General features: G+C 45.6%; 1 protein-coding gene across 1 annotated transcript; it reads right to left on the bottom strand.

The window, feature by feature from the left end:
• Positions 1-20908: 20908 nt before the first annotated feature.
• Positions 20909-47845, bottom strand: LOC148431291 (protein kinase C delta type-like). Its single transcript, XM_088466110.1, has 6 exons — positions 47819-47845; positions 31077-31168; positions 29391-29526; positions 25897-26088; positions 23241-23369; positions 20909-21058 (listed from the first exon to the last, which is right to left on the bottom strand). Exons 1-6 carry the CDS (start codon positions 47843-47845, stop codon positions 20909-20911), a joined length of 726 nt encoding a protein of 241 aa, XP_088322236.1.
• Positions 47846-72089: the final 24244 nt, after the last annotated feature.

Below are 72089 nucleotides of genomic sequence, written 5' to 3'. Positions count from 1 at the left end.
TAGAAGAGAGATCTCAGTACTGTTAGAGGAGGCATCTCAGTACTGTTAGAGGAGGCATCTCAGTACCGTTAAGATGGCACCAGCATCTCAGTCTAGACGGCCATGCTGCATGACCATAAGGTTGCACACAAGGGCTATTGTCGGAGATCTTGTGTACAGGTTGCGAATGTGTACACAGTGCTCTTTGCGTTTACTCTGGTGGGAGTCTCAGTACTGTTAGAGGAGGGATCTCAGTACTGTTAGAGGAAGGATCTCAGTACCATTAGAGGAGGGATCTCAGTACTGTTAAAGGAAGGATCTCAGTCCCGTTAGAGGAAAGATCTCAGTACTGTTAGAGGAGAGATCTCAGTACTGTTAGAGGAGAGATCTCAGTACTGTTAGAGGAGGGATCTCAGTACTGTTAGAGGATAGATCTCAGTACTGTTAGAGGAGGCATCTCAGTACTGTTAGAGGAGGGATCTCAGTACTGTTAGAGGAGGGATCTCAGTACTGTTAGAGGAGAGATCTCAGTACTGTTAGAGGAGGCATCTCAGTACTGTTAGAGGAGGGATCTCAGTACTGTTAGAGGAGGGATCTCAGTAATGTTAGAGGAAGGATCTCTGTACTGTTAGAGGAGTGATCTCAGTAGTGTTAGAGGAGAGATCTCAGTACTGTTAGAGGAGGGATCTCAGTATCGTTAGAGGAGGCATCTCAGTACTGTTAGAGGAGGGTTCTCAGTACCGTTAGAAGAGGGATCTCAGTAATGTTAGAGGAAAGATCTTAGTACCATTAGAGGAGGGATCTCAGTACTGTTAGAGGAAGGATCTCAGTACCGTTAGAGGAGGGATCTCAGTACTGTTAGAGGAGAGATCTCAGTACGGTTAGAGGAGAGATCTCAGTACTGTTAGAGGAGGGATCTCAGTACTGTTAGAGGAGAGATCTCAGTACTGTTAGAGGAGGCATCTCAGTACTGTTAGAGGAGGCATCTCAGTACCGTTAAGATGGCACCAGCATCTCAGTCTAGACGGCCATGCTGCATGACCATAAGGTTGCACACAAGGGCTATTGTCGGAGATCTTGTGTACAGGTTGCGAATGTGTACACAGTGCTCTTTGCGTTTACTCCAGTGGTCGTCTCAGTACTGTTAGAGGAGGGATCTCAGTACCATTAGAGGAGGGATCTCAGTACTGTTAGAGCGATCTCAGTAATGTTAGAGGAGGGATCTCAGTACTGTTAGAGGAGGGATCTCAGTACTGTTAGAGGAGGGATCTCAGAACTGTTCGAGTAAAGATCTCAGTACTGTTAGAGGGATCTCAGTACTGTTAGAGGAGGGATCTCAGTACTGTTAGAGGAGGGATCTCAGTACTGTTAGAGGAGGGTCTCAGTACTGTTAAAGGAGGGATCTCAGTACTGTTAAAGGAGGGATCTCAGTACTGTTGGAGGAGGGATCTCAGTACTGTTAGAGGAGGGATCTCAGTACTGCTAGAGGAAGGATCTCAGTACCATTAGAGGAGGGATCTCAGTACTGTAAAAGGAAGGATCTCAGTCCCGTTAGAGGAGGGATCTCAGTACTGTTAGAGGAGAGATATCAGTACTGTGAGAGGAGAGATCTCAGTACTGTGAGAGGAGGGATCTCAGTACTGTTAGAGGAGGGATCTCAGTACCGTTAGAGGACAGATCTCAGTACTGTTAGAGGAGGGATCTCAGTACTGTTAGAGGAAGGATCCCAGTACCATTAGAGGAGGGATCTCAGTACTGTTAAAGGAAGGTTCTCAGTCCCGTTAGAGGAGGGATCTCAGTACTGTTAGCGGAGAGATCTCAGTACTGTTAGAGGAGAGATCTCAGTACTGTTAGAGGAGGGATCTCAGTACTGTTAGAGGAGAGATCTCAGTACTGTTAGAGGAGGCATCTCAGTACTGTTAGAGGAGGGATCTCAGTACTGTTAGAGGAGGGATCTCAGTACTGTTAGAGGAGAGATCTCAGTACTGTTAGAGGATGCATCTCTGAACCATTAGAGGAGGCATCTCAGAACCGTTAGAGGAGGGATCTCAGTACCATTAGAAGAGGGATTTCAGTAATGTTAGAGGAAAGATCTCAGTACCATTATAGGAGGGATCTCAGTACTGTTAGAGGAAGGATCTCAGTACCGTTAGAGGAGGGATCTCAGTACTGTTAGAGTAGAGATCTCAGTACGGTTAGAAGAGAGATCTCAGTACTGTTAGAGTAGGGATCTCAGTACTGTTAGAGGAGAGATCTCAGTACTGTTAGCGGAGGCATCTCAGTACTGTTAGAGGAGGGATCTCAGTACCGTTAAGAAGGCACCAGTGTCTCAGTCTAGATGGCCATGCTGCATGACCATAAGGTTGTGCACAAGGGCTATTATCGGAGATCTTGTGTACAGGTTGCGAATGTGTACACAGTGCTCTTTGCGTTTACTCCAGTGGGCGTCTCAGTACTGTTAGAGGAGGGATCTCAGTACCATTAGAGGAGGGATCTCAGTACTTTTAGAGGAGGGATCTCAGTACCGTTAGAGGAGGGATCTCAGTACTGTTAGAGTAAGGATCTCAGTACTGTTAGACGAGGGATGTCAGTACTGTTAGAGGAGAGATCTCAGTACTGTTAGAGGAGAGATCTCAGTACTGTTAGAGGAGTCATCTCAGTACTGTTAGAGGAGGGATCTCAGTACTGTTAGAGGAGGGATCTCAGTACTGTTAGAGGAAGGATCTCAGTACTGTTAGAGGAGTGATCTCAGTAGTGTTAGAGGAGAGATCTCAGTACTGTTAGAGGAGGGATCTCAGTATCGTTAGAGGAGGCATCTCAGTACCGTTAGAGGAGGGTTCTCAGTACCGTTAGAAGAGAGATCTCAGTAATGTTAGAGGATAGATCTTAGTACCATTAGAGGAGGGATCTCAGTACTGTTAGAGGAAGGATCTCAGTACCGTTAGAGGAGGGATCTCAGTACTGTTAGAGGAGAGATCTCAGAACGGTTAGAGGAGAGATCTCAGTACTGTTAGAGGAGGGATCTCAGTACTGTTAGAGGAGAGATTTCAGTACTGTTAGAGGAGGCATCTCAGTACTGTTAGAGGAAGCATCTCAGTACCGTTAAGATGGCACCAGCGTCTCAGTCTAGACGGCCATGCTGCATGACCATAAGGTTGCGCACAAGGGCTATTGTCGGAGATCTTGTGTACAGGTTGCGAATGTGTACACAGTGCTCTTTGCGTTTACTCCAGTGGGCATCTCAGTACTGTTAGAGGAGGGATCTCAGTACCATTAGAGGAGGGATCTCAGTACTTTTAGAGGAGTGATCTCAGTACCGTTAGAGGAAGGATCTCAGTATCATTAGAGGAGGGATCTCAGTACTGTTATAGTAAGGATCTCAGTACCGTTAGAGGAGGGATTTCAGAACTGTTAAAGGAAGGATCTCAGTCCTGTTAGAGGAGGGATCTCAGTACTGTTAGAGGAGAGATATCAGTACTGTGAGAGGAGAGATCTCAGTACTGTTAGAGGAGGGATCTCAGTACTGTTAGAGGAGGGATCTCAGTACCATTAGAGGACGGATCTCAGTACTGTTAGAGGAGGGATCTCAGTACTGCTAGAGGAAGGATCTCAGTACCATTAGAGGAGCGATCTCAGTACTGTAAAAGGAAGGATCTCAGTCCCGTTAGAGGAGGGATCTCAGTACTGTTAGAGGAGAGATATCAGTACTGTGAGAGGAGAGATCTCAGTACTGTGAGAGGAGGGATCTCAGTACTGTTAGAGGAGGGATCTCAGTACCATTAGAGGACGGATCTGAGTACTGTTAGAGGAAGGATCTCAGTACCATTAGAGGAGGGATCTCAGTACTGTTAAAGGAAGGTTCTCAGTCCCGTTAGAGGAGGGATCTCAGTACTGTTAGCGGAGAGATCTCAGTACTGTTAGAGGAGAGATCTCAGTACTGTTAGAGGAGGGATCTCAGTACTGTTAGAGGAGAGATCTCAGTACTGTTAGAGGAGGCATCTCAGTACTGTTAGAGGAGGGATCTCAGTACTGTTAGAGGAGGGATCTCAGTACTGTTAGAGGAAGGATGTCAGTACTATTAGAGGAGGGATCTCGGTACTGTTAGAGGAGAGATCTCAGTACTGTTAGAGGATTGATCTCAGTACTGTTAGAGGAGGCATCTCAGAACCGTTAGAGGAAGGATCTCAGTACCATTAGAGGAGGGATCTCAGTACTGTTAAAGGAAGGTTCTCAGTCCCGTTAGAGGAGGGATCTCAGTACTGTTAGCGGAGAGATCTCAGTACTGTTAGAGGAGGGATCTTAGTACCATTAGAAGAGGGATTTCAGTAATGTTAGAGGAAAGGTCTCAGTACCATTATAGGAGGGATCTCAGTACTGTTAGAGGAAGGATCTCAGTACTTAGAGGAGGGATCTCAGTACTGTTGGAGGAGAGATCTCAGTACGGTTAGAAGAGAGATCTCAGTACTGTTAGAGGAGGGATGTCAGTACTGTTAGAGGAGAGATCTCAGTACTGTTAGCGGAGGCATCTCAGTACTGTTAGAGGAGGGATCTCAGTACCGTTAAGATGGCACCAGCGTCTCAGTCTAGATGGCCATGCTGCATGACCATAAGGTTGTGCACAAGGGCTATTATCGGAGATCTTGTGTACAGGTTGCGAATTTGTACACAGTGCTCTTTGCGTTTACTCCAGTGGGCGTCTCAGTACTGTTTGAGGAGGGATCTCAGTACCATTAGAGGAGGGATCTCAGTACTTTTAGAGGAGGGATCTCAGTACCGTTAGAGGAGGGATCTCAGTACTGTTAGAGTAAGGATCTCAGTACTGTTAGACGAGGGATGTCAGTACTGTTAGAGGAGAGATCTCAGTACTGTTAGAGGAGAGATCTCAGTACTGTTAGAGGATGGATCTCAGTACTGTTAGAAGAGAGATCTCAGTACTGTTAGAGGAGGGATCTCAGTACTGTTAGAGGAGGGATCTCAGTACTGTTAGAGGAAGGATCTCAGTACTGTTAGAGGAGGGATCTCAGTATTGTTAGAGGAGGGATCTCAGTACCGTTAGAGGAGAGATCTCAGTACCGTTAGAGGAGGCATCTCAGTACCATTAGAGGAGGGATCTCAGTACCGTTAGAAGAGGAATCTCAGTAATGTTAGAGGAAAGATCTCAGTACCATTAGAGGAGGGATCTCAGTACTGTTAGAGGAAGGATCTCAGTACCGTTAGAGGAGGCATCTCAGTACTGTTAGAGGAGAGATCTCAGTACTGTTAGAGGATAGATCTCAGTACTGTTAGAGGAGGGATCTCAGTACTGTTAGAGGAGAGATCTCAGTACTGTTAGATGAGGGATCTCAGTACTGTTAGAGGAGGGATCTCAGTACTGTTAGATGAGAGATCTCAGTACCGTTAGAGGAGGCATCTCAGAACCGTTAGAGGAGGCATCTCAGAACCGTCAGAGGAGGGATCTCAGTACCATTAGAAGAGTGATTTCAGTAATGTTAGAGGAAAGATCTCAGTACCATTATAGGAGGGATCTCAGTACTGTTAGAGGAAGGATCTCAGTACCATTAGAGGAGGGATCTCAGTACTGTTAGAGGAGAGATCTCAGTACTGTTAGAGGAGGGATCTCAGTACTGTTAGAGGAGAGATCTCAGTACTGTTAGAGGAGGCATCTCAGTACTGTTAGAGGAGGGATCTCAGTACCGATAAGATGGCACCAGCGTCTCAGTCTAGATGGCCATGCTGTATGACCATAAGGTTGTGCACAAGGGCTATTATCGGAGATCTTGTGTACAGGTTGCGAATGTGTACACAGTGCTCTTTGCGTTTACTCCAGTGGGCGTTTCAGTACTGTTAGAGGAGGGATCTCAGTACCATTAGAGGAGGGATCTCAGTACTTTTAGAGGACGGATCTCAGTACTGTTAGAGGAAGGATCTCAGTACCGTTAGAGGAGGGATCTCAGTACTGTTAGAGTAAGGATCTCAGTACTATTAGACGAGGGATGTCAGTACTGTTAGAGGAGAGATCTCAGTACTGTTAGAGGAGAGATCTCAGTACTGTCAGAGGAGGGATCTCAGTACTGTTAGAAGAGCGATCTCAGTACTGTTAGAGGAAGGATCTCAGTACTGTTAGAGGAGGGTTCTCAGTACTGTTAGAGGAGGGATCTCAGTACCGTTAGAGGGGAGATCTCAGTACCATTAGAGGAGGCATCTCAGTACCATTAGAGGAGGGATCTCAGTACCGTTAGAAGAGGGATCTCAGTAATGTTAGAGGAAAGATCTCAGTACCATTAGAGGAGGAATCTCAGTACCATTAGAGGAAGGATCTCAGTACCGTTAGAGGAGGCATCTCAGTACTGTTAGAGGAGAGATCTCAGTACTGTTAGAGGATAGATCTCAGTACTGTTAGAGGATAGATCTCAGTACTGTTAGAGGAGAGATCTCAGTACTGTTAGAGGAGGGATCTCAGTACTGTTAGAGGAGGGATCTCAGTGCTGTTAGAGGAGGGATCTCAGTACTTTTATAGGAGGGATCTCAGTACTGTTAGAGGAGGGATCTCAGTACTGTTAGAGGAAGGATCGCAGTACTGTTAGAGGAGGGATCTCAGTACTGTTAGAGGAGAGATCTCAGTACTGTTAGAGGAGAGATCTCAGTACTGTTAAAGGAGGGATCTCAGTACCAATAGAGGAGGCATCTCAGTACCATTAGAGGAGGCATCTCAGTACCATTAGAAGAGGGATCTCAGTAATGTTAGAGGAAAGATCTCAGTAGTGTTAGAGGAGGGATCTCTGTACTGTTAGATGAGGGATCTCAGTACTGTTAGAGGAGGGATCTCAGTACTGTTAGAGGAAGGATCTCAGTACTGTTAGAGGAGAGATCTCAGTACTGTTAGAGGGGGATCTCAGTACTATTAGAGAGATCTCAGTACTGTTAGAGGAGTCATCTCAGTACTGTTAGAGGAGGGATGTCAGTACTCTTAGAGGAAGGATCTCAGTACCATTAGAGGAGGGATCTCAGTAATGTTAGAGGAGAGATCTCAGTAATGTTAGAGGAGGGATCTCAGTACTGTTAGAGTAGAGATCTCAGTACTGTTAGAGGAGGGATCTCAGTAATGTTAGAGGAGGGATCTCTGTACTGTTAGAGGAGGGATCTCAGTACTGTTAGAGTAAAGATCTCAGTAATGTTAGAGGAGGGTCTCAGTACTGTTAGAGGAGGGATCTCATTACTGTTAGAGGAGGATCTCAGTACTGTTAGAGGAGGGATCTCAGTACTGTTAGAGGAGGGTCTCAGTACTGTTAAAGGAGGGATCTCAGTACTGTTAGAGGAGGGATCTCAGTACTGTTAGAGGAAGGATCTCTGTACTGTTAGAGGAGAGCTCTCAGTAATGTTAGTGGAGAGATCTCAGTACTGTTAGAGGAGGGATCTCAGTACTGTTAGAGTGGAGATCTCAATACTGTTAGAGGAGGGATCTCAGTACTGTTAGAGGGATCTCAGTAATGTTAGAGGAGGGATCTCAGTACTGTTAGAGGAGGGATCCCAGAACTGTTCGAGTAAAGATCTCAGTACTGTTAGAGGGATCTCAGTACTGTTAGAGGAGGGATCTCAGTACTGTTAGAGGAGGGATCTCAGTACTGTTAGAGGAGGGTCTCAGTACTGTTAAAGGAGGGATCTTAGTACTGTTAAAGGAGGGATCTCAGTACTGTTGGAGGAGGGATCTCAGTACTGTTAGAGGAGGCATCTCTGAACCATTAGAGGAGGCATCTCAGAACCGTTAGAGGAGGGATCTCAGTACCATTAGAAGAGGGATTTCAGTAATGTTAGAGGAAAGATCTCAGTACCATTATAGGAGGGATCTCAGTACTGTTAGAGGAAGGATCTCAGTACCGTTAGAGGAGGGATCTCAGTACTGTTAGAGTAGAGATCTCAGTACGGTTAGAAGAGAGATCTCAGTACTGTTAGAGTAGGGATCTCAGTACTGTTAGAGGAGAGTTCTCAGTACTGTTAGCGGAGGCATCTCAGTACTGTTAGAGGAGGGATCTCAGTACCGTTAAGAAGGCACCAGTGTCTCAGTCTAGATGGCCATGCTGCATGACCATAAGGTTGTGCACAAGGGCTATTATCGGAGATCTTGTGTACAGGTTGCGAATGTGTACACAGTGCTCTTTGCGTTTACTCCAGTGGGCGTCTCAGTACTGTTAGAGGAGGGATCTCAGTACCATTAGAGGAGGGATCTCAGTACTTTTAGAGGAGGGATCTCAGTACCGTTAGAGGAGGGATCTCAGTACTGTTAGAGTAAGGATCTCAGTACTGTTAGACGAGGGATGTCAGTACTGTTAGAGGAGAGATCTCAGTACTGTTAGAGGAGAGATCTCAGTACTGTTAGAGGAGTCATCTCAGTACTGTTAGAGGAGGGATCTCAGTACTGTTAGAGGAGGGATCTCAGTACTGTTAGAGGAAGGATCTCAGTACTGTTAGAGGAGTGATCTCAGTAGTGTTAGAGGAGAGATCTCAGTACTGTTAGAGGAGGGATCTCAGTATCGTTAGAGGAGGCATCTCAGTACCGTTAGAGGAGGGTTCTCAGTACCGTTAGAAGAGAGATCTCAGTAATGTTAGAGGATAGATCTTAGTACCATTAGAGGAGGGATCTCAGTACTGTTAGAGGAAGGATCTCAGTACCGTTAGAGGAGGGATCTCAGTACTGTTAGAGGAGAGATCTCAGAACGGTTAGAGGAGAGATCTCAGTACTGTTAGAGGAGGGATCTCAGTACTGTTAGAGGAGAGATTTCAGTACTGTTAGAGGAGGCATCTCAGTACTGTTAGAGGAAGCATCTCAGTACCGTTAAGATGGCACCAGCGTCTCAGTCTAGACGGCCATGCTGCATGACCATAAGGTTGCGCACAAGGGCTATTGTCGGAGATCTTGTGTACAGGTTGCGAATGTGTACACAGTGCTCTTTGCGTTTACTCCAGTGGGCATCTCAGTACTGTTAGAGGAGGGATCTCAGTACCATTAGAGGAGGGATCTCAGTACTTTTAGAGGAGTGATCTCAGTACCGTTAGAGGAAGGATCTCAGTATCATTAGAGGAGGGATCTCAGTACTGTTATAGTAAGGATCTCAGTACCGTTAGAGGAGGGATTTCAGAACTGTTAAAGGAAGGATCTCAGTCCTGTTAGAGGAGGGATCTCAGTACTGTTAGAGGAGAGATATCAGTACTGTGAGAGGAGAGATCTCAGTACTGTTAGAGGAGGGATCTCAGTACTGTTAGAGGAGGGATCTCAGTACCATTAGAGGACGGATCTCAGTACTGTTAGAGGAGGGATCTCAGTACTGCTAGAGGAAGGATCTCAGTACCATTAGAGGAGCGATCTCAGTACTGTAAAAGGAAGGATCTCAGTCCCGTTAGAGGAGGGATCTCAGTACTGTTAGAGGAGAGATATCAGTACTGTGAGAGGAGAGATCTCAGTACTGTGAGAGGAGGGATCTCAGTACTGTTAGAGGAGGGATCTCAGTACCATTAGAGGACGGATCTGAGTACTGTTAGAGGAAGGATCTCAGTACCATTAGAGGAGGGATCTCAGTACTGTTAAAGGAAGGTTCTCAGTCCCGTTAGAGGAGGGATCTCAGTACTGTTAGCGGAGAGATCTCAGTACTGTTAGAGGAGAGATCTCAGTACTGTTAGAGGAGGGATCTCAGTACTGTTAGAGGAGAGATCTCAGTACTGTTAGAGGAGGCATCTCAGTACTGTTAGAGGAGGGATCTCAGTACTGTTAGAGGAGGGATCTCAGTACTGTTAGAGGAAGGATGTCAGTACTATTAGAGGAGGGATCTCGGTACTGTTAGAGGAGAGATCTCAGTACTGTTAGAGGAGGGATCTCAGTACTGTTAGAGGAGGCATCTCAGAACCGTTAGAGGAAGGATCTCAGTACCATTAGAGGAGGGATCTCAGTACTGTTAAAGGAAGGTTCTCAGTCCCGTTAGAGGAGGGATCTCAGTACTGTTAGCGGAGAGATCTCAGTACTGTTAGAGGAGGGATCTTAGTACCATTAGAAGAGGGATTTCAGTAATGTTAGAGGAAAGGTCTCAGTACCATTATAGGAGGGATCTCAGTACTGTTAGAGGAAGGATCTCAGTACTTAGAGGAGGGATCTCAGTACTGTTGGAGGAGAGATCTCAGTACGGTTAGAAGAGAGATCTCAGTACTGTTAGAGGAGGGATGTCAGTACTGTTAGAGGAGAGATCTCAGTACTGTTAGCGGAGGCATCTCAGTACTGTTAGAGGAGGGATCTCAGTACCGTTAAGATGGCACCAGCGTCTCAGTCTAGATGGCCATGCTGCATGACCATAAGGTTGTGCACAAGGGCTATTATCGGAGATCTTGTGTACAGGTTGCGAATTTGTACACAGTGCTCTTTGCGTTTACTCCAGTGGGCGTCTCAGTACTGTTTGAGGAGGGATCTCAGTACCATTAGAGGAGGGATCTCAGTACTTTTAGAGGAGGGATCTCAGTACCGTTAGAGGAGGGATCTCAGTACTGTTAGAGTAAGGATCTCAGTACTGTTAGACGAGGGATGTCAGTACTGTTAGAGGAGAGATCTCAGTACTGTTAGAGGAGAGATCTCAGTACTGTTAGAGGATGGATCTCAGTACTGTTAGAGGAGAGATCTCAGTACTGTTAGAGGAGGGATCTCAGTACTGTTAGAGGAGGGATCTCAGTACTGTTAGAGGAAGGATCTCAGTACTGTTAGAGGAGGGATCTCAGTATTGTTAGAGGAGGGATCTCAGTACCGTTAGAGGAGAGATCTCAGTACCGTTAGAGGAGGCATCTCAGTACCATTAGAGGAGGGATCTCAGTACCGTTAGAAGAGGAATCTCAGTAATGTTAGAGGAAAGATCTCAGTACCATTAGAGGAGGGATCTCAGTACTGTTAGAGGAAGGATCTCAGTACCGTTAGAGGAGGCATCTCAGTACTGTTAGAGGAGAGATCTCAGTACTGTTAGAGGATAGATCTCAGTACTGTTAGAGGAGGGATCTCAGTACTGTTAGAGGAGAGATCTCAGTACTGTTAGATGAGGGATCTCAGTACTGTTAGAGGAGGGATCTCAGTACTGTTAGATGAGAGATCTCAGTACCGTTAGAGGAGGCATCTCAGAACCGTTAGAGGAGGCATCTCAGAACCGTCAGAGGAGGGATCTCAGTACCATTAGAAGAGTGATTTCAGTAATGTTAGAGGAAAGATCTCAGTACCATTATAGGAGGGATCTCAGTACTGTTAGAGGAAGGATCTCAGTACCATTAGAGGAGGGATCTCAGTACTGTTAGAGGAGAGATCTCAGTACGGTTAGAGGAGAGATCTCAGTACTGTTAGAGGAGGGATCTCAGTACTGTTAGAGGAGAGATCTCAGTACTGTTAGAGGAGGCATCTCAGTACTGTTAGAGGAGGGATCTCAGTACCGATAAGATGGCACCAGCGTCTCAGTCTAGATTGCCATGCTGTATGACCATAAGGTTGTGCACAAGGGCTATTATCGGAGATCTTGTGTACAGGTTGCGAATGTGTACACAGTGCTCTTTGCGTTTACTCCAGTGGGCGTTTCAGTACTGTTAGAGGAGGGATCTCAGTACCATTAGAGGAGGGATCTCAGTACTTTTAGAGGATGGATCTCAGTACTGTTAGAGGAAGGATCTCAGTACCGTTAGAGGAGGGATCTCAGTACTGTTAGAGTAAGGATCTCAGTACTATTAGACGAGGGATGTCAGTACTGTTAGAGGAGAGATCTCAGTACTGTTAGAGGAGAGATCTCAGTACTGTCAGAGGAGGGATCTCAGTACTGTTAGAAGAGCGATCTCAGTACTGTTAGAGGAAGGATCTCAGTACTGTTAGAGGAGGGTTCTCAGTACTGTTAGAGGAGGGATCTCAGTACCGTTAGAGGGGAGATCTCAGTACCATTAGAGGAGGCATCTCAGTACCATTAGAGGAGGGATCTCAGTACCGTTAGAAGAGGGATCTCAGTAATGTTAGAGGAAAGATCTCAGTACCATTAGAGGAGGAATCTCAGTACCATTAGAGGAAGGATCTCAGTACCGTTAGAGGAGGCATCTCAGTACTGTTAGAGGAGAGATCTCAGTACTGTTAGAGGATAGATCTCAGTACTGTTAGAGGATAGATCTCAGTACTGTTAGAGGAGAGATCTCAGTACTGTTAGAGGAGGGATCTCAGTACTGTTAGAGGAGGGATCTCAGTGCTGTTAGAGGAGGGATCTCAGTACTTTTATAGGAGGGATCTCAGTACTGTTAGAGGAGGGATCTCAGTACTGTTAGAGGAAGGATCGCAGTACTGTTAGAGGAGGGATCTCAGTACTGTTAGAGGAGAGATCTCAGTACTGTTAGAGGAGAGATCTCAGTACTGTTAAAGGAGGGATCTCAGTACCAATAGAGGAGGCATCTCAGTACCATTAGAGGAGGCATCTCAGTACCATTAGAAGAGGGATCTCAGTAATGTTAGAGGAAAGATCTCAGTAGTGTTAGAGGAGGGATCTCTGTACTGTTAGATGAGGGATCTCAGTACTGTTAGAGGAGGGATCTCAGTACTGTTAGAGGAAGGATCTCAGTACTGTTAGAGGAGAGATCTCAGTACTGTTAGAGGGGGATCTCAGTACTATTAGAGAGATCTCAGTACTGTTAGAGGAGTCATCTCAGTACTGTTAGAGGAGGGATGTCAGTACTCTTAGAGGAAGGATCTCAGTACCATTAGAGGAGGGATCTCAGTAATGTTAGAGGAGAGATCTCAGTAATGTTAGAGGAGGGATCTCAGTACTGTTAGAGGAGAGATCTCAGTACTGTTAGAGGAGGGATCTCAGTAATGTTAGAGGAGGGATCTCTGTACTGTTAGAGGAGGGATCTCAGTACTGTTAGAGTAAAGATCTCAGTAATGTTAGAGGAGGGTCTCAGTACTGTTAGAGGAGGGATCTCATTACTGTTAGAGGAGGATCTCAGTACTGTTAGAGGAGGGATCTCAGTACTGTTAGAGGAGGGTCTCAGTACTGTTAAAGGAGGGATCTCAGTACTGTTAGAGGAGGGATCTCAGTACTGTTAGAGGAAGGATCTCTGTACTGTTAGAGGAGAGCTCTCAGTAATGTTAGTGGAGAGATCTCAGTACTGTTAGAGGAGGGATCTCAGTACTGTTAGAGTGGAGATCTCAATACTGTTAGAGGAGGGATCTCAGTACTGTTAGAGGGATCTCAGTAATGTTAGAGGAGGGATCTCAGTACTGTTAGAGGAGGGATCTCAGTACTGTTAGAGGAGGGATCTCAGAACTGTTCGAGTAAAGATCTCAGTACTGTTAGAGGGATCTCAGTACTGTTAGAGGAGGGATCTCAGTACTGTTAGAGGAGGGATCTCAGTACTGTTAGAGGAGGGTCTCAGTACTGTTAAAGGAGGGATCTTAGTACTGTTAAAGGAGGGATCTCAGTACTGTTGGAGGAGGGATCTCAGTACTGTTAGAGGAGGGATCTCAGTACTTTTAGAGGAGGGTGTTATTTTACAAACAATCGCACCTTCGCAGTATACAAAATCGCAGCTGTGATTGAAACACCATCTCTGAACCGGGCCCTAGATGGGTACATTCGTTCATATGCAAATTTGTATACATCTGCGTCTGGACCACAGCTATCCATGTACCTGGTTCACCGCCATCATCGTTATCAGTGTGCACTTATACCATCTCTTGACTGGTGCAGATCTGTCTGAAAACAGTTATAATTACGCTTACACACAACTCTACATCATACTTGCCGGGGAGTAGAAGCAGCTGGGTGGCAATGGGGGTTGGGGACATGACGGTCCGCATCATTAAGCCCCGCTCCCTCACGGTAAATTGCTGTGATGCACGCATATTTAAATACGGGGTGGAGCCAAATGACAAGATTCTATTAAACCCCGCCCCATACATGGGGACCCGCGATCGCCGTAGAAATTCTCCCCATTCTGCCCACTTCACTAGGAAGTGGGCAGGAATGCGGGAGAAATGCCTACTCTACCGAGGGTGCAGGGGGGTACCCAAAAAAACGGTGACTTCCGGGAGAGTAGGCATGTATGCTCTACATATCCTGCTATTCTGTTGACGATCCCCCTCCAAATTTTGCCTACACCCCGTTGCAATCCAGTTACTCCCCACCAGCTGCAAGTGGAGATGCAACTGGATCGTGTACGACTCTGTATGATCCATACTTGTGTACGATTGGTTCCAGCGCACGTGCAGTACAAAAAAACGCAAGTAATGCTTGTCAGACAGACTTGCAATGAACTCAGCCCATGTTCCTCCACAAAAATGTATTCAATAATTGAAGCACTCAACACGGGATGGGAGAGTAGTAAGATATATTGGTATGGTCAGCTTCTCCAATAATGTCCAAGGCGCCAAAGATTTCTATGACCTAAAATGAGAATCCATCATCGTGTAATATTTGGTGTGATCAAATTTAAAAATGTCATTTCTTACGGCTCTCACCCCACTGAGGAGCTTCATTTATTCAGGTCTACATTTTTGCACAGAATCATGGGGCAAACTTACCTACTTTCAATACAAAGAATTCGGGAGAATCCCGTAGGGGGCAACCAGATGTGAGGTGCAGGTGTGAAGGTGGGCACGGCGTCACAATTGCGTCATTGTTGCTCATCACCCCGCGGTATAAAGTCACGTTATGTAATATTGTGCAATGTGAGCAGGACCAGGATAATGTGATTCGCAATAAATTGCGTCATCAAGCCCCCGGACTGCCCACTTCACTCAGGAAATGGGCAGCATTCAGGAAGGTGGCTAGCACTCTAAAGGGGTATATTTACTAAAGTGCGGGTTATTAGAAGTGGAGTTGTTGCCCATAGCAACCAATCAGATTCTACTTATTTATCTAGCATCTTCTAGAAGATAAAGGCTAGAAGCTGATTGGTTGCTATGTGCAACAACACCACTTCTAAAACCCACAATTTAGTAATTATACCTCTTAGGAGGCCAGGACAGTTCCCCAAAATGAGTCAGTATCCCGACCATTCCTGGAGAGTAAGTAAGTAGGAGATAGGGGTGAGCAATTAGCCCACATTTCGTGCTCTAAAACATTTGGGGATCTTTGTATTCAGAGTTTGCTTCATCTACTGTACAGTATGTAACTAGACAGCCCTATACATCCGTTTGTGAGAGTAGCACTCTTCATTATCGGTGCACAGACACGAGTGGCGTCACAAGAGGGGTGCGGGCCGCACCCGGATGTCACCCGGGGTGACACCAAAGTACAGACTCCCCCTCAGTGACAGAAGCCGAGTGCTGCACTGTAGTATTAAGTGCAGCACTCGGCTCCTGACATTGTGAGGGAGCCGGCACACTGCACACAACACAGTCCACACCTCTTGCACCCCCCCCAGTAGAAGAACTGGACCACAGGGGTTCATTGTCACCCAGTTACACCCATTTAGCCAGAAGTGGAGATGTGGCTAAATAGCCTGCAGGTCCACAGAGGTACATATGCCCGCCTCAGACACATCCGCAGTGCGAAAACTTGCAGATGCAGCCAATTTGCGTACGACTCTTACTCAGGCCCACAGTGAGCTCTTTACGCGTATTGACTTTTTACACATGTAGTACATTTCTGCACCAGAATCACTACTGGGTTTGTCAGGTAATTGAGATTGAAAATCTATTACATCTGGCTTACACCAAAGCCACCATTTAAAAAAAAAAAATAGGGTTATGGATCAGCTGCAATTACGGTTAGGCTGCAATTACGGTTATGGATAAGCTTCAATTAGGGTTAGGCTGCAATTAGAGTTATGGATATGCTGCAATTAGGGTTAGGCTGCAATTAGAGTTACGGATAAATTGCAATTATGGTTAGGCTGAAAATAGCGTTATAAACTGCAATTATGGTTAGGCTGCAATTTGGGTTATGGATAAGCTGCAATAAGGGTTAGGCTGCAATTAGAGTTATGTATAAACTGCCATTAGGGTTAGGAATAGGCTGAAATTAAGGTTAAATATAGGCTGCAATTAGGGTTAGGAATAGGCTGCAATTAAGGTTAGGGTGGTATATGTTCAGAGTGTCGACATAGAAGGGGTGTCAACATTTACAATGTTGACGATGACATAATGTCAATTAAAAAGGAAGGAAGAGGGGAAGACTTGGAAAAACAATTGCACAGGAGTAAAAGTAGGTCAGAAAATAAAGTCTACTCAGGTAGGGTCTCTACTTCAAGGAGAAGATGGGGGAGCTCCCAATCCAGACATAATGCTGAGCATAAAGCCATTTTCCAGGTGACATCATCACGTTGTAGAAAGCCAGAGTCTACTATACTGCCGGAGAAGAGGAGGCCCGCCTGTGGGCTGCACACGGGCCCTCTCCTCTCCTAAATCATCCCCGATATTAATGGTTGACCTAAGAAATTACTGAATCTGTTGTTTGATCAATCTGAGAGAGAAATATGACTAACTATAACAGTTATTAACTTCTGTGATAATATGAAAATAGGGCATGTTCTAATACAGCTTGGATATTCAGGTTTATAGATGATGGTACATGTGTGTAGTAATATATGCACTCCATGTACTTTTCAATATTATTAAATAGTGATTTCTATTAATTTCTGTCTATTTCACACATATTTATACAGATTGCCCCCAGCGCCATCATCTCTTTTACCCAAGCCCGGGCCTGTTGAAGGGGCCCGGTGGGGACCCGGGTCCTGCAGCCCGCCCCCCACCCCATCCAAGCTGCCGTTGCTGCCATCAACTTATGGACAGCAGAGAGAGGGGACTGACTGCTACTGAAGCAGCCTCTCCCCAGCACACACGCTGCTGTCACGATGTTTGCTGGGCTAGGGAGACCTCTCTCCATGCGTTAGTCAGACCTCACTTCCTGTATTATATGCGGGAGTGGGGAACAATTGCGCCCCCACCCCCTAACACCTGCCCATCCTATGCAGTACGTGCGCAGCAAATGTAGTCTTTTTGGGGGGATGGAGGGGGTCTGGCCATACCTCCCCAGTAGGCCATGCCCCCTCCCTATACCTGGGCCCGGCAGAGCTGTTGGCAGCCCTGCTCAGGATACCAGCAGTCACAATCCCAATGCCAGCATCCCGACAGGGTTAGGAAACCGACAACTGTTGGTATGTATCCTAACCCTGCCTCTATCCCTAAACCTAGCCCTCCCTCCCCGCAGCCTAAACCAAACCCTCCCCCCACAGCCTAAATCTAACCCCCCCACAGCCTAATTCTAACCCTTCCCCTAGTGTCTAACCCTCCCCCTAACCCCAATACTTACCAGTAGGATTCTGGCGGTCGGGATGCTGGTGTCAGGATTCTGGCACCGGCATTCTGAGCACTGTCATCTGGACCGCCAGGATATAAACTACATCCGGAAATCAGTGCTATGTCCTCAGAAGGTCACATTTATGGGTGATAACAAACAAATGGGCATTAATCATGGACAGATAGTCATTACACCATAGAGAATATCATTTTTTTATTATAATAACTGGACATAGTGCAAATATCAGCAGCTCACACAGGATATAAAGCAGAAACCAGTGGAAATTGGGTCTGGCCTGTGGTGGGTGCGCACCCGCGCATGCAGGGGGGTTTCTGAGTACCTAGAAACCCCCCCTGCCAGCTGCTCCATCGCTGCGCAGCTGAACTATTTTTTTTTTTTATATAGAAGCTCAGGCAACTGTGCCTGCTGTCATACTGTGCTGGCTGTAGGGGGAGCTGCAGCGGCAGCGCACAGTCCCTCCTAGGCAGTTCACATGGCAGCACCAGCATTGTGAGAGGCTGAGAGGGAGCTGCTGCCGGGTGACAGAGATCTGATGGTACTGCCGGCAGTCTCTCCTGGACTCGAGCTGCACTGCAGGTCTGTGTATAACATGTGGGGTGTAATGATGCCAGAGCTGTATTTATTTGTGTTTTTAAGTGAGAGGTATGTGTCAGTGTGTGTGTCTGTAGTCTGTGTCAGTGTGTGTATGTCTGTAGTGTGTGTGTGTGTCTGTGTCAGTGTGTGTCTGTGTCAGTGTGTGTGTCTGTGTCAGTGTGTGTGTCTGTAGTCTGTGTGAGTGTGTCAGTGTGAGCCAGGACTTATTGCAGTGATCACTATAGGTTTACTGTCCAGGCCAGACTCCCCTTTTATAGTAGACTCTTCTGTGACTCCTGTTCCCATGTAGACCCGACGTCATTCTCCGCTGCCAAATGCTCCTCTGCTCTGCAAGATGAAGGCAGGATCGTTTTGTTATAAATCAGTCATGTTTATATGGGGCTACTCTGAGACTGACATTAAATCATTAGTTTATTTAAACATGGAAAAGCTGTATGGTGACTCTTCTTTTAGCACCCAAATACTGTACCACTGACCACACTACTGAGCAGAATACCCCAGAACATCACACTATGTATGGCATTTCTCATTCATACAGGGGGCATAAGCAAAACCCAATAATTTTTGAAAGATGACTCCATGAACCATTAACAGTGCTTTATACCTGCCCTCTTACCCCCATTCATAACCATGTACCATTATCCCTCATTATACTGCCCCTCACACTTACCTCCAGCCATAATAAGTACAGTGATCCCTCATTATACTGCCCCTCACACTTACCTCCAGCCATAATAAGTACAGTGATCCCTCATTATGCTGCCCCTCACACTTACCATCAGTGATCCCTCATTATATTGCCCCTCACACTTACATCCAGCCATAACTAAGTACAGTGATCCCTCATTATACTGCTTCTCACACTTACCATCAGTGATCCCTCATTATATTGCCCCTCACACTTACATCCAGCCATAACTAAGTACAGTGATCCCTCATTATACTGCTTCTCACACTTACCATCAGTGATCCCTCATTATATTGCCCCTCACACTTACATCCAGCCATAACTAAGTACAGTGATCCCTCATTATACTGCTTCTCACACTTACCATCAGTGATCCCTCATTATACTGCCCCTCACACTTACATCCAGCCATAACTAAGTACAGTGATCCCTCATTATACTGCTTCTCATACTTACCAACAGTGATCCCTCATTATACTGCCCCTCACACTTACATCCAGCCATAACTAAGTACAGTGATCCCTCATTATACTGCTTCTCACACTTACCATCAGTGATCACTCATTATGCTGCCCCTCACACTTACCTCCAGCCACAACTAAGTACAATGATCCCTCATTATAATGCCTCTCACACTTACCTCCAGCCACAACCAAGTACAATGATCCCTCATTATACTGCCCCTCACACTTACCTCCAGCCATAACTAAGCACAATGATCCCTCATTATACTGCCCCTCACACTTACCTCCAGCCATAACTAAGTACAGTGATCAGTCATTATACTGCCCCTCACACTTACTTCCAGCCATAACTAAGTACAGTTATCCCTCATTATACTGCCCCACCTGTCACTTATTATACTATTAGTAGTTCAGGTTTTTCGGTCGGTTTGTGGACGGCTAATGGTCAATTTCAAAACCGACTGTTAGTAAATCTTCAGTTTCTATAGTCGTCTATGTGAAAGTATCATTTGTTGGTCCAATGTTCTAAACTGTTGTAAAGTCAGATTTCTGGTTGGTTTTGCGTCGTTTTTTTACTTTAGTAAATCTCCACTTTGCACACAAGACAGCAAAATGCACAAGAATGCAAAATCAACCAAAACTGACTCTTAGTAACTTTAGCCCATAGTATGGAAAGGTCTTATGTACAAAGTAGTAATATATATTTACAGTTCTTCTCTCTCTATCTTACATCTGTCGAGCAGACAATTTATTACATGGGACTAGATTATAGGCTTGTTTATATCTGTGATTTATGAGTATGAGTAGCCAGTCATTGAATTAGGGTAAATAATGTATTCTGTAATCTGATAATACTGAACATTTATTTCCTATTAGTAATTTTGTTGGAATATTGACCATAGATACATCAGTGTCACTATAATGTGGTATATTGTGTTGGGGTGTGCACCATTATACACATCCTGTACATGGTGTGATTAGGGTGTAGAGATGCTGGTGACTGGTGGACCTCAGCAAATACAGAGTTGTGTACACAGCAAATCATTCTACAATCTAAATGTTATAATTTAGTCAAATTCTGTAATAGAGTTGATTGTATATAAAAATATTACCTCTGCTGTCCCAAGTTTTGAAGTACAGAGGAACTGCTGCTGCAACTAACATGCCAGTTTTATGGAATGCCGAGATTATCCAGGTGCAAGAAATAATGCTGCTACAGACTTGAGGACACAGCAGATGTTACTACTGTGATTGTTGGTAAACAGCAGGTGTTACTACTGTGATTGTTGGTAAACAGCAGATGTTACTACTGTGATTGTTGGTAAACAGCAGATGTTACTACTGTATTGTTGATAATCAGCAGATGTTACTACTGTATTGTTGATAATCAGCAGGTATTATTGCTGTATTGTTGATAATCAGCAGGTATTATTGCTGTATTGTTGATAATCAGCAGGTGTTATTGCTGTATTGTTGATAATCAGCAGGTATTATTGCTGTATTGTTGATAATCAGCAGGTGTTATTGCTGTATTGTTGATAATCAGCAGGTGTTACTACTGTGATTGTTGGTAAACAGCAGATGTTACTACTGTGATTGTTGGTAAACAGCAGATGTTACTACTGTATTGTTGGTAAACAGCAGATGTTACTACTGTATTGTTGATAATCAGCAGATGTTACTACTGTGATTGTTGTTAATCAGCAGATGTTACTACTGTATTGTTGTTAATCAGCAGGTGTTATTACTGTATTGTTGATAATCAGCAGGTGTTATTGCTGTATTGTTGGTATTCAGCAGATGGTATTGCTGTATTTGATGTTAATCAGCAGGTGAAAATTGCTGTGATGGAACCAGGCAGGATGTTATGCCGATCACTGGTTGTCCATGGTTCTCCACCGGTCACTTACAAATGAGAATCCACGGAACCGGCGCTCCTCCACCTTAGATATTGGTGGCTCCCGTGATGCTTGAGGTGGTACCAAGTCATCCAGTTTATGATGTTCACAGGTGGTAACTGGGGTCTAGGAAAAGGAGACAAATCAGATCCATCATGTAAACACAAAATAAATACACAGTAATTGGGCTCTTTGTCACTGTGTCATAATGAAAAATAATTAGGTAATGTGCAAACTCTGCTTACTAATATTATGCTATACCTGTATGTTGTGTGATTATATAAGCAATCAGTATATTAATATTAGATAATACTGTAACCTGCACATTAGGTGGCAGATATATGTATAATGGTAACTAGATGCCTCACTGACTTTGGGTTGCTGTATAATTACATTGTAGTTTGGATTTACCCTTCTACAATATCAATGCATGTTGCATGTGAAAGGAAGAATATTGCCATAGGCAAATGCAAGGGTTTTTTTGGTTGCCCCTCTCCAGCCCACACCATGACCACAATAGAAATAGTAAACTAATAGAATTATACTAGTGTTGCATGTTCTTCTCAGTATCAGAAATGGTCAGCACCATCTGTGGATCTTTTAATGTGTCAGCCAGAAATAAATACACCTGTGCACCAACTAGGAGATCTGGAAAACATGCACTAAGGGGTGCACTACTACAGACCATCTATAGGGATCATTAATCAAGTGCACAAGGAAACTAATGTGTACATATATGCCCAGGGCAGTCTGCTGCTCGCCTAGACTCCCGGACTTGCTCCAATACTCTGGAATTGTGCCCACATCTGAAATAAAAACATTCAGCTCAGGCAGGATGGCCCTACTGCCACATCTAATGGGTTAACTATGTTTGCTGGCCCTTTATATGTCAGAATTATGACACACACAGTACTTTGGGCCTGATTCACTACCGATCGCATCTGAGATTACGCACGCAATCGACCGATCGTTGCATTCTGCGCATGGAACGCAGTGTGTGAACTGAACACTGCGATCGCAGTGACTATGCAGATCCATTGCAGAGTGATTGATAGAAAGTGCCGTTTGTGGGTGGTCACGTGGGGTGGTCGGCGAAACACAGGCGTGCCAGTGCGTTGGAACGCCGTTGCCTGGGCATGTAAAAATTATCCACTGCAATGCCATATGCAGCCTGAGGCCTCATAGCGTGAGCTGAAGTTAGCAATTCCTGAGTAAGGTCAGAGCTTGTGCAAGTGTGCGTGAGGCTGCGATGGTACTCAATAGTACAGATGGTTTTGCAGTTGTACTAAACAGTACATATGTATGTGTGTAAGGTAAAGTGGGCGTCCTTATGTTCTGCGATGGCATAGTGATCGCAATGGATTAGCATACTACTATCGCAGTGAGTCTGCGTGCATAATCGCTATTGCATTCGCAGTTACGATCCTTGCTGAATCAGGCCCTTTGTATGACACAGTGTAAGTGCTAATGATGCCCTCTCCATGGACTGGCCACACTCGCTCAAAATCAAGGATTTATAAACTCCCTCTAGAAATTCTGCATTTGCCACCGATTGCAATAAATTGGCTGAAAGTAACATATACGGCTGATAATAAACATATACTGTCCATGTGTTTACAATTGAATTTCAAAAACATTCCACAAAATATTCTCCACATTCTGCGTTTGGCCACAACATTTTTACTGCAGTAATTTAGCCATACTGTGGGCCTGATCCAGCAAGGATGACAAGTAAGAGATTGCATGTACTTGTCCGCTGTGAGAATATGCTAATGACTGTTATCTCAATGCCATCGCACAGCCAGCATAGAGATGCCTACTGCTACCGAGTAACATCGGCCCCTCACGCACAATTACAGCAGGGTTGACCTTACTCAGAAATTGCTAACCTCATCGCACACAGTGTGTGCACAAGCTGTGTATGTCGTTGCAGTGGCTAATTTATGCACGCCCATGAAAACGGACAGACACGCCTGCGTTTCACCAACCACTCCCCCGCCACCATCCCCAAATGCTCACGGCCTGTCACTCACTCTGCGATGGATTCCTATCTGTGTAGGTGAACGCAGTGTGAGCGCAATGCTAACTCGTGCAGTGCATGCGCAGTACGCACCATCGGCCGATCTGCATACACTGTTGCAGTTGCGATCTGTAATGAATCAGGCCCATTGTCCCTCTAGATTGGCATTTGTGTGACCATTTGTACAATGACATTCATCTCTCCTGATCACCAGCATTGTCTATGAGATAATAGGACTGTATGATGGAGCACATATTGTGTACATTCCTATATTGTACATATACTTACCGGCGGCATTATGAATGGGGGAGATGTCCTGCCAGCCTCCAGGTCTTCCCAGTTAATGGGCCAGAAAAACTGATGATCTTTGATGTTAATATATAGTCGCTGCCTTCTTTCTGGGGATTTGCATAGGAACTATCAAAGGAATAAACAGAAAAGTATAGAGTGTTAATGGTAGATAAGCACTAGCTGACCAATGTCATATCTTTTCCTTATGATACTTTATTCTCAGGATGACATGTATAAAATATTACATTTTGTCTTACAACTACAGCCATGGCCAAAAGTTTTGAGAATGACACACGTATTGGTTTTCACAAAGTCTGCTGCTTCAGTTTTTGCATATACTCCAGAATGTCATGAAGAGTGATCAGATGATTTGCAATTAATTGCAAAGTCTCTCTTTGCCATGACAATGAACTTAAGAGCTGATTCAGAGCCGCTCGCTAGATGTGTATGCAAATTGCGTAGGCAGTGCAATCGCACAGCAATGCATTTGCACGCCCAGTATTTCTTAGAGAGCGATCACATAGTGTATGCAGACACCCCCCAGCCTGTCTTAAGATCCTCACTTGTGCACATCATGCCCAGGAAGTGTATCCAACCATCGGTACATTACCATACCCTGCCGCAAGCACTGCGAGCACTTCTGTGTAAATACAAGCCAGGTGACGTGTACTATGATGCTGTCTTATAATTATGCACACTTCTAAAATGCAGTTGAGATGCTCAGGTATGCCTGTGTTTGCACTCCACTCCCTTGCTTTTAATGGCCAGCCCCTGTTACCACCTACAAACTGCTTCCCCTGTCACTCACTCTGCTGGGCTGTCTATGCGCAGTGAGCGAACACATTGTGAGCTTTCGCTAAGGTATGCGCACTGCGATGCATACACACTGCATACCATCGGCAGCAGTGAATGTTTGCATCTTAGCAAGTGGGTCTGAATGAGCTCCTTAATCCCAGAAACAAAATTTCCACTGCATTTCACCCCTGCCACAAAAGGACCAGCTGGCGACATGTCAGTGATTCTCTCGTTAACACCGGTGATGCTGATTGAGTTAGAATTAACAGACTGGAAGCTTTAAAAGGAGGGTGGTGCTTGAAATCATTGTTCTTCCTCTGTCAACCATGGTTACCTGCAAGGAAACACGTGCAGTCATCATTGCTTTGTACAAAAAGGGCTTCACAGGCAAGGATATTGCTGCTAGTAAGATTGCACCTAAATCAACCATTTATCGGATCATGAAGAACTTCAAGGAGAGAGGTTCAATAGTTGTGAAGAAGGCTTCGGGGTGCCCAAGAAAGTCCAGCATGCACCAGGACCGTCTCCTAAAGTTGATGCAGCTGTGGGATCGGGGCACCACCAGTGCAGAGCTTGCTCAGGAGTGGCAGCAGGCAGGTGTGAGTGCATATTAACGCACAGTGAGGCGACGACTTTTGAAGGATGGCCTGGTGTCAAGAAGTGCAGCAAAGAAGCCACTTCTCTCTAGAAAAAACATCAGGGACAGACTGATATTCTGCAAAAGGTACAGGGATTGACTGCTGAGGACTGGGATAAAGTTATTTTCTCTGATGAATCCCCTTTCAGATTGTTTAGGGCATCTGGAAAATCACTTGTCTGGAGAAGGACGGTGAGCGCTACCATCAGTCCTGTGTCATGCCAACAGTAAAGCATCCTGAGACCATTCATGTGTGGGGTTGCTTCTCAGCCAAGGGAGTGGGCTCCCTCACAATTTTGCCTAAGAGCACAGACATGAATAAAGAATGGTACCAAAACATCCTCCAAGAGCAACTTCTCCCAAGAACAGTTTGGTGACAAACAATGCCTTTTCCAGCATGATGGAGCACCTTGCCATAAGGCAAAAGTGATAACTAAGTGGCTAGGGGAACAGGTCCATGGCCAGGAAACTCCCCAGCAGAGCTGTAACTAGACTTTTTGGTGCCCTGAGCCTGAAAGGATATTAGCACCCCCCATTTTTCAAATAGGGACATAACGCACCCAAAAAAAGGGGAAAGGCCTCATGGGGAAGGACCAGGGAAGAGATGGGGTAGGCCAGAAAATGCTTGGATGAAATAAGAGGAAGCTAGAAGTGAGAATGATAATAAACAGAAAATTAACAGGCCTGAACATTGCCGCTTGTCCTGCGGTGCCCTAGTTACAGCCCTGCTCCCCAGACCTTAATCCCATTGAGAACTTTTGGTCAATCCTCAAGAGGTGGGTGGACAAACAAAAAGCCACAAATTCTGACAAACTCCAAGCATTGATTAGGCAAGAATGGGCGGCCATCAGTCAGTATGTGGCCCAGAAGTTGATTGACAGCATGCCAGGGCGAATTGCAGAGGTCTTGAAAAAGAAGGGTCAGCACTGCAAATATTGACTCATTGCATAAATAAACTTAATGTAATTGCCAATAAAAGCCTGACACTTATGAAATGCTTGTAATTTTACTTCAGTATACCATAGTAACATCTGACAAAAACACAGAAGCAGCAATTTGTGAAAACCAATACTTGTGTCATTTAAAACATTTGGCCATGGCTGTACATTTGCTGGGAGTGTATTCATTAGTATTAATGTATGTTCTCAGACCTGTGCCTTATTTCCCCTGTGACTGTATAGTCTCCTGACCCTGTGATAAGCCTGTATACTGCATACTCACTCGCTTTAGGATGTTACTGATGCCAGGACTGAGTTCCTTTGGGTAGACTGGGTTATCGTTGAGGACAGATTTTATAACCTCAACAGACTCTTCACCACAGTAAAAGGGTTGGTCTCCTGTGGCCATCTCAAATACCATGACACCCAAGGAAAAAATGTCTGCCATGGCATCATACGGCTTCTTTCTAAGCATCTGTAAAAACATGATGGAGAAACAGATGATTAGTACATTGTCCAACCTGGCAGGAGGCACCGGGTTATGCTGACACCTCTCCTTTTTGTGCACAATGAAACATCTGATGGAAGGAAGAATATCAATGAACATATACAGGCAATTACACAGACAGCATTCAGCTGAGGGTTTATGTGAGAGAAATCAATTACTAAATTAAAATAACTGTTATGATAAATAATGACCGTGTATATTATACTAGAGAGCCAAAGCAAACACCGAGGCAAATGAGGCAATCACAGCAATAAATATGGAGAAAGTGCAATGGTTACTGTTACATAGGAATATGATCATGTACATAAAGCTGTGGTGCCCAGTAGAGTAGTCAGCAGTTGGTATACATGGAGCTGCAGCATGATGCTGGCACATTAGTGGGTGGAGAGACTTGGCAGCATTACTCGTCACTGGAATCCTCTGTGAATGATGGAAGACAGAAGACACAAGTGACGGGGAAGCTACTGATACTTTCAGCCGCTTATGTCACAGGAAGTGCTGGATAAGGTGCAGCATGCAGAAGTACACCTGGGGGACTGCAGAGGAAGGACAGCTTGGCCATCTTTTTGGAAGCTATTTAAATATGGAAGTGGGAACATCAAGAGGGGTGAGAGCTCACTGACTGAATGTACCACAAGGTCATAAGACTCATTTGGGGAATGAATACCCTGTGGAAACCATTCATACACTGTACTGCCTACTATATATTGTTACTGAATCATTCCTGGTATAGGCTTTTCCTCTTTGGTAAAAGGTTTTTATTAATGTAAACTCACTCATCTACTAAGCTCTCACCCACACCACTCCTCCCTACATCTCCAGCCTCATCTCCTCACATGCTTCCTCCCACCCTCATCTCTCTGCTAATCTCCCTGATCACCACTTCCCACTCTCACAGTCAGGACTTCTCCTGTGCCTCTCCTAACCTCTGGAACTCCCTCCCTCACTCCATTAGTCTTTCACCTGCTTCCCAGACTTTACATGTATTGTTTTCATTCTACCCTACTACCCTCCCTACTACCTCTATAGTCTCTGCCCATCTCTACTTTACCCTCTGCCCCCTATTGTGTCCAGCTGTATAAAGAAAGAAGTGTCCACCCATATCCCCTATAGATCATAAGATTGTGAGAGCAGGGCCCTCTTCCCTTTTTTCATCTCTACATAATTATGCTAAGTGAACATTGCAATGCTTGGGTCTATTCATAAATAACAATGTTCCCACACCATGTTGCCGCATATCACAGTGATAGCAATGTGACATCTTAAATAGGAAGAAGCGGTGATAGCCTCTTTCTCTGGCCAAAAACTCCACTTCACTGCCTAATAATTACACCCCTATGTGACTATGGGCCTAATACAGAGGTGAATGCAGTGAGCGATTTTTTTCTACATACTGTGATTGATTAGTAACGATGGGGGGGAGGTAACGGGGGTGAGGATACAAAAACACAGGCATGTCACCACCGTATTCTGGGCCCCTCCTAGTCAGTCTCTGCGCATTTGTTTGCAGATGGACTGGGCCCGGCCTCTTAGTTGAGACGGACATTATGAGACACCATAGGGTTGCTCAGAAGTTCAATTCTGGGACCGATGTTGGGGCTATTGTATGTAAGCGGCGCATCCGAGACACCGGCCGGTGGGCATCTCTGTACACAAGACAGCGGCTGAGTCATTAACATATTTTCACAAGTCCGCTGCATCCGAAATCTCAGTTACAGTACGAATGCAACAGCTGCCACCTCTGCATCAGCCCCTATGTAACATTGCTTACTTGGATATATTAGTCTGTACTTATATAATTTTGTGTCACTTCTCTTCCTCTTGAAAAAATTCTTCTGGACTATAACCTGATTCAGAGATGGACCCTAATCGTGCTGCAAATGTGTACACAGCGACTGTGCAAGAATATGCAAATGTCACAGTCACCTAGAATTGTATTGAGCCGCCCACCGGTGACTTCACAAATCCAAGTGACTGTACAAAGACCCAGCATTAGTCATAGATCAGTCAATTATCGGAGTCCTGAGTAACCCTATTGTCACACAGAGTGTCCACGGCAACTGAGAACCATTTTTCTGCGTACGGGATCACAGACAGCGACATGCACCCAAAATGGTCACCAAATGCCTCCCCCTTTACTCCCCCCAAATGTTCCCGGCCTGTCAATCACACTGCAAGAAAATAGTCGCTCCGACAGCTGGCGGTAATGGAACTTGATACATGCTCAGATTCCGATAATTGCTCAATTGTGCAAACATCTGCATTGCGGTCCTGATTCAAAGTAATATGCAAACCCGATGGTATGTGTACTATTGCGATGTTAGAAGACTGGTGCATGTGCAGGATCTGTACTACACAGGCGCCAGTCTCTACTGCAAGATCTCTCACAGTTCCCCAAAGCTAGAGCCTGATTCACAGGCTGCGGCCATTTGGGGGCGGGGAGTGGGTGGAGCTAGCCTCCATGTCTTGTCCCATTATTGTAGGAGTGTTGAGGCCAGGGTCTGCGTCTTCCAACACAAACTTCCTGGCCTTGACTACGCAGCAGCTAGGGGCAATCTGAGTAACCTCAGGGTTACTTAGATTGCAGGTTGTCTTGAAGAACATCTGATGCTGCGTCTTAGGGCACAGCAATTGTATCTGCGATGCTGTCATGAGGCCTCTATGTACACCAGACGCTTCCTGCTGCATTAGTATATCAGTTGTATGGTATTGCACAGCTAATTCCCTGCAGCTGTGCAATACCACACAATGCTGGCTTAGGCCCTGTATCCATCCCTGACTCAGACCCTGCGTCCATCCCTGACTCAGACCCTGCCTCCATCCCTGACTCAGACCCTGCATCCATCCCTGACTCAGACCCTGCCTCCATCCCTGACTCAGACCCTGCGTCCATCCCTGACTCAGACCCTGTGTCCATCCCTGACTCAGACCCTGCATCCATCCCTGACTCAGACCCTGCTTCCATCCCTGACTCAGACCCTGCGTCCATCCCTGACTCAGACCCTGCATCCATCCCTGACTCAGACCCTGTGTCCATCCCTGACTCATACCCTGCATCCATCCCTGACTCAGACCCTGCGTCCATCCCTGACTCAGACCCTGCATCCATCCCTGATTCAGGCCCTGCGTCCATCCCTGACCCAGACCCTGCATCCATCCCTGACTAAGACCCTGTGTTTAGATATCATTAAGAACCAAGATGTTGTCCGATTAATAGTGAAATGGAGATACAGTATGAGAAGCCTGTAGACAATTAATCTGTTACTCACCTCAGGGGCCATGTATCCCACCGTCCCAGCAGCTCCTGATATCTTCTGGCCATTGGTGTTTTTAACTGCGAGGCCAAAATCACCAATTTTGGCATGGCCAACAGCATCCAGGAGCACGTTCTCTGGTTTGATGTCCCTGTGAGGAGAATGAGTGTAAGTTCTGCCTGTCAGACAGCTACCAGCTGTATAACTTTGTTTGTTACAGAGAAAGATTCCCAGAGACACAATAAGAACCATGTCAGCATCACAGTGGGAAAAAGGGATCAGTGATGTAAAACATGGTCACTGTGACTGACAGCTGCATAGAGTCACTATGGGGCCTATTTATTAGTTATCAGGTTTTAGACCTAATAAACATAATTTCTTATCTATATCTATAGTGGCAGCCATTGCCGTGCAGACATCCTATGTATCCCTTTCCCAATAACTATCTGAAGATGGTGTTAGCTAATGGGGCCAAGCTCCAGAATACTTCACATTCCAGAGCTTGGTAAAATCAGCATATACAGTATGCAGCCCCCATAGAAACCTATAGAAACCTATGGGGGCTGCTCTTGTGATTAAACTGGGGGATTGCAGCAGATATCCCCAATATGTGCTGAGATTCCCTATACATACATTCAGGGGTTACTTAATATTTGCAGGTACCACCTAAAAATTGGTATTTTCAGGGGAAATCTATGATAAATAGGCCCCTATGTATGTGGTGGGATAAAGAGGGAGATAAGAGGATGTGTGAAGCAGTCACAAGAACCTCGCCCTACATATCATGTAACTCAAGAATGAATGATCCCCCATTTGCAGAAAAGGGCAGAGACTTCTCTATAGCCTGACCCCCAGCAACATAATAGCTATACTGTAACTGCATTAGGGGGTTACTGTATGTGATCATTAGAAATAATGAGTTACCTATGGATAATGCCCCTTGAGTGGAGGAATTGGAGCCCACAAAGGATTTCTGCTGTTAAAAATCTGATGACGAAGAAAGAACATAAATATTAATAGCAAATATTTTTAAAGTAAAATGACCGATAATGAGATAGTACATTCCCCCTGATATAGTATCAGAGTATAAGAGTGACACATGACATATTATTATCACACATGGGGCGGGATGCATGATGCATTGCACTCACGATGCATTCCACCGGTCATCGCATGCATACTGGTGTTGGTATAGCTGGTATGCATGACGATCACCGCAAAGGACCGCTCTGTCGGTAAGAGCGTCCCTTTGCGATGGAGGGACATTCGGGTCTTTGACCCAGAAGCCCCTCTGGCATGTGCTGTGGAGGATGCTGGGAAGGATTCGATTGGAAACCTCTCTCAGCACTGAGAGAGCCCATGGGCTCCTATTGGTAATCCCAACAGGAAGATGTCGTTACCCACCGCGCCCTCCGAGGCTAGGTGCATATGAGAAATGCACATTTTCAACCACATTTCTGCCCTTGATGCATCCCGCCCATGCTCTTTGTATAGCTGAGTAACACAATGGAGCCCCTGTGTCCAGGAGACTCTGCATTATACACAGACCTGTCACCATGGACACCTATAAAGGCCCAGCCTGGATTTGTTAGGCCGGGTCCTACTGCAGCCCAGGTGCAGGGATAGAAACACTGATGTTACTATTTGTCATATCAATAATAATAATAATAATAGTAATAATATACCCACGTTCTCTCTTACCTGCTAGTGGCATCACCTAATGGGGCACTCTTCTCTATTAGCTGGTATAGATCTCCCCCACTCAGGTACTCCATGATGAATATGACGTGTTCCTGTATAGGAATCAGAGAGTATGATATAAGTTACATTATGGACATTACTCTGACACACAGCAGATTATAATCAGTAATACTCAGTCACCACTAGTGATGTGAATGAGGCCCAATGTATACGCTGTATACAGCCCGTCTTCTGTCTGAGATGGGCCTCTACATATATAATGCCCACAGGACACGGGGTAAGTGATTGAGTCAGTGCTGGACAGTGAGGAGCACGGGATGAAGGATCCCAGATACTACAGAAATGTACAGAATTAGGATAATAAACCTCTGTGTCAGAATAATGCGTAATATGTGCCATTGGAATTATGCGGGGGTCCAATAATGGTAAAATAATTGTCTTATATTACAGAAGCTGTGATATTCAGAAGTAAGTTACAATTATGACAGATATAGAGACTCTTACCGGGGTCTGGGATGCTGCATAGCCATGGGTGAAGAAAGTGCTGTTGCCAGTGACTTGCAGGATGTCCCGCTCTATAAATATAGGGTTCTTGCCCCTGAGTATTGTCCTCTTCTTCACCAGTTTTACTGCCAGCTGCTCTCTGCTGTTGGGGTGGGATGCCAGCAGTACCTGCATGAGACAGATAATTTTACTGGTATGAATACCCCTTTCCCACTGCTGCAATAACCCTGGTTATTGCCGTGTCGATCCAAGTCACTGCTCAGTGGAAAATGGTCCTGGAAAAATAACCCAAGTCAAGTGACCGAGGAATCTAACCCAGGTCACGACCAGAGTTGATATCAGAAAGGAACTGAGTATCGGTCCGCTGTAAACAGCATGACCAGAGTCACGGTGACCCGGGTCATGTCTCAAACCAGGGGATTGCCTGGCTTCAGTAACGCTTGGAGAATACATCAGCTTCAAAAGTCCACTGTAATGCCGGACCTGGGATATAACTCAGGTCCAGCTGCTGGTGTAAAAAGGGTAAAACCTGGCTCTGACCCGTGCTTACTCTGTGCTCAGTGCTCACAGCTGGGTTTTTGGTGGGATAGGGTATAAGAGTTAGAAGCAATTTGCAATGTTCTTTAGCTGTGGAACCTGCCTGGCTGACACTCCCAAAGATCATTGTACAAACAGGAGACAGCAAGATAAATTGACAATAGCAAGGTGAGAACGTCCCATCACCCCGTAGGGAAAGTACAGGGGATGAGCGTCTTCCCTGAGCCCAGGATTGTAGATCTATTGTGCCCAACATTTATTACAGAATGCCCAATCTCCCCATCTAGTAGATCCTTGTGGGTCTTCACTTGTTCCTGAGATACCAACCATCACCAGCTTCTCAGCCCCTATAGTCTCTGTAATAGCCTGTACACAAGCAGGACATTGAAGTGAGCTTATTTGGTGACTGGGCAACAAAATCTAAGAACAATGGAGCCCCAGTTTTGAGCAGACAGCACCATTTCCATACCTCCCAACTGTCCCGCATGCAGCGGGACAGTCCGGTTCTTCTGGGACTGTCCCGCTGTCCCACCCGCGGGCCACAGTGTCCAGCAGTAGGGGGAAGTTGGGGGAAGCATACACCGCTGCTCTGCATAGCAGAGCAGCGGATATGCAGAGCACAGCATCTATTCACAGCATGGGGGAGAAGCCCGGGGGCAGCCCAGCATCTCGGAGATGCTGGGTACGCCTTTTAGTGATGTAAATGGGGGTGTGCCATTAGGCCACACCCCCTTTACCATCTTGTAATGCCCCCTTTTCGGGCGCGCATCTCCAGTCACAAGTGTAGGGAGGTATGCCATATCCAACATTGGCCTATTACATGTACTGTAGCTCAGCTCTGTTAAAATGCAGAGCAGAACTGTCCCCTAGCACCTCAGAGGTAACAGAGGATTTCAGAGCAGGGAGTGGTACAACAGGATGTATGATAATAACTTATATCATTGCCATGCATGTGTGCCCTAGCTCCGCCCTGACACCTACACTGGCCACGCCCCTGTCAGCTGTACTAAGCAACAGTCCAAAACCATATATGGAGGTGAGTGTGGGAATGTGCCACTGTATCCTCTATATTTGCCTTGTTACATAGGCCCCATTGTATTTTTAATGGAGAGCTCCCAATGTAAACACCTATGTGCATGTAATGATAATTATATTTAGATATGAGCGGTACAGATTCTGTGGAATCCAAACCGCTCTGAACATAGGGGATCCGAGTCCACCCGAACCCTGTTCGAGTGTTCCCTGCCTGACTCGGATCCCCGTTAGAGGCCGAGCCGCAGCCTCCTGATGTCGGATTCTCGCGAGAGAATCCAATGTCAGGGCTCCTCTAGTGTAGGACAGACCACTGTGATAGCTGTCTGCCCTACACAGACACAAACACACAGCCACCAGCGGCAGCTGTGTGTTTGTAAAAGCAGCCAATGAGAGTCAGGCAGACTCTTATTGGCTGCTGCACGGAGGGAGACGGTTGGAGCTCACTCATGAGCTCCGTCTTCTGCCTCCCTCCACGCGTAACAGAGTAGAGCAGAGTGTACGGAGACAGGAGCGGGAATTCAGGTAAGTACTACTGGGGGCCTGCTAATGGGGGCACTACTACTGGGGGCCTACTACTGGGGGCACTACTACTGGGGGGCATACTACTGGGGGCATGCCAATGGGGTCACTGATACTGGGGGGCATACTACTACTGGGGGCATGCTTATGGGGGCCTGCTATGGAGGGCATACTACTATGGGGCATACTACTGGGGGAATGCTAATGGGGGCACTACTACTAGGGGGCATACTACTACTGGAGGCATACTACTGGGGGCCTGCTAATGGGGGCACTACTACTGAGGGCCTGCTAATGGGGGCACTACTACTGGGGGGCATACTACTATTGGGGCTTGCTACTGGGGGCACTGCTACTGGGGGCACTGCTACTGGGGCCTGCTACTGGGCATGCTAATGGGGGCACTACTACTGGGGGCCTGCTAATGGGGGCACTGCTACTGGGCGGCATACTACTACTGTGGGCACTACTATTGGGGGCCTGCTAATGGGGCACTACTACTGGGGGCACCGCTACTGGGGGCATACTACTGGGGGCATGCTAATGGGGGCACTACTACTGCGGGCCTGCTAATGGGGGCACTATTACTGGTGGGCATACTACTGGGGGCATACTAGGGCATGCTACTGGGGGCACTACTACTGGGGGCCTGCTAATGGGGGACATACTACTGGGGCCTGCTAATGGGGTGCACTGCTACTAGGGGGGCATACTACTACTGGGGGCACTGCTACTTGGGGCATACTACTGGGGGCATGCTAATGGGGGCACTGCTACTGGAGGCATACTGCTACTGGGGGCACTACTACTGGGGGCCTGCTAATGGGGCCCTACTACTGGGGGCCTGCTAATGGGGGCACTGCTACTGGGTGGCATACTACTACTGGGGGCACTACTAATGGGGGCACTACTACTGGGGGGCATACTACTGGGGGCCTGCTAATGGGGCACTACTACTGGGGGGCATACTACTGGGGGCACTGCTACTGGGGGGCATACTACTACTGGGGGCACTGCATAGGGAGCCCTACTATTAAGGAGAATGCATAGGGGGCACCACTACTGGGGGCATTGTGTAAGGGACACCACTGCTGTGGGCATTGTATAAGTGGCACTACTACTGTGGGCATTGTATAAGGGGAATTACTACTTTGGGCTTTGTGTTTAAGGGTCATTACTGTGGGCATTGTGTAAAATGGTCACTACTGTGGGCATTGTGTAAAAAGGTCACTACTGTGGGCTTTGTGTATAAGGGTCACTACTGTGGGCATTGTGTAAAAGGGTCACTACTGTTGGCATTGTGTAAAAGAAGCACTCCTGTGGGCATTGTGTAAAAGGAGCACTCCTGTGGGCATTGTGTAAAAGGGTCACTACTGTGGGCATTGTGTAAAAGGGGCACTACTGTGTCGTAACATAAATAAGAGACACTACTTTATGGTGTAATGTGAATCAGGGGCACTATGTGCTGTGTAATGTGAATAAGATTGTGCACTGTGACTCCTAAGGCCGTAGCCCACTTTGTAAACAATTACTGTGATTCTGCTGGCCGTACCCCACTGGGTGGGTGCACTACTTTTCATTTCTGCCACTGCTGTGTGGCAATCTGTCATTGATGTGCTTTATACTGTGGTGTTTGCGCCGCTGCTTTGTCGCTTGGTAACCAGTCAGCTCACTGCAACCTTTGGCCAATAATGGTGAAAACTATAATTTAAACTGTGAGGTGGTCTAAATTGACTGGAAATGACTGGAAATCAAGGTTATTTAGGTTAATAATACTCTAGGAAGAAAAAAAAGCCCAATTTATGTGATTTTAGCTTTTGTTTGTCAAATTTTGGAAAAAAATCCAAATCCAAATCCAAAGCAAGACGACGAATTAGAACCAAATCCAAATCCGTCAAAAATGGTCCTGCGCACATTCCTAATTATATTATATAGTTATTAAAGCAAAGTTCTTAAGATATATTTGCTGCATTGTTTACAGGTAAGTCACCAAATATGTACTAATCACTTACCTTCCCGAAACCGCCCTCTCCAATAATACTGTGGTAGATCAAACATTCCAATATATGAGAGGCAGCGGCTGTTTCCGGGGGGCTGGCTGGAGGGGTCCCACTTACACCTTGTGGCATAAAGAGAAATCACATTTATTGACTGATATAAACATAGATATTTGGCAATATTTCATTTTAAGGTTTGAGATAATTATATCATAGAAAGTATTTATACCCTGTATTATATAGTGTTATGTTGCCTAATTATATGTTGTTGGGGTGTAAGAGAAATGAAATAAATGAATAGGGAATAGCTGCCAGCATTGGATAGGACAATGTAACAGTCACAGGTGCTGCAGAATAGTAATAACAAGGTATAAAGACGTTGCAGAGTTAGGTGATAGGGAAAGGACGTGAATGGTGGTGAGAGGTGAGAACATGACGTCACCGTATTGCACATGTGCACAATTTGCACAAGTATTGTGAGCATCAAACACTTATCACCCCTTGTGCTGTGTGGTGGGGATCAGGGGTGTTATAGGTAAGTGCAGCACAGTCCTGTATCTGGCATCTCCCTGAGCATCACACATATTAGGGTCAGAATTATGTCAGACCTGTGCGCTCTGTAGCCATATGCTCAGCACTTACACACAGGAGGTGCAGGAGCCACACTTACCATGTAAGTACTAACCTACACCTCACTTACTTCTCTATTACATTACATGTGAGGGGAGATATATCAAACCTATAGCAACCAATCAGCTTCTGTCATTTTAAAGCTTTTTATCATTAGACAATTTGATACATCTCTCCCTTATTAGTGTTTTCAAGCAAAAGGCTTTTTACCTGCTCTTCCCTTTTTAAATTTCTTTTGATGGTCTGGGGCTTCACTTTTGTGAGTTCTCTTATTGCCCCTCCGAGCTGTGAGCTCTATGATGGGAGCACTGGGTCCCTCTCCTGGGCTGTCATGTCTCAGCTCCTCCTTCTTTTTCTTATTGCAGCCAGTGTCCCCGGTCTTCTCTAAGGGTCTCTTTACAGCTGATCTCTTGCTGATGGTGCTGTCTACCTTGGGCCTCTTATTAGGGGCCTTACCTGGCTGCTTTGATGTTCTAGCCTGGTTCCTGTTGTTCTTACACTGATGGTCCTCTCTCACCTCAATATCTCCTCCCTCTGTGATATTGGGAGAATCTCCTCTTCCCACACAGATATCCTCCTTATTACTCCTACTACACTCCTTAATAGGAGACCTGTTGTTATCCGGTCGCCTTTTCCTCTTTCTTGATCTCATATCAAGATAAATCAAGAAAAATAAACAAAAATTCGCTAAGCACGAATAAAATCGCCTTCACACTGCAATAGGTGAAAACACACAAACGTATCTTGTGCAGGTAAGCAACTGAGCCAGCAGCTCTATGACATCATAAAGCTTTGTGACATCACCAGCTGCTGTAGGCCCAGTGTCACTGCCTGTTACCCACAGTGCCTATAATACAACCATGTTTATATAAATTACTGGTGGGCCCTGTCCCAAGCACTGTGATGGGAATCTTTGGGGTCCAATGTGTCACCCAAATCTCATATGTAATTACTGTACTTATTTAGCCTATCAGGGTCAGGTGATACCTGTCTGCTTGTAAAAAACAATAAAAATGGGCTGCTATAGTGTGATCCACAGGTTACATTCAGCTTTTATTTTATATCAGTAAAATTATATACAAAATTATTAAAATTTAGCAAAATATAATAATAGAGCAATCTTAGGGCCTCATTTACTAACGAGTTTTATCACCAAAATGAGTGATAAATGTCACTGTGTATGATAAATGGTGCTCCAGCCAATCAGCTCCCAACTGTCAACTGTTAGAAAAATGACAGTTGGGAGGGAGCTGATTGGCTGGAGCACCATTTATCATACACAGTGAAACTTATCACTCGTTTTGATTATAAAACTCGTTTGGAAATGGGGGCCTTAGTGTCAAAAAGATAGGAAATTATGAAATAAAAACTACTGTATTTTTATTCCTGAGATATCTCAAAAACTTTCTGGGGCTGTTTCAGAGTTGGGTGCAACGCAAAGAAAAACGGAATTAATTTGCACCAGGACAAACCATATTGTACTACAGGTGGGGCGGATTTATAATATGCAGAGATATTTAATTTTGGGAGGGGCGTGTCCTATCTGAACTCTAATTTGAAGTGTAAAAATAAAGCTGCCCAGCATTTGTAGGCTACATGCTAAATCAGCCATTATTTACCCTGCATTCAGAAGGACAGCGTAAGGCAGGTGCAATCTGACTGAGCCAGGTTAAACCCCGTGGTTGTGATAGCAGTATACCTATGAGAATGTTGTTGTTAGTGTCAGACATTAGAATTAGCCTATAGGGTTCCTAGGGGGTGTGGCCTTGCTGGTATATTCGGTCTGATATGCATACAGTAGATTCAGCCTCTTTGTTTCTGGAAACAATGTTTTTGTTTTTGCATGTTTGTTTGCTATGAGTGTTGTGGCGGAAAGAACGGTAGTGTGTTTTTAGTCGTTATACAAGTTAGATGGGTGCGCTCTCCTTGTTCAATTATAGGCCAAAATGTCCTACAGGGAAATGACATAGCCCGTCCGGGCGTGCTTTTTCTGGAGAGTTGAACTCTAACGAGTGATGTGTTTGGTCTGCGTGTTTTTTGCGGGACTGTCCGTTCTTTGTTGTCCACCACCATACTAACTTTAAGCTCACAATCAATTTCAATTGGCAAGATCTAATGGTCTAATTCGATAGCCCAAATTCAATATTTAATTAATTATTATTAATTATTAATAATCTGTTGTCAAATAAAATTGACCTTTAATTTTAAATCCAACTGTTGTTGTCCGTGTGTTTATTTTTAGATAAGTTTTTAGTCGTTTTAAGTCTGTAAGGTATAGTGCACATATCAACCATTAGGGAGTTTAATAAAATACATGCATTTGCACCTTTGCATTGTAACATGGTTTGTCCAGGTGCAAAGTTGCTGGCTTTGTTTTAATTGACATTGCTCCAAATTTAGAGTCAGCCCCTTTATCTCATGTTAGGGGTGTTGCAAATAAGGGCCAAATGTAATTGCAAGCGAATTGTGGAAGCCGCCATGATTCCGGCGAGATAGTCTTTACATTTAAAGCGATAATTAGTTTAAAGGCAATATCAGCTTTAAACCTAGTGACTATCTCACCAGAATTGTGCCGGCTCCTGTAAATCGCAGGCTATTACATTTGGCAAAGATACTTTAATATCTACACTAGGGGTCAAAAGATTTACAACACCCCCATTTTTTCAGTTTTTATTGAAATTTTTTTTGCAATTCAAGTCTAGTTAATAACCTTACACAGGGAAGCCCTGAGCTGTTAGAGGATATGGAAAAGAGTTTAGCTTAGCCAAAACTGTGGAAATGTTACAGTTATAAGAAAACACCTTTTTCAGGGAACAAGCAATGGGCTAAGGGCCTGATTCAGAGCCGCTCATAAGCGGCAGTACGCTCATTCTGAGCGATGTTTGCCCATCTGCGCATGCGTAGGGTTTTTAATACGCATGCGCGAAACAGTCAGTGCGGCCGAAAATCATTTGTTCGCTATATAGCGAATGCCTGCTATTTTGAGTGACAGAATGAGGCATATGTGGGTGGTAACAGGGGAAGTTGCTTGAAAACGGGGAGTGGAGATCAGAACGCAGGCGTGCTTAAAGGCAAAACGGGCGTTTTATGGGTGTGCATAATTAATACAGCAGCGTCATTGACCACGTCAGTTGGTTGTTTTATAGTCAGAACTGCTCGCAATATAGTGGTAGGAAAAACCATCCACAAGAATAGCGAGCAGTTCATACGCTGTTCGATGTACTCGATTAATCTAATAAATAGCGGACATGACGTATGATGCGAGCGGCCAGGGGGGCGTATTTTTCAAATAAATGTTCGCATGTTTTGTTCGCTCATTCAGACATGGAGGCGTCAACAGACCGCAAGGAGCGAACGGTTCATTTGAATAGCCACCCCCTTTTTCTGAGCGAGCGAGCGCTAATTGCGTCCGGCTCTGAATCAGGCCCTAAGACCTTACAGCTGTTCTGCAGCAATGACAAAGAGACTTGCCTGGGCCATGATGTACAGTCAGTGTACTACTGAAGACTGGGAGAAGGTATTTTGGGCTGATGAATCCAAACTTTAAATCTTTGGCTCATCATGCAGGGTTTTGTACACTATCGAGTAGACAAAAGGATGGTTTATCAATATGTGGGGTTTATTTACTAAGCGTTGGCTTGTAATAGCCACCACTTCCACACATGTTTTAGCCAAATATTTAAAAGGCCAATGCTTTTAATAGCAAAGCTCTCCATGTTTTGTAGTAAAAGCATTGACCTTTTTAAATTTCAGGCTGAAACACACCAGAGTAGGAAGCGAGATCGTCTGGGGCTCTTTTGCTGGAACCGAAGTCAGCAACTTGCATGAATTTACTGTCACCTGGAACCAAAAGGGTGACCTCAGCATTTTGCAGTGCCATGCAATACCCTCTGCTCTGCATCTAATTGGTCAAGAGTTCATCCTATAACATTAACCTGAAACATATGTCCAGGCTATGGGGCAGATGTACTAAGCTCTGGAAAGTGATAAATTGGAGAGTGATAAACTACTAACCAATCAGCTCCTAACTGTCATTTTTCAAACACAGCCTGTTACCATGACAGGAGCTGACTGGCTGGTAGTTTATCACTCTCCAATTTATCACTTTCCAGAGCTTAGTACATCTCCCCCTATGTCAGAACTGCCTTCCGAGGAAAAGAATTAGACGGTAGGCTTCATATCGTGGAATGGACAGCACAGTCTCCAGACTTAGGGCCTGATTCAGCTTTGGGAATAGAGTAAGATATAGCAAGTAACTGTGAACCTGGACAAACCATGTTACAATGTGGTGCAAATACATATATTTTGTGTGGTAAATACTGGCTGCTTTTGCATGTAGCCCACAAATACTGCACAACTTTATTTTTACACTGCAACTTAGATGACAGTTTGGGCTCATCCCTCCCAAATCTAAATCTATCTGCACATTTTATATCTGCCCGACCTGCAGTGCAGCATGGTTTTACCAAGGTGCACGGTTACTTGCTATATCTTACTATATTCCCAAGGCTGAATCAGCCTGTTAAACCCAATTGAGCTGGCTTGGGATAAACTGCACAGAAGGGTAAAAACAACTAACCAATAAGCTCAATACATTTGTGAGAACTTCAGCAACAGTGTTGGAAAGAACTTCCCGAACTCTGAGCCTTATACAGAGATGTACGCCATGCTGATATTTATGCAGATTGAGCGATTGTTTACCATCGCACATGCATGTAACCTGCACTGTGCATGTGCATAGATTATTTTGTGACTGCGCTCGCACAGAGGAGTCAATCGCAGAGTGAGTGACAGGTAGTCAGCATTTGGGGAGGTAACGGGGGAGCGACTAGGCATATGCAGGTGTGTCTGACAGTTTAAACGCCATTTCATGGGTGGGCATAAATAAGCCATTGCGATCTCCTTCGCAGCATGAGAGCTCTCTGTGTGTCAGTTGCTGTGTTTGAGACAGGTCAGACTTGCCACCTATGCTGCATGGCTGCCCGATCTACATCGATGTTACCGATGTTTATGCTGGTGTGAGACATCGGATGCATATGAGAAGGCAGCAGTGAGCATCTCTATGCTTGTGCAAGGTTTGGAGACATTAGCATATTTCTGCAATTGCGACCCATGCAAAATCGCAGCTCTGAATCAGGCCCTCTATGTGATTTCCATGGTAGAAAGAATGACTATGAGTAAAAAATGTAGATTAAAACTTGTACAATGAGACAATAAACTGCAAGCACTTCACTAAGAACTGGAAACATGTGGGTGTACTAAATCTTTTGAATTTGTACCCCTATATTGGGCCTGATTCATCATAGATCACAACTGCATAAATTAGCCACTGCGATGCCATACAAAGCCAGGGCCGAAATTAGGGGGGGACTGGCAGGCCTCGAGTCCCGGGCCCGGAGACAGCGGAAAGAGAGGGGGCCCGGGTGCTGCAGTCTTGCACTTGCAGCCCTGTTCAATGGAAATACAACACTGCCGGCTGCTTGTCATTTATTGTGCCGCCGCGAGCCAGCCGGAGCTCGCGGACCGGCAGCCAATCAGGAGCAGCAATTGGCTGATGGTCCGCAAGTTGTGATTGGCTCACAGTCACGCCATATTGGAAATGCCGATGCACAGATGCAGCGCTACTACTAGAGCCACCCCGGCCCCTCCCTCTCTCTGCTCTCTCAGCGCTGACTCTGGTTGGCTGGCTGCACCAGCGCAGCCAGTTGAAAAAAATTAAAAAAAGGTACCATACTACTCCCCCCCCAGTCCAGCAAGCTGTCCCTGCCATTCTTCCTTGCCCTGTGCTTCTCCCTAGTCCTACCAGCCTTCCCTGTCCTGCCCCCTCCTCACAGGTCTTAGTAGCAGTTGTAGTAAATAAGTATATGGAGTAGTGTCTCTTTATTTACTACTATTGCTACTAAGACCTGTGAGTGCCGCTCGTGACTCTCTTTTATATATATATATATATATATATATATATGCTGCTTTACTGCTTTTTAAATTGGTTTACGCAAATTGGTGTCCGACCCTCTGGTGTAGCTCCACCCACCTCTGCCAACCCCCCCCACCCTCCTTGGTGGGGGCCCTGCCTATTCTCTCCCCATGATTTCTGATGGCAGCCCTGTACACAGCTCAGGCATGCCTACCCTCCTGATTTGGCCGGGAGCCTCCTGAATATCGGGTGCCACTCCCGGCCCCCTGGAAAGGCAGGCAAGTATCCCGACATTCCCCAACCCTCCTGACCTCCCCCCAGAATACACTAGAAATCCCCACAGCGGGGGGGCTGTTGACGCGATTCGCACTGAATCGCGTCATCGTGGGCCTGTCCCTGCTTCACAGTGCTGAAAATAATGGCATTGTGAAGAGGGGGTGGGGCCACGATGGTGCGATCACACAGCCCCGCCCTCGGCTCCACCCCCAAACGTGTCACAGCTGTCCGGACATGACCCCCGCTGTTAGCCGACAATCAGCTCCATCCCGGAAGGAGGGAGCTGATTGTCGGCAAGTATAACACAGCCTGAGGTTACATTGCATGCGATGAGGTTAGCAAATTCTGAGTCAGACCTGTAATTGTGTGTGAGGCTCCGATGGTGCTCGATGTTACCGATGGTTTTGCAGACTTGCAATGTGTTATGGATGTGAATAAGGTGAAGTGGGCGTCCTTATGTTAGGCTGTAATGGGATTGTGATTGCAAACATTAGCATATTTTCGCAGTGGGTCTCCGTGCGTAATTGCAGCTATGATCGCAATAGCAATTGTAATGAATCAGGCCCTGTGTTACTTATCTCAGGGGGAACACTGATGGTAAGTCTGGTCACTGAGTGATTCTTAAATGGACCCAGTTTTCCAAAATATTGATTATGTTTTATTTTTGTAGTTCAAATACCTAAATAATATTATGGGGTGTGTTCACCATTATATATGTGAGAATTATATTACACAGTGGTGATACTGACATGCATTGTGCTATTGGTGCTTCAATAAGTTTTATTTCTTATGTCTCTAATGTAAGTATTTAATAGAATATTTATTATTGAAATGTTAGAACTGGGGGGGAGAAGATCCCTGACAGGTGCTCACTGTCATAGTGTCCCTAGTAGGGTCCTCCTCCTAATCACCATTGAAGACCATCAGTAGGGACCTCCGGCCGTTTTCACTAAGGAAAAAAAGAATAGAATTAACTATTCAGCGCGTTTCGTCCTTTAGTGTGACAAGCAAGGGAATAGTCATGGGTGATGGTGACCTTCACCGGGAGGATAAACGGTCATCACAAGCACTGGTGCCTCAGCCACCCAGGTATCACCTAATAGTACTTGTGCACTGAGGGTGAAATGTGGGTGTGCAAGGATTGCTGATACCGGAAGGAAGGGGACAAGGACAGGACACACACACGGAGTGTATACTCACCATTGTAATACTTGTCACCTTGATTGAGGGTCAGTCAGCACCTGTGAGGAGATATTACACAGCCACCCACACAACTACCTCCATACTAACCTAAGTAAGACCGAAGGCTGTCAATTTAAGCCTAAGGGACATTAAACCACAAGTGTTTTGAGTGTTGCCAGTTTAATAACGTGTTGGTTATTGCCACTTTAAGTGTAGCTGGTCTTATGCAGCCAATAAATGGTTCATGAGGAGTGGTCTAAGAGTATATAATGGAGTGATGTATGCAAATCTACCTCTTTGTTACAGTTTTTTTCCAGGACAGGGAAGTACAATGTGTGATGTGAATCTCCTGTATAAATCTCCTTTTTTCCTTTTCTCTTTCTCCTGTTCTCTACCCTCCAGCTATTCTTTTGTTCTCTTACCCTATACTTTCATTCTTTTCCCCTATTCTTCCATGCTTTCCCTCAATCTTCTATACCCCTGGAATTCCTTCCTGGTCTCTCCCTCTTGCCCTTCATAATGTCCCCCCATCGCTCCTGTTAACACTGCCTGCTATGTGTGCTGCTGGGCTAAAACAGCAGGCTCCCGTGCTGCCCAGCTGTTTCTCTTCCCCCCCCGAGCAGGCCGCCGCGCTTATCGCAGACAGGGCCTGAGGCAGCGCTTGCGCAGTAGGGCGGGGCCGCAGCTATGGCTGTGGCTGTCAGTCCTGCCCTTTATCTTTGCTGTACGGAGGCAACTGGTGGTATCCGCCGCCTCCGATGCTGCCTCCACATGGTGCCCGGCGTGGCCGCGTGACTTAGCAGAGCCGAGGCCAGAAACTTCGGCCCCGCCTGTGCTGTGAGACGGAGCGCGGCTCAGCATGTTGCCGCTGGCTCCGTCTCTATTTTGTTTAACCAGAGGCAGGCAGCGTTGGCTGCTCCGCTGGTTTGGTTCAATGAGCGGCCTGCGGGCCGTTGGGCACCCGCTATTGGGGTGGCGAAGGGCGAAGGGGGCGTGGCTTTGCCCCGAGTGCGGCCACCATCTTAATACTGGGGGGGCTGCTGCTGCCTGCTCTAGGCGCGGCAGGAAATCCTCCCAGGTTCCACAGTCTGCCCTATTTGTGCCCCATAGTATAAGGGACCATACAAAATTAGGATCCCCTTAGTAATGTCACTAATTAACTAACTGGCACACTTCAGTCCCTGTTGATCTTTTAAACTGTGTTACTAGGAGATCTGGAAAACATGCAATGAATATGGTTGTGCAGCCGGTAGTAAATAAATTGGACAGCCAGTAATAAATAACGTGGTGCACCGACTAGGGGATCTGGAAAACATGTAATGAATATAGTGGTGCAGCAAGTAGTAAATAAATTGGAAAGCCAGTAATGAATATAGTTGAGCACCGACAAGGTGACCTGGAAAACATGTACTGTTTGGGGTGCACTGATATAGCCCATCAATAGGATCAATTATTAATACTGAATAATACCCTATCCAGTACATAAAGAGACCAATCTGTGCATCTATGTCCACGGCAGTACATGTTTCTTTTTCTGCCCTCCCCCAGATTCCCCAACTTGCTCAAATGATCTGTAATAGAGCCCACATATGTAATAAAAAGATTCAGCTCAGACAGGATGGCTCTACTTTTGACATTGAATTGATTACTGTGTCTGTTTGTCCTGGCTGTATATGCAAGAATCATTTAATTCCGTATATTCGTATGATGCCTGTTATAGCTGGTTTTCAGTGCTGATTATGCCCTCTTAGTGGTAACATGCTAAAAATCAGGCATTTGAAAGCCCCTCTGTAGAAATTCTGCGTTTGCCTCTGAGCCCTGTCCCACTTTACAAACAAGGGCTGTTAGGTTTGCCCAAGCGGGAGGCACAGGCAGGCCCCTCCTACATATATTTAGCAGAGGTCGCGTGTGTGACCAGTAGCGGTGGGCTCTCCACTACCGCAGTACGCAGTTATGCCTGTAGTTATTTAGTCTCCTATGCATAGAACTAGGCAGTCCTGGCTCCGCTGACCCAGAGTGCTGCCTGGTCGGCTGCCCAACACTGCGTCAGTTGTTACCAGAGTTGGGACCATGGCGCCCATAAAAAGTGTATGTCATAGCGCCCACCCCCCCTGCACACACACTCCCTGTACTGAACCGAGCTAGTGGGGTATGGCAAGCCTGCGGGGGAATACTGGAGTGAAGAGTAAAAACAGCAAACAGTGGCAGTATCCAGTATCTGGGCACTGAGGTACTATTGGTAATAGAACATTTTAGTTATGCACTATCTGACATTAATGGGTAGCTGCTTTGACACTGCTTATTTAAGTATAGCACCTAGGATCTAACTGTGATCTCCTTTGAATCATTGATATCAATTGATGAAAGAGCTTGGCCCACAAAGTCACGGTGCTTGTATTTGTTATACACAGAGGGCTATGGCCCACAAGTCACAATGCTTGTATTTGTTATACACAGTGGGCTAGAGTCCACAAAGTCATGGTGCAGGTATTTGTTATACACAGAGGGCTATGGCCCACAAAGTCACGGTGCTTGTATTTGTTATACACAGAGGGCTATGGCCAATAAAGTCACGGTGCTTGTATTTGTTATACACAGTGGGCTATGGCCCACAGTCACGGTGCTTGTATTTGTTATACACAGAGGGCTATTGCCCACAAAGTCACAGTACTTGTATTTGTTATACACAGAGGGCTATGGCCCACAAAGGCACAGTGCTTGTATTTGTTATACACAGAGGGCTATGGCCAACAAAGTCATTGTGCTTGTATTTGTTATACACAGTGGGCTATGGCCCACAGTCAAGGTGCTTGTATTTGTTATACACAGAGGGCTATGGCTCACAAAGTCATGGTGCTTATATTTGTTATACACAGAGGGCTATGGCCCACAAAGTCACGGTGCTTGTATTTTTTATACACAGAGGGCTATGGCCCACAAAGTCACGGTGCTTGTATTTGTTATACACAGAGGGCTATTTTTTATTTTTTTTACACACAGCCACTTCTTGCAGTCAGTGTGCCCCCTTACACAGTCAACGCCACTTGTGAGTCTCTGGACACAGCACTTAATCAGCAGAGTATTTTGCAGCATACATCAGCATGCAGTGTGCCCCCTTACATACACAGTCACTTTTGCCAGCGCAGCCACTTAGCAGAGTATAATGCAGCATCAGTGTGTGTCCCCTTATACAGCCACTCAGTGATCAGCGCTAGTGATCTAGCCACTCGGTGCCCCCTCAGCCCAGTTGCAGAGTAGCGCACTATCGGAGTGTGCAGGACAAATGGCGCTGAGTCACGGGACTCGGCACCTTATGTAGAAGCGAACTCTCGCCTCTCGGGAGAGTTCAGCACTCTTGCAAGATCCCATGTCAGGACGCAGACGTCTGGCTCGCAGTGGGGATCAGTGATGGCAGGAACATCCGAGCCTCAGCTCAGGTGGACTCGGATCCCTACTGTTCTGAGCGGTTCGGATTCCACAGAATCCGAACTGCTCATCTCTAACTAAAATTCGCACCAACAGCCAAGATGGACAAGTTTGACACATACATGGACCTCAAATAATTATTTGCTAAGACACCCATGCCCCCAACACAAACCAACAAGTAACGACATATACAAACACACCAATCATAAACCCACCTATCAATTCTACCCCAGTTACATAATGGAGAACCATATACAAAGGAACAAAAACATCATTATCAAACCAGCAGACAAATGGGGTGGAATAGTCCTACTAGACAAAGCTGACTACCTTAAAGAAGCGTTAAGAATACTTAGCGATGAAAACACATATAGTAATCTGAAACAGGACCCCACCAAAAATTTTTAGTCAGTACTTCAGAGATTACTTAAAAAGGGACTTCTTGAAAGAATACTCACGAAACAAGAACATGAATTCATTAATATAAAAAATTTGGTAATTCCTGTATTTTACTACTTACTCAAAATTCATAAAGACCAGACACAACCACCAAGCAGGCCCATCATATCCGGAATAAACTCACTCACCGCCAACCTCTCACAATATTTTGATACCTACCTACAACCATATCTAAAGGCGCAAAGAGCATACCTCCGAGACACAACAGACATTCTCAACTGACTAAAAAGCATGAAATGGAATGAAGACTATTGGTTAGTTACTTGTGATGTGGCATCTTTATATTCCATCATAGATCATGAACAGGGTTTAGAGATCACCAGACACTACCTCACTTTGGACACAGAAATGGAAGAAAAACAAATAGACTTCATCATTGAAAGCATACATTTTATCCTAACACAACTACTTTTGGTTCGGCGATGAGTTCTACATACAGACCAAAGGAACCGCTATGGGAACAAGGTTCACGCCAAGCTTTGCAAATCTCTTTATGAGTTACTGGGAGGACAAAAACATCTGGTCCCATCCTAAGCTCGACGCGAACCTCGTTACATGGACGAGATTCATAGACAATGTATTTTTTATTTGGAAAGGAGACATAATTTCACTCACAAACTTCATTACATACATCAATGACAATGAAAACAACCTTGTATTCACCACCAAATATAGCAAATCCCTAGTAGAGTTCCTAGACTTAAACATCTTTATCGAGAACAACAAAATCCAGACAAACACGTTCTGCAAAACAGTTGATGTGAACAGTATGATCTTAGCCTCAAGTGAACACCACCCCAACTGGTTGAATAACATACCAGTTGGGCAGTTCAAGAGGCTAAGACGTAACTGTTCAAAGCTAACAGACTATGACAAACAAAGCACGACAGTAAGATCACAATTTCTGGAGAAGAACTACAACAAAGACCTAGAACAACAAGCATACAAAGAAGTGAGAGAACAAAATAGAGAACCACTTCTAGAATATAAATCAAAGACAGAATCAAATAAGCAAAACAAAGTCCTCTTCATCACACAGTACAATAGACAAGCAAGTCAAATCAAACACGTACTGAAAAAACACTGGCACATATTACTCCAGGACGAGACCTTGGGGGACATCCTACCACCTGTACCAAAGATAGTGTTTCGCAAAGCACCTGATGTGAGAAGCGAAGTAATCAAAAATCACATTCCCCCCACCAAAACTATCCAAACAACACTAAAACCAAAACCAATTACAGGGGGTTTCTACTACTGTGGGACATGCATAGCATGCAAAACAACCAAAGAAGCACAACACCCATACATGCAATAACACTCACTAGCAATGGAAAGGAACTTAAAATAACACTGAATCTCATAGTCATGATTGAGTAACACAGGTCTAGAGACATTTAGTATTGTACACATTAGTTTCCTGTCCAATGACAAGTACCAATCCACCAAGGGAAGAGCACAATCAGTAACCTTATGGTTATTTTCACATAAGTTACTGTAGGGACCTGTGATCGACGATCGCGGGTTGCTACAGTCATCGGTAAGTTGGTGGTGTGCTGGATGATCGATATTTATTATCCAGCATACCAGGAAGGGTGCATAACGATCTGCCATCGATATCGTATCACTGGCAGATAGCTACGTGTGTGCGCATCATTACTGAGTGTTGGAGAACAGCTGCCACAGACAAGTGTGTAACTGTATCCGCCGAGAAGCCGCTGCTTCATATATATAGCCCCAAGTGTCAAGATGAAAATGATATGGTAATAAAAAAGAACTGTAAGAATGCCCCCTGAAATGTGCTGATATTTGCATGTGCCTAGTTTGCCTTTAGGGTGAAAATGAACTACAGCACTAGTCAACATACAAACCAGATGCCATATAAACTTATAAAGCTACATATATACTAAAAATTAAAATGAATAGTCATGTATCGGAATGGATCTGAGAGGACTTGAACATTTGCTCATGGGCCTCCCCTCATGTCTTGAACTGCAGATGGTTCACCTATTTACAACACAGCAGTGTTACTAAGGTATGGATAGGTTACTGTACTCAGTGCTTCTCAAATTCAATACACGGACACACTTATACCCCTTTTACACAAGAGCAAAAACCTGGGTTTTTGCTGGGTCTACCCGGGTCGCAGCTCAGTGTAAAAGGGTCCCTGAAAAATAACCTGGGTCAAGTGACCCTGCAATCCAACCCAGGTAGCTACCAGGGTTGGACCCAGGATGGACCCAGGTAATGGTGCAGTGTAAACGGTGCAACCTGGGTTATCTGACCTGGATCATGCCTAAAATGAGCGGATTGGTGGTTGTGGAGCATTCACCTCCCACTTTTTATGACCTCACAGGTTTAGCAGGGCAGACCTGAGTTCAGTGTGAACAGGGCTGACCTGGGAGTAACCCAGATCAAAAGTGCAGTGTAAATGGGTCTGACCTGGGTCGGATCCATGTCCAAAAACCCAGGTCGGACCTGGGTTTTTGGTGGAAAAGAGGTATAACAGTGCATGTTTTCCAGGTCTCACAAGTGAAATAATTAGATCTACCTGTGGATCTTTCAAAACACATCAGTTGGTAATGAATACACCTGTCTCCAACAAGAATATATTGAAAACATGCACTGTAAGTGTGTCCCGAGGGCTGGATTTGAGGAGCACTGCTCTACTATGAGCTACAGCCAATAACCTGATCCAAAATGTAATCCTAATGCATGTTTTCCAGGTCTCCTCATAGAATCATAAGTTAAATAAATAGTACATTTTAAAATATGTTAAGTCAGTCAGTAATGAATACACTTGTGATCCAGCACAGAGTATGGGAATCATGCACTGTTTCCTGAGACCTGGGGACATATTTTTTAGAAGTGGAGATGTTGCCAATAGAAACCAATCAGAATCTACTTAACATTTAACTAGCACCTTCTAGAACAGGGGTGGGCAATAAGCGGCTCTTCAGCTGTTGTTGAACTACAAATCCCAGCATGCCTTGCAACAGTTTTAGCATGGCCAAATAGAAAAACTATGGCAGGGTATGATGGGATGTATAGTTCTACAACAGCTGGGGGGCCGCTTATTGCCCACCAATATTCTTGAAGGTTATAGCTAGAATCTGATTGGTTGTTATGGGCAACATCTCCATTTCTAAAAACTCTCACTTTACTAAATAGACCTCCTGGAGTACAGAAAAACTGATATAGTCTAAACATGGGCACACACTATACCAGAGTTTATCAAACTCCGCCTCTACATACTAAGTATTAAGGATATCTATGTTTGAGCACAGGTCACATAATTAGTAGCTTAGTCATTTTGATTTACCCATCTGGACTCAAGCATGGATATCCTTAAAACCTGGCCTGTGGCGGCGTGGCTTGGACGCTGAAGATTACGGCAGCATGGCGCCGGAGCTCCACTGTTTTTAATCTTCAAACAGCGCCTGCCGCCGTGCTATCCCGTTCCCCGGGTCAGTCCTGCACTTTCTAACATATTAAAGACCCCCGGGCAGATAATTCACCTGCCAGACAGCCTCTCTAGCCTCCAGACGAAGGGCCCTGGGAGCCAGCAGCAGTGGGGATGCCAGTGCTGAGGCTCTGAACTTCTCCCTGACACGCCGGGATAAAAAGCTGCCGCATCCCCCGCCGCCGATTTATATCCTCGCTCATTACTCACCACAGCTTGCGGAGACACGAGAGAACGCCGCCGGTCAGGCCCTCGTTCCTGTCCCAACATTACAGGTGACAGTTATTCAAGAGAGGGAACTCCCTGGGGAGAAAGGAGTTCGGGGCGCCATTTTAAGTTTATACAAACTCTCACTTTCTCACTAAGCGCTCCCCTTCTATTTTCAAAGCGGCATTTCAGCACAATATTATCTGAAAGTTCTCTAATTAATTACCACAACAGCCTTAAGTGCTCCTAATTAATAGGCACCTAAAGAGCTCTACATTAACCCCGGCATTCCAATCCATAAAGCTGCACTAGCAGCATCTTAAATACAGCAAGATATCCCAGTGTTAAAAGGAGTTGAGGCTCTAACATCAGATGGAGCGTTCTGGCCCTTCTCAAAGGCAGCCCAAACAACAAAGAGCTCGCTCTGAGAAAAGAAGAGCTGAAATCAACATAGCTTCTGCCTCTGAGACACAGTGCTCCATTGCAGACATGGATACAAGCACTGCTATATCTCAGCCCGCTTCCCCTGCCTCAGATCATCAAGATAACCCTGTTACCTATGGAGAAGTGGTTAAAGTGATCCAGGAGGCTATGGGCCCTATAATGGACACTCATTCAGCTAAACTAACACAAGCGGTCTCGGACATAAAATCTCAGATTTCCGACAAATGAGAATATACTGGAAGTCATGTTCCACGATGTTGAGGAGTTAAAAACCAATACTGCTTCTCTACAAAAAAATCACATTACCAAGTATTGAGTAAACGTGATGATTTAGAAAATAGATCACGAAGGAACAACCTTCGCATCACTGGCCTACCCGAAACCCTTAAGGGCACAGAACTGTCTCGATTTCTTATGTCGACCTTACCGGAACTACCGAATATAACGGATATATATGTTCTGATATGGTAGTGGAAAGGGCGCATAGAATTGGCCCAGTGCGTGACTCTAAGGACTCTAGACCACGTGTTATTATCCTCAGATGCTTAAACTTTCTCCACAAGGATGCCATTTGGAGCGCTTCACGCTGACATGGAGAACTTCAGTGGGAGGGATCTAAATTCCATATATTTCAAGACTATTCTGCAGAGGTGACACGGGCAAGGAGAGAGTTTTCTCCTCTTTGTTCCCGTTTATACAAGGCCAATCGCAAATTTGCTCTGCTTTACCCTGCGAGACTGCGATTGTTTAATGGAGATTCCTTTAAGGACTTCACTTTGGTTGCTGATGCGGATCTATTCATTTCCGAGGAGATGGTGTCTTCCTCTACATTTGACCCATGAATCTATTAAGCCATCCACGTGAGCTGAAGTCAAAGTGCAGTTTAGTTTTCTTCATATGTCTTCATATATTTGTTTTTGAAGTCTAATTTAATACAAAAAGCTAACGTAAGGGGACTTATTTCTATGCTGTCTGATTATTAGAGGTCTCTATAAATTTCATAGACATATCTTTTTTATTAAAATTAGACTAGGAAGTTCTAATAAGTATAATGGTAACGTTATATTATGTTATGCTGTATGACGATTTATTTGTCTTCAAATGCCGGGGTATGTCAAATGCATACCTAAATTGTTAAAGAGATGTTTTTGCGTTCTAATGCGTTGAAAATCTGTCTGTATTCAAATCTTAGGGAACTTCTTGACCCTAACAGTTTTTTGTTTGTCTTCCCCCTTTTTTTTCATTTTAGTAATCCTCATGTGTCTTGTCTTGCTTATCTTATGATACGATCTATATGGTATTCTCACTATCTGATGATATTAAAGTGGCTCAGTGGTTACTACGCTTCTTCCGTATTTCATCATGACTAGTTTTGTTTATGGTACCTGGAATGTGGGTGGGATTAGCTCCCCGATAAAAAGAAAGAAAATCCTCCTTTATACGAAAAAACTTAAACTTGATGTTGTTTTCTTACAAGAGACACATCTCCTCCCTCTTGAAGTGATTAAATTAAACATGCTGGGATGGTCAGTCTTAGCCTCCTCCACATATTCTTCTAAGGCTAGGGGGGTAGTCATCTTGGTAAACAAAAATCTTAATATAATTGTCCACTCAACTACTACCGACCCACGTGGCCGTTATGTTATTGCAGACGTATCAATCAATAATTCTAGATTTACTCTATGTAATATATATGCTGCTAATTCACAATCCAAGAATTTTTTTCTACATATTCTTTCTAAATTACATATGTACTCAGATGCACCTCTTATTCTTGGAGGAGATTTCAATTTAGTTACCTCAAATGTATTAGACAGAAATACTATGTTAACAAGACCTTCCCCCCTAAAGATTGGTGTGCCCTATGTATGTGACTAGCTGGGATTGGTAGATGTGTGGAGGGTGTGCCATCCAGTGGAGAAGGAATTTACATGCTTGTCTGCGGCTCATGGCACTCTCTCCCGCATCGATTACTTATTGATCTCCAACCATTTGTTCTCCAGAGTAATAAACTCTAAAATAGAACCAATACATATATCGGATCACACTTTGTGTTGGATACCGATATCGGGTACTACAGATAGGGATCCTATCCGCCAGTGGCGTTTTCCATCTTACTTGTCTAGTTCTATTAAGTTTCGTAATATGTTGGAGTCCACATGGAGTGATTTTAAACTTAATAACTCAGATTGTGAACATACTGACCCGTTCCTCTTTTGGCAGGCCTCCGAACCTGTGATGAGAGATGCTATTTTATCTTATTGCAAACATAGAGAAAAACAAATAGGATCAGATTACTTGGAATCCCAGGCAAAATTTACATCTGCATACCAAGATTTTAAAAGTAATCCTAATCTGATATCCAAACAATCATATTATCTTCAAAAAGCCCAGTTTGACAATGTTTTATCCTCTATGGAGTCTAAATATACTTTCAGTAAAGAATCAAGATATTATACCCATGGGAATAAATCAAGTAGATTATTATCTAACTTAATAAAAGGACATCACTCCCCTACAATTATTAAAGCCTTAAAAAAAGATGACGGTACATTGGTCAGATCCAATGCAGAGATGATAGCAATTCTTAAATCATTTTACTCTCAACTAAATTCTGATCCAGTCCTGGATGAGTAAAAAAAACAGCTTTTTGGTCCAACTTGCATGTACCGGCTATGTCCACAGATCAGGCTCTATCTTTAATAAAACCAGTAACCACAGATGAAATAATAGCAATAATTTCTTCTCTAAAAAATGATAAAGCCCCAGGTCCTGATGGCCATTCTAATGATTACTATAAGATTCTCTCCTCAAAAATTTCTGAAACCCTTATGGTAATATATAATTCAATTCTAATGGGTAATAGTCCTCCACAAAATTATAATTCTGCCACCATCAGAGTTCTACCAAAACCAGGTCGGGATCCAGAACTCCCCAGTTCATACCGTCCGATATCATTATTAAACACGGACTATAAGATCTTCACAAAGTTACTAGCAAATAAACTTAAATTAGTCCTACCATCCATCATCCACGCTGATCAAACTGGATTCATCCACGGCCACCAGTCTGTTGCAAACATTAGGAAGGTATTTTCAGTTATGCAATGGGTGGAATTCACTGGTTCTCACCATGCCAATGTAATACTATCAATTGATTCCGAAAAGGCGTTTTATTTAATCACGAGGGACCACCTACTTGAGTCATTGCGAAGGTTTGGGGAACCGGCGGAGTTCACTCAATTAATAGCTAATCTATACTCAGATCCTATGACACAGGTAATGAATAATGGATATCTGTCCTCACCGTTCTATATAAAGAGGGGTACACGCCAGGGTTGCCCACTGTCGCCCCTACTTTTTGCACTAGCTTTGGAACCCCTGGCGATTGCTCTACGAGAATCCTCACTTTTTACTGGTATTATGGTGGGGAAGGTAGAGGCTAAGATGGCACTGTTCGCAGGTGACATGCTTCTACTAATATCTAAGCCTAGTGAATCTATTCTAGTAATTGTCTCTTTAATTGAAGATTTTGGGAAGTTTGCTGGTTATAAAGTCAATTATACTATGTCTGAAATGCTTCACTTATCAGGGGGTGTAACAGGATTTGATTTGCACCCAATACTTTCCCTGTTTCCAGTGGTCACAACTACTCTCACATACCTGGGAATTCAGATTGCTAGGTTATTAATAGATTTATACACGGCTAACTTTAGACCTGTATTATCAACCATTTGTAAGATATTGTCTGGTTGGATGAATTTGCCCTTGTCTTTGTTAAGCAGAACTACTGTGATTAAAAGTATTGCCTTTCCCAAACTAGCATATTTGTTGCAGATGCTTCCTTTGGACCTCACAAAGAAAGATGCTTCCCATGTGGACTCTTTATTCTCAAAATTTCCATGGAATAATAAAAAACCAAGAATAGCTTATTCTAAGATGCAGCTGCCCCGCTCTGAAGGTGGGGTAAATTTACCCGATTTACAATCATTTAGTAGAGCATCACATTTTAGATATATTCTGGATTGGTTTTGGTGTAGATCTATATTTGTAAATTTTGACCTAGAAGTAGAACTATTTTTCCCTTTCTCCCCGGGGGCACTACTTCACTCACCCAAAAAAGACATTCCAGCACAGATATTTTTCAGTACTTTATTTTTTACTACATATCATTCCTGGAGGTACACCAATATCAAATTACAAAGAAATCCTTGCTCCTCCAGGTTTACGACTTTTGGGGAAATCCAGCTTTTATTCCAGGCCTGCAAAATTATGTATATAAGAGATGGAAAGAGGCTGGCATTGTATCGATCAGAGATGTTTTTGATCCGGGGGGGAGTCTTGATGTCTTTTTCTGAATTAAAAAATAAGTATGAGTTAGTAGACAGACATTTCTTCATGTATTTGCAAATTAGACATTTCATTAATTCTATGCCCAAACCTATGTCCAACGCTGAGACACCTGACCCTTTGCAGACTATTTTTTCATTTTCCCATACCAGTCCTTATAGACTTAGATATTATAATATGTATCTCAGATATTCTCAGTATGGTAAATTTTGGGAAAACACTCTTAAAAAATGGACAGCTGAGGGCGTGGCCTGATGGTCTTTCAGCACAGATGTGCCTTGCTGCAGCTCCTGATAATTAACATATAAAAGCGCTTTTTATCCTATTATTTTATGACCAGCGCTGCGCTCCTATATGACTGGGGGTGCCTGCTGCCCTCCTGCCTGGATCTCCTTCTCCCCTGTGGCCGCTGTGATCCCCGGTGGATTGTGGCCTACCTGCCGCCCAGAAGCCGCTGCCTTGAGTTTGGAGCCTTGCCCGGGTCCCGAGTGCGGCTGAAGCTGTGACCGCCGACTGGTTGACTCCCTCCCTGGAGGCTCCGAATTCCCCCTGCATGGCCCTCCGTGTTCCCTGAGTCCTCGCTGACTCCGGCGTTGCGCTGTGACCCCCGGTGATTCGCGGCCTACCTGCCGATCAGAGGCCGCGGATTCAGGTTTGGAGCCCGGCGGACACCCGGGTGACGCCACTCCCGCAGATGCCGCCTTGCTCCTCTGCATAGAGGTCTTACCTGACACAGCCTCCACGCTTGCCTGTCGACCTGCTGGGCTGATTCCTTTCCTCTCAGGGACTGCTGGACTTGGTGGCTGCTGGAGTTCTCCCTGGGAAGCTGTGGGTGCCATCTTGGATCTGGGCATCCCAGTTACTGCTCACCTACAAGCAGCACATATCCTGCCTTGTCTTCACCACTTCTCCATGCAGTCTACATGGCTGCCTTACCAAAATATGATATGGCTATTTGTGGCTGAATAAATGTTTCCTCAACACTCCTCTACCAGCAAGGTACAAATATTCTACTTTGCCATGTTTTTTCAGTGATATCTATTTTCCATCCCTATGAGACCTCTACAGTTCATGTTTACTTAATGCACTGACCGCAACGGAAACCATTTGCCTTTTCATCATCGTTTATACTTAATTACCGAAGAAGCCATCATGCCTAACAAACGGAGTAAGCTAGCCACTCTTGCGCCTCCAATCAAATTTGTACCCCAGAAAACCGCCGATTCATTGTCTGCGGGAAGATCTTCACTGACAACCAAAGCCACTCCCACTCCTAGCCCTGCAGATTCTCTTGATCTAACTACTGATGCTCTGCTGACAGTCCGTACACTCCATCAAATGCTTCAGGCATTCCGTACGGACCTTACCTCCGACTTTCAAGTCTCCATTAAACAGCTGACCAGTGAAGTGACCGGTATCGGGGATCACACGAATAACTTGGAGACTAAGATGCAAGAATTAGTTTCCTCCCACAATGACCTGCTGACATCCCATAACTCTGTCTTAACGGAGTTGGTTGCTGTTAAAGATAAATTGGCGGACCTCGAGGATAGATCCAGGAGGAATAATATTAAAATCAGAGGCATCCCGGAGTCCATAATTAATGCCGACCTCCAGAACTTTGCTTTGAATATCTTTCAAAAATTGTTGCCCTCCGTGGAAGCTCGTGATTTGCTGATCGATCGCATCCACCGCCTACCTAAGCCCCGATCAGCTCCGGCAGGTTCTTCTAGAGATGTCCTTCTACGGCTTCATTTCTTCCACATCAAAGAAGATATATTAAGGGCTGCCCGCGAATCGGAGGATACGGAAGTTCTTAATAACCTTCAATTATTTCCTGATCTCTCGGTCCACACTATTAATAAGCGAAGAACATTCCAACCTCTCACGAAAGCACTCCGGGATAATGATATTCAATATAGATGGGGTTTCCCGGTAAAGCTTTTGGTGCGAAAGGATGGCTCCACGTTTATTATCTCCTCCTTGGAAGCTGGCGCCAAATTACTGGCTGAATGGGAAATACCTGTCTCGGTCCCAACATCCTCCCAGGGTCCCCTTCTACAACCGGAATGGTCTCGAGTGGGATGAGGCAGTGTCGTTTTGGTCTTTTAGGACTTTTTCAATATTTCCTGGTTTCCTACTGGCGAAGAGCGGTTCAACATTGGGCCATTTTGGAACATTTTAGCATTTGCTACAATTAAGTTCCTTCCTCAAGAACATTATTATTTTTGTATATTTAGCTTTGGTTCATTAAAGTGAACATTCTCTGCTGCATTTTATGCGATGCAAGTGTTCCTGCTGTAAGGTTTGTTGTATCCTTACAATTTCAGATGAATGTTTTGCTTAAAGTAAATGTTTTTCAGAATTATGACCATAGATTCCTCCCTCTCCCCTTCCTCCTTTAAAATTACAGTTTTTTACTATGATTATTTTTCTGTATTTAGGACAAGAGAGGGATGGTAAATGTGATTTATTGGTCTTTGTTATACTATGTTTTATAATAGGTCTCGGGGATGAGGAATGACACAGTCCTCCCCCACATGTTAACTATTTTGCCGTATTGTTTTTTCGCGGCAACTACTAAGGCCCGATATACTGGGTCTTTTGGGTTCTATATTCTCTATATGTGTTTTTGTCTTCTGTTTTACGTGTTTTGGTTTTTCTTCCCATTTTTTTTTTTTTATCTTTTTGTGTTTTATTTTCTTTTTATTTTATTTCTTTTTCGTTATATGACGGGTACATTTGGGGCATTTTTACTTACACAATATCTTATTACGCCTAATGGTTAAAGTCCTTTCATTGAATGTCAAGGGCCTTAACTCTCCTCATAAGAGACATCTGGCCCTTTCTACATTCCACCAACATGGGGCCAATGTTGTGGCTCTTCAGGAGACGCATTTCTCATCCTTAGCTCCCCCCATATTTAAGGATCACAGATATCCTTTATGCTACACGGCTAATAGTCCACTTAAACGTAATGGTGTTGCCATACTGTTCCATGCTAATGTGGAAGGCTGTGCTGGGATCACGTGTTTGATCCCAGCATCAGCCGAGGTGCAGGGGTAGGCAGGAGGGATGTGTCCTCTGCGGGACACATCCGTTGCCGGCGCTGGGACAGTAATGTCCCTAGCGTCGGTGCAGATACCGCGGGCACCTGGTGAAGGGACCGCCTGGTCCCTTTCACCAGTGCCGGCGGTACTGTGGCGCCGGGAGAAGCTTGGCTCCGGGCGCAAGCTCAGCGGAGCTTGGTGCCCAGCAGCCAAGAAGCGGCGGGTAGCTGGCGCTGGGAGAGAGTACCTGCTCCCAGCGCCGGTCAGGTGTTGGGCGCGGTGCACTGTGCGGCGGGCGTTTGGCTGGTTTGGCTCGCGGGCCAGCAGCCAATCAGAGGCGGACGCGACAAGCCAATCGCGGCTCGCCGCGTCATAGCCCCGCCCACTCGCGCCGTCTTGTATTAGACGGCGCAGAGCGGGAAAACTCAGTTCGGCGGCGGAGAGGGAGGAGAGAAGACCTCCCGAAGAGTGGAAGATCAGCGCGGCAAAAGGGGCGGCGGCTGCGGAAGAGGCCAGAAGACGCCACTGTCAAGAGAGAAGACAGGCGGCGCCGGCTGGAGGAAGAGAAGAAGAGGTGGCGCCGCTGGCCAGGACGGGCCAGCGGCAGAAGAATGCGGCTGAGGACCGGAGAGGACTGCGGGGGTGGGAAGTGAAAGAGCATCACGAAGCTCCCCCCCGCAGCCTCTTCCAACGTAGCAGGTAGGCCCTCCGTGAGGCCCACCATATACCCCCTCCCTAGACCGCCAGGATTGTCGGGCGTTAGGCCCGTGGAGCATTGTCGGGCACTAGGCCCGTGGGTAATTAGGCGGGCACAAGGCCCGGGGCACTATAGTGGGCATTAGGCCCTATAAAAGGATTGGCCCGTAATAAGGTGTGAGTGGCCTGGGTACTAGGCCCAGGCCACTAAATGATCGAGTAGGCGGGCACTAGGCCCATGGCCATAAATCAGGCGTAGGCCTGTACCCATACAGGAGGGCACTAGGCCCTATATCTGAGCCCCAATAAAAGTGGTCTGGACATTAGGCCCAGGCCACTACCAGAGCCCACCGTTAGGCAGGCCACTAGGCCTGAGCTGCAAAATAGAGCGGGACTCTGGGCAGTAGGCCCAAGTCCCTTGAGTACCCCGCAGTAGGCAGGCATAAGCCCTGAGCCGCTGGTAAGACCCTGGGCGTTAGGTCCAGGGCCCTGAGCCCATTAGGTAGCCCCCGCATAGATGATTAGAGGTGTGAGCAGTGGTGGAGAGCTGTACGGCTTCCACCCATGAGGTAGTGGTTTCCCCAGTCACCGAGAAGAGGAGCTGGCCAGCTCTGCAGAGGTAGCAGACATTTAAAGGGACAGCACTGTGTTTTGCTCTTGTGTATTTAGTCTGTGTTTGGTGTTCCGTGCAGGGCAAATGTTTAGTTTTTGTTATATCTGTCGCACTACACACACTGTAGGTTGAGGGTGATGCCGTTTTAGTATGTGTAGTTGCTTGACATAGGTTTAGGCCCTGCACGGCTGTGTTGTGTATCTCCTTACAGGGACCTGTAGGCGAGTGAGCAGATGAAGAGCAAGAGTGGACACGGTGAGGAATATCTGTGTGTACTGTCTCTCCCTGTTTGTCACTATCTATCTCCTTCCTTCTGGGCGGACGGTGAACCTTGCAACCCGGTGCAAGGATGGATCTTCACCTGGTGCGTGAGTACCGATAGGTGAAAATTCGGGATCTGAGGCCAAAAGTGCCAATGATGATCTTCACTTAAAACCTGAATTTATCCCCCGGTTCGGTAGGGCGCGTTGGTCGACGTGAGGAAGGACGGTACTCACCTCGTCTCCTTCCCCCTAGGTCATCGTGTCCGTGTTCTATTTGGAGGTTCCAGGACCGTCTGCTCAACACACGGCCTGAAGGTGAGAGGGTGCGACGCAAGGTAAGTAACAGACGCACACCTGTACGGCAGCAGGCATTTCACCGCACCCACCCCTCACACCCCGAATAGGAGACAGCACTGCAGTGGCACGCAAAGCAGGTAAGTTCAAATGCACTGCCAGCATGCAGTGCTGTGCCTTTAAAAGAGGAGGGAGGGGGCTCGATACACAGAAGGGGCCTGGCTGTACACTCATGAGATGGGGGCCTGGCTGGACACTCATGAGATTGGGCCTGGCTGGACACTCATGAAAGGTGTTCCTGGCTAGACACATAGACAGGGGCTGGATGGACACACAGACGGGCTGGCTGGACACACAGAAGGGGACTGGCTGGACACACAGAAGAGGGCTGACTGGACACACAGATGGGGCTGGCTGGACACAGATGGGGGCTGGCTGGATACACATGAAAGGGAGGCCTGGCTGGACAGACATGAAAGGGAGGCCTGGCTGGACACTCATGAAAGGGAGGCCTGGCTGGAAACTCATGAAAGGGGTTCCTGGCTAGACACATAGACAGGGGCTGGATGGACACACAGACAGGGCCTGGCTGGACACACAGACGGGGGCTGGCTGGACACATAGAAGGGGGCTGACTGGACACACAGATGGGGGCTGGCTGGACACAGATGGGGGCTGGCTGGATACACATGAAAGGGGGGGCTGGCTGGACACACATAAGGGGGCTGGCTGGACACACAGATGGGAGCTGGCTGGACACACAGACAGGGGCTGGCTGGACTCACATAAAGGGGCTGGCTGGACACACAGATGGGGGCTGGCTGGACACACATGAAAGGGGGGGCTGGCTGGACACACAAGGGGGCGGGCTGGACACATAAGGGGGCTGGTTGGACACACATAAGGGGGGCTGACTGGACACATTAGGGGGGTTGGTAGTACACACATTAGGGGGCCTGGCTGGATGCAGAGAAATGGGGTTTGGCAGGTTGCACATATAGTAGGGGCTGGCTTAAATCAGAAGATGGCAGGCTTGATATTTTTTGGGCAATTTTTTTTTGTGTAGGAATAAGGTAGCGGGGGAGGGCCTGCCGATTTTGTCAGTCCTGGGCCCCACAATTTCTGATGGCAGCCCTGGTGATTTGTCATTAGATTTGCATTTGATTTTGCCTTTGTAGATTTACTAAAGGCAAAACCGAATGTCAAATCCAACATAAAACCAAATCCCACCCAATATCGAACATCGGCAAAACATCTGTATCTTTTACATAGACCAACATACAAATCCCACATCTACTAATATTTGATTTGAAAAAGAACACCAAATCGAACTTCAAATCCCCAAAATAGTAGACCTGCTTCAACATAAAATCAACTGCAAAATCAAACTTTGATAAATATACAGCGCCCCTATATCTCCCTCCCTGTCCCTCCCTCTCTGTCTCCCTCCCTCTATCTATGTTGCACTCTCCCGCTCCCTCCGTCAGGGTACATCTATGGAAAGGGATCTTGCTATAACCCTGCAGCAAAAGGACCCGGGCACCTCCTCGATTCGTTAGGCTCCGCCCCCACGAAGTTATGACCCGATTCACAGGGATATGGGGGTGGGGCTTTACATATTGGCTCTGACCCCAATGTGGCCAGTGGAGAGGAGGTATCGGTGGGGGGGGGTTATGCGCTAGTGTAAAGCTGGCTCCTCACCCCCCACTAACTGTGCTGCTGCATGCAGTTTGTCGAACAGCCATGACTTCAGAGCCTCTACCCGGGTGCCGCAGGACACTTGTTCTCGGCAGGGCCACATCGATCCTGTGTGTGGGCTCCTCTGTGTGTGGAGGCCCTGGGACGACTACTCCTGTCGCCCCCCCCACCTTAATCCAGCCCTGATTGCGGATAATATTATATTGTGGTGACTGGTGAGTGCTTGCAGATAATATATTATGGGGACTGGTGTGTGCTTGCAGATAATATATTATGGGGACTGGTGAGTGTTTGCGGATATTATATTGTGGGGACTGGTGTGTGCTTGCAGATAATATATTGTGGGGACTGTTGTGTGCGCTTGCAGATAATATATTGTAGGGACTGGTGTGTGCTTGCAGATATTATATTGTGGGGACTGGTGTGTGCTTGCAGATAATATATTGAGGGGACTGTTGTGCGCTTGCAGATAATATATTGTAGGGACTGGTGTGCGCTTGCGGATAATATATTGTGGGGACTGGTGTGTGCTTGCGGATAATATATTGTGGGGACTGGTGAGTGGTTGTGGATAATATTTTGTGGGGACTGGTGAGTGGTTGTGGATAATATATTGTGGGGACAGGTGTGTGCTTGCGGATAATATATTGTGGGGACTGTTGAGTGCTTGCGGATATTATATTGTGGGGACTGTTGTGTGCTTTCAGATAATATATAGTGAGGACTGGGGTTAATATGGGGTTGAAATTATTTATTTCTTATGTCAGTAAATAAATGCAGCTTTGCAGAAAACTGGAGGCAGCCCAGGGGCTCAGTGATTAGCATTGCTGCCTCACTGCCCTAGGGTCAATAGTTTGAATCCCAAGCAGGACCTTTTTTGTGTGAAGTTTGTGTGTTCTCCCTCCGGGTGCTCTGGGTTCCTCAGACTCTGAAAACTGATGTGCATAACAATTATTCTCTTTATAGCGCTATTTAATGGCATTATATTACTGCTACTACTACTACTTATAATAATAATAATAATAATAATAATAATAATAAAAAGCTTATAGTGTCAATTGGAGCAGTACCTCAAGGCAACTGTAGATGTCACCATTGTATGCAGTAGCCACTGCTGACCTGCCCTGTACAAAACTTTAGGATCATTTTCCATTGCTTTTGGTGTCGTTTCAGGCAGCCAGAACAGTGTTTAAAAATTGAAACATTATTTTATTTATTGCAGATTCAATAGAGCAGTGGTTCTCAAACTGGAAAACATGCACTGTTTGGGGTCTTGAGGACCCAGTTTGAGAACCTGTGCAATAGTGGTTCCAGCACAGAAATGTACAGCATACAGAAACAGAAAATAAGCGTATAGTGTACACTGTGGGGTTCAATGCAGAGCAGAGTTGCCCACCCCGGGAGAAGCCTGGGGAGGGGAAGCAGGTGGGCGGAGCTGGGGATGGGTTCGGCCGAGTCACATAATTAAGCCCCGCACCCCTCATGGGTATTGCCCGTGACCGCCAGATATTTCCAAGAGGGGGTAAGGCCTAATGACGCGATTCTCATAGAATTGCATAATTAGGTCCTGCCCCCAATACACGGACCCGCTGATACACGGTAATATTCTCCCCATTCTGCCCACTTCACTAGGAAGAGGGCAGTATGCGAGAGAAGTGCCTACCCTTCAGGGGGTGCGAGGGGTTACCCAAAGAATCGGGAGCCTCCCGCGACTTCCGGGGGGTAGGCAAGTATGATGCAGAGTTGAATACAAGTCATCCATATTTGTGTGCATGGAACTAAGGGCCTCATTCTGAGATGTATGCTGTTCCGATTTCTATGCAGTTGAGCAATTATTGGTGCAATGCGCATGCCGCCAAGCCCCCTGTGCTATGCCTAAAGGGATCGCAGTGTGACTGACAATAAGACATCATTTGGGGGAGGAAACTTTGGAGTGGTCGGCAAAACGCAGCCAGGTCGCTGCCGTTTTGGGGTCGGGTCGTAGCAGGTGTCTCTAATTCCCTACATAAGACAGGGTTGCCGATAGTCTGGCTGCCCCTTCCGGGAGGAAGCAACCAAACCGGAAGGCAGGGGGTGTGGCCATAATAGGGGGCGTGGCCGGACAGGTTTGTGAGCAGCGCAATCAGGTAATTTTGGCCCCGATGCACAATGCAGAGATTACCGCCATTGTGAAGCAAGGGACAGGGCCAAAATTACATGAATCGCGTCATTGGCTGCGGGGGTTTCTCTTAAAACTGCGCGGGAGGGGGGCCAGGAGCACCACCCGATTTTTATCCGAATTGGGAGGGTAGGCAAGTATGACATAAGATGGCACCAGCGTCTCAGTCTAGATGGCCATGCTGCATGACCATAAGGTTGCGCACAAGGGCTATTATCGGAGATCCTGTGTACAGGTTGCGAATGTGTACACAGTGCTATTTGCGATTACTCTGGTGGGAGTCTCAGTACTGTTAGAGGAGGGATCTCAGTACTGTTAGAGGAAGGATGTCAGTACTATTAGAAGAGGGATCTCGGTACTGTTAGAGGAGAGATCTCAGTACTGTTAGAGGAGGGATCTCAGTACTGTTAGAGGAGAGATCTCAGTACTGTTAGAGGAGGCATCTCAGAACCGTTACAGGAGGCATCTCAGAACCGTTAGAGGAGGGATCTCAGTACCATTAGAAAAGGGATTTCAGTAATGTTAGAGGAAAGATCTCAGTACCATTATAGGAGGGATATCAGTACTGTTAGAGGAAGGATCTCAGTACCATTAGAGGAGGGATCTCAGTACTGTTAGAGGAGAGATCTCAGTACGGTTAGAAGAGAGATCTCAGTACTGTTAGAGGAGGGATCTTAGTACTGTTAGAGGAGAGATCTCAGTACTGTTAGCGGAGGCATCTCAGTACTGTTAGAGGAGGGATATCAGTACCGTTAAGATGGCACCAGCGTCTCAGTCTAGATGGCCATGCTGCATGACCATAAGGAGGGCACAAGGGCTATTATCGGAGATCTTGTGTACAGGTTGCGAATGTGTACACAGTGCTCTTTGCGTTTACTCCAGTGGGCGTCTCAGTACTGTTAGAGGAGGGATCTCAGTACCATTAGAGGAGGGATCTCAGTACTTTTAGAGGAGGGATCTCAGTACCGTTAGAGGAGGGATCTCAGTACTGTTAGAGTAAGGATCTCAGTACTGTTAGACGAGGGATGTCAGTACTGTTAGAGGAGAGATCTCAGTACTGTTAGAGGAGAGATCTCAGTACTGTTAGAGGAGGCATCTCAGTACTGTTAGAGGAGGGATCTCAGTACTGTTAGAGGAGGGATCTCAGTACTGTTAGAGGAAGGATCTCAGTACTGTTAGAGGAGTGATCTCAGTAGTGTTAGAGGAGAGATCTCAGTACTGTTAGAGGAGGGATCTCAGTATCATTAGAGGAGGCATCTCAGTACCGTTAGAGGAGGGTTCTCAGTACCGTTAGAAGAGGGATCTCAGTAATGTTAGAGGAAAGATCTCAGTACGGTTAGAGGAGAGATCTCAGTACTGTTAGAGGAGGGATCTCAGTACTGTTAGAGGAGAGATCTCAGTACTGTTAGAGGAGGCATCTCAGTACTGTTAGAGGAGGGATCTCAGTACCGTTAAGATGGCACCAGCGTCTCAGTCTAGATGGCCATGCTGCATGACCATAAGGTTGTGCACAAGGGCTATTATCGGAGATCTTGTGTACAGGTTGCGAATGTGTACACAGTGCTCTTTGCGTTTACTCCAGTGGGCGTCTCAGTACTGTTAGAGGAGGGATCTCAGTACCATTAGAGGAGGGATCTCAGTACTTTTAGAGGACGGATCTCAGTACCGTTAGAGGAAGGATCTCAGTACCGTTAGAGGAGGGATCTCAGTACTGTTAGAGTAAGGATCTCAGTACTGTTAGACGAGGGATGTCAGTACTGTTAGAGGAGAGATCTCAGTACTGTTAGAGGAGAGATCTCAGTACTGTCAGAGGAGGAATCTCAGTACTGTTAGAGGAGGGATCTCAGTACTGTTAGAGGAAGGATCTCAGTACTGTTAGAGGAGGGATCTCAGTACCGTTAGAGGAGGGATCTCAGTACCATTAGAGGGGAGATCTCAGTACCATTAGAGGAGGCATCTCAGTACCGTTAGAGGAGGGATCTCAGTACCGTTAGAAGAGGGATCTCAGTAATGTTAGAGGAAAGATCTCAGTACCATTAGAGGAGGGATCTCAGTATCATTAGAGGAAGGATCTCAGTACCATTAGAGGAGGCATCTCAGTACTGTTAGAGGAGAGATCTCAGTACTGTTAGAGGATAGATCTCAGTACTGTTAGAGGAGGGATCTAAGTACTGTTAGAGGAGGGATCTCAGTACTGTTAGAGGAGGGATCTCAGTGCTGTTAGAGGAGGGATCTCAGTACTGTTATAGGAGGGATCTCAGTACTGTTAGAGGAGGGATCTCAGTACTGTTAGAGGAAGGATCGCAGTACTGTTAGAGGAGGGATCTCAGTACTGTTAGAGGAGAGATCTCAGTACTGTTAGAGGAGAGATCTCAGTACTGTTAAAGGAGAGATCTCAGTACCATTAGAGGAGGCATCTCAGTACCATTAGAGGAGGCATCTCAGTACCATTAGAAGAGGGATCTCAGTAATGTTAGAGGAAAGATCTCAGTACTGTTAGAGGAGGGATCTCTGTACTGTTAGAGGAGGGATCTCAGTACTGTTAGAGGAGGGATCTCAGTACTGTTAGAGGAAGGATCTCAGTACTGTTAGAGGAGAGATCTCAGTACTGTTAGAGGGGGATCTCAGTACTATTAGAGAGATCTCAGTACTGTTAGAGGAGTCATCTCAGTACTGTTAGAGGAGGGATCTCAGTACTGTTAGAGGAAGGATCTCAGTACCATTAGAGGAGGGATCTCAGTAATGTTAGAGGAGAGATCTCAGTAATGTTAGAGGAGGGATCTCAGTACTGTTAGAGGAGAGATCTCAGTACTGTTAGAGGAGGGATCTCAGTAATGTTAGAGGAGGGATCTCAGTACTGTTAGAGGAGGGATCTCAGTACTGTTAGAGTAAAGATCTCAGTAATGTTAGAGGAGGGTCTCAGTACTGTTAGAGGAGGGATCTCATTACTGTTAGAGGAGGGATCTCAGTACTGTTAGAGGAGGGATCTCAGTACTGTTAGAGGAGGGTCTCAGTACTGTTAAAGGAGGGATCTTAGTACTGTTAAAGGAGGGATCTCAGTACTGTTAGAGGAGGGATCTCAGTACTGTTAGAGGAAGGATCTCTGTACTGTTAGAGGAGAGCTCTCAGTAATGTTAGCGGAGAGATCTCAGTACTGTTAGAGGAGGGATCTCAGTACTGTTAGAGGAGAGATCTCAGTACTGTTAGAGGAGGGATCTCAGTACTGTTAGAGGGATCTCAGTAATGTTAGAGGAGGGATCTCAGTACTGTTAGAGGAGGGATCTCAGTACTGTTAGAGGAGGGATCTCAGAACTGTTCGAGTAAAGATCTCAGTAATGTTAGAGGAGGGTCTCAGTTCTGTTAGAGGGATCCCAGTACTGTTAGAGGAGGGATCTCAGTACTGTTAGAGGAGGGTCTCAGTACTGTTAAAGGAGGGATCTTAGTACTGTTAAAGGAGGGATCTCAGTACTGTTGGAGGAGGGATCTCAGTACTGTTAGAGGAGGGATCTCAGTAATTTTTGAGGAGGGTGTTATTTTACAAACAATCACACCTTTGCAGTATACAAAATCGCAGCTGTGATTGAAACACCATCTCTGAACCGGGCCCTAGATGGGTACATTCGTTCATAATCAAATTTGTATACATCTGCGTCTGGACCACAGCTATCCATGTGCCTGGTTCACCGCCATCATCGTTATCAGTGTGCACTTATACCATCTCTTGACTGGTGCAGATCTGTCTGAAAACAGTTATAATTACGCTTACACACAACTCTACATCATACTTGCTGGGGAGTAGAAGCAGCTGGGTGGCAATGGGGGTTGGGGACATGACGGTCCGCATCATTAAGCCCCGCTCCCTCACGGTAAATTGCTGTGATGCACGCATATTTAAATACGGGGTGGAGCCAAATGACAAGATTCTATTAAACCCCGCCCCATACATGGGGACCCGCGATCGCCGTAGAAATTCTCCCCATTCTGCCCACTTCACTAGGAAGTGGGCAGGAATGCGGGAGAAATGCCTACTCTACCGAGGGTGCAGGGGGGTACCCAAAAAAACGGTGACTTCCGGGAGAGTAGGCATGTATGCTCTACATATCCTGCTATTCTGTTGATGATCCCCCTCCAAATTTTGCCTACACCCCGTTGCAATCCAGTTACTCCCCACCAGCTGCAAGTGGAGATGCAACTGGATCGTGTACAACTCTGTATGATCCATACTTGTGTACGATTGGTTCCAGCGCACGTGCAGTACAAAAAAACGCAAGTAATGCTTGTCAGACAGACTTGCAATGAACTCAGCCCATGTTCCTCCTCAAAAATTTATTCAATAATTGAAGCACTCAACACGGGATGGGAGAGTGGTAAGATATATTGGTATGGTCGGCTTCTCCAATAATGTCCAAGGCGCCAAAGATTTCTATGACCTAAAATGAGAATCCATCATCGTGTAATATTTGGTGTGATCAAATTTAAAAATGTCATTTCTTACGGCTCTCACCCCACTGAGGAGCTTCATTTATTCAGGTCTACATTTTTGCACAGAATCATGGGGCAAACTTACCTACTTTCAATACAAAGAATTCGGGAGAATCCCGTAGGGGGCAACCAGATGTGAGGTGCAGGTGTGAAGGTGGGCACGGCGTCACAATTGCGTCATTGTTGCTCATCACCCCGCGGTATAAAGTCACGTTATGTAATATTGTGCAATGTGAGCAGGACCAGGATAATGTGATTCGCAATAAATTGCGTCATCAAGCCCCCGGACTGCCCACTTCACTCAGGAAATGGGCAGCATTCAGGAAGGTGGCTAGCACTCTAAAGGGGTATATTTACTAAAGTGCGGGTTATTAGAAGTGGAGTTGTTGCCCATAGCAACCAATCAGATTCTACTTATTTATCTAGCATCTTCTAGAAGATAAAGGCTAGAAGCTGATTGGTTGCTATGTGCAACAACACCACTTCTAAAACCCACACTTTAGTAATTATACCTCTTAGGAGGCCAGGACAGTTCCCCAAAATGAGTCAGTATCCCGACCATTCCTGGAGAGTAAGTAAGTAGGAGATAGGGGTGAGCAATTAGCCCACATTTCGTGCTCTAAAACATTTGGGGATCTTTGCCTGTATTCAGAGTTTGCTTCATCTACTGTACAGTATGTAACTAGACAGCCCTATACATCCGTTTGTGAGAGTAGCACTCTTCATTATCGGTGCACAGACACGAGTGGCGTCACAAGAGGGGTACGGGCCGCACCCGGATGTCACCCGGGGTGACACCAAAGTACAGACTCCCCCTCAGTGACAGAAGCCGAGTGCTGCACTGTAGTATTAAGTGCAGCACTCGGCTCCTGACATTGTGAGGGAGCCGGCACACTGCACACAACACAGTCCACACCTCTTGCACCCCCCCAGTAGAAGAACTGGACCACAGGGGTTCATTGTCACCCAGTTACACCCATTTAGCCAGAAGTGGAGATGTGGCTAAATAGCCTGCAGGTCCACAGAGGTACATATGCCTGCCTCGGACACATCCGCAGTGCAAAAACTTGCAGATGCAGCCAATTTGCGTACGACTCTTACTCAGGCCCACAGTGAGCTCTTTACGCGTATTGACTTTTTACACATGTAGTACATTTCTGCACCAGAATCACTACTGGGTTTGTCAGGTAATTGAGATTGAAAATCTATTACATATGGCTTACACCAAAGCCACCATTTAAAAAAAAAAATAGGGTTATGGATGAGCTGCAATTACGGTTAGGCTGCAATTACGGTTATGGATAAGCTTCAATTAGGGTTAGGCTGCAATTAGAGTTATGGATATGCTGCAATTAGGGTTAGGCTGCAATTAGAGTTACGGATAAATTGCAATTAGGGTTAGGCTGAAAATAGCGTTATAAACTGCAATTATGGTTAGGCTGCAATTTGGGTTATGGATAAGCTGCAATAAGGGTTAGGCTGCAATTAGAGTTATGTATAAACTGCCATTAGGGTTAGGAATAGGCTGAAATTAAGGTTAAATATAGGCTGCAATTAGGGTTAGGAATAGGCTGCAATTAGGGTTAGGGTGGTATATGTTCAGAGTGTCGACATAGAAGGGGTGTCAACATTTACAATGTTGACGATGACATAATGTCAATTAAAAAGGAAGGAAGAGGGGAAGACTTGGAAAAACAATTGCACAGGAGTAAAAGTATGTCAGAAAATAAAGTCTACTCAGGTAGGGTCTCTACTTCAAGGAAAAGATGGGGGAGCTCCCAATCCAGACATAATGCTGAGCATAAAGCTAAAATGAAGTCTGTTTTCCATGTAAGGAATTTGAGGTCAACAGATTCTAGTAGCTCGAAAAGTGGAAACTGAAAAGCTGAGGACTAAATTTAGGTACTAATGAGCTATCGGCAGAACAGAAGGTAACTAAATGTGCAGGGGTCCATATGTTCTTGTGAGAAGGGTACACACAGGCACCACAATCCTGGGGGGCCTACACTGCACACCATGCACTCATATAATTATTATAATTACTTTTCCAGAGTTCCACATCGGTCGGTTCTGTATACTGAAATCACTGGGAAAATGGCGTGGCAGCCATTTTCCAGGTGACATCATCACGTTGTAGAAAGCCAGAGTCTACTATACTGCCGGAGAAGAGGAGGCCCGCCTGTGGGCTGCACACGGGCCCTCTCCTCTCCTAAATCATCCCCGATATTAATGGTTGACCTAAGAAATTACTGAATCTGTTGTTTGATCAATCTGAGAGAGAAATATGACTAACTATAACAGTTATTAACTTCTGTGATAATATGAAAATAGGGCATGTTCTAATACAGCTTGGATATTCAGGTTTATAGATGATGGTACATGTGTGTAGTAATATATGCACTCCATGTACTTTTCAATATTATTAAATAGTGATTTCTATTAATTTCTGTCTATTTCACACATATTTATACAGATTGCCCCCAGCGCCATCATCTCTTTTACCCAAGCCCGGGCCTGTTGAAGGGGCCCGGTGGGGACCCGGGTCCTGCAGCCTGCCCCCCACCCCGTCCAAGCTGCCGTTGCTGCCATCAACTTATGGACAGCAGAGAGAGGGGACTGACTGCTACTAAAGCAGCCTCTCCCCAGCACACACGCTGCTGTCACGATGTTTGCTGGGCTAGGGAGACCTCTCTCCATGCGTTAGTCAGACCTCCCTTCCTGTATTATATGCGGGAGTGGGGAACAATTGCGCCCCCACCCCCTAACACCTGCCCATCCTATGCAGTACGTGCGCAGCAAATTTAGTCTTTTTTTGGG

Source organism: Taudactylus pleione, unplaced genomic scaffold, assembly GCF_031769625.1.
Source record: "Taudactylus pleione unplaced genomic scaffold, aTauple2 ptg002490l, whole genome shotgun sequence".
Taxonomy (NCBI): domain Eukaryota; kingdom Metazoa; phylum Chordata; class Amphibia; order Anura; family Myobatrachidae; genus Taudactylus; species Taudactylus pleione.
Note: the sequence above shows the minus strand (reverse complement) of the source record. Positions and strands in the feature narration are given on the sequence as shown.

What these genes read in the sequence shown, in the direction of transcription:
- LOC148431291 (XM_088466110.1), bottom strand. Translation starts at nt 47,845, where the DNA reads ATGGAATATAAAGATGCCACATCACAA. An exon ending in ATAAAGATGCCACATCACAA is followed by an intron (nt 31,169 to 47,818) that starts GTAACTAACCAA and finishes ATTCCTATACAG; the next exon opens with GAACACGTCATATTCATCAT. An exon ending in TTAGGTGATGCCACTAGCAG is followed by an intron (nt 29,527 to 31,076) that starts GTAAGAGAGAAC and finishes TTCTCCTCACAG; the next exon opens with GGACATCAAACCAGAGAACG.